Below are 72,089 nucleotides of genomic sequence, written 5' to 3'. Positions count from 1 at the left end.
GGTGGTGGAACCCGCCGACGCGAGGAGGTGCCGGAACGCCTGTCGGTCTTCCTGCTGCGCCAGCACCAGGGCCTCGAACCAGTGCTCCTGCTCCTTTCGGAGGGTGACTAGCGCCTGGTGCTGGCTCTGCTGGGTCGTGGCGAGGGCATGGACCAGGTCCGCGAAGGGGGGAGGACTCCATGGGGCTGTTCTTCCTGTTCTCGAATCCCGGGTTTCAGCACCACTGTAGCAGTTCATAGGGGTGGAGCACAGAAAGACGGCAGGCCAGAATTAAGTTCCACAAACAAGCTCTTTATTTATGGTCTTTTCAGACTTTAGACACACTCTCCTCCTATCTACACACACACACCAGTCGTCTGGTTGGGGAGAGAGCTCTCTTCCTCTGCTCTCTCTCTCCTTATATAGGGCGCGGTCACTGTGGAAGACACACAAACACAGGTTAACTAACATCAGGTGTAGTGATTCTGCCACTTACCTTCTCTGACTCCGCCCTCCTGTCACAGACCGATGCTTGACCACGCCCCTGCTGCCACAACGGACATCTCTGTTCATCCAGGGTTTCTGATCTGGAAACGATTTCTGGGTTTCTGATTTGGAAAGTTACCGGAAACGTTTAGTTGCAGTTATTGCTGCACAAGGGGGTCACACCAGATACTGAAAGCAAAGGTTCACATACTTTTGCCACTCACAGATATGTAATACTGGATCATTTTCCTCAATAAATAAATGACCAAGTATAATATTTTTGTCTCATTTGTTTAACTGGGTTCTTTTTATCTACTTTTAGGACTTGTGTGAAAATCTGAAGATGTTTTAGGTCATGTTTATGCAGAAATATAGAAAATTCTAAAGGGTTCACAAACTTTCAAGCACCACTGTATACCACTTTATACCACACTGGGCAGGTCACCAACTATCACAGGGCTAACACAGAGACAAACAACCATTCACACACATTCACACTTATAGGTAATTTAGAGTTGATCTAATCAGCATGTCTCCGGAATGTAGGAGGAAACCGGAGGACCCCACGCAGAGAACATACTAACTCCACACAGAAAGGCTACAACATTCGAACCCAGAATGAGACTCTTTCCATAAATGTTAAATGTCTACTTATCTGCTGACTTACCTGCATGATTTGATGCATTGTGCTGCTGTCAGGGGATCGGCTGATTAGAGAACTGCATCAAACAGCAGGTGGATGGGGGTTCCTAATACAGTGACCGGTGAGTGTAAACAGATCTTTCTTGTTTACATCAATAGCAGAGTCAATATTCATTGCAGGATTTTGCTCAGATTCAAAACTTGATCCTAGATCATTACAAACCAGACAGATCAAGAGATAATAAATTGCAACTTGACAATTTATAAAGAGCATTTTAAACGTGATCTTCAGAGAAGTTGTGAATTATTGCTTCTCATACTGTAGCCTATTAAATGTGCCCCAGCCATCTTGCATTTACTGCTGACCTCTGGACTTACAAAGGTGCCAAAACTTATGGTTAAGCCAGAACATTTATGGGGGGGGGGGGGGGGGGGGAGTTCCTCCTTGATATGAGTACACACCAGAAACTTCAAACTGGTGCCTTTCTGCATGTTTGTCTCAAGCAGTAATCAGATCAAAGACAAAAAAAATTCCCCCAGAAGGAAAGTCCGCTCAATAAAGAGGAAAGGAAGGAGATGGCTATGAAAGATAGTTACTTTCACTTCATGTTGACTTTTTCACAGTGACCTCTGAAATGTGACTTGATGAACTTCAGGCTTTTGAGGCAACAGAAAACAGCTGGACAGGATTGTGGTGTCTGTGGTGAGGACAATGGATGAGCTGCTCATTATGAAGTCCTGATAACACTGAACTTTCTCTTTTCATCTGTTGCTGTTGAAAGATGTAGCTGTTATGACCAGGAATGTACATTTGGGTTTTTATGGTAAAATTCATTTTTCTCTCTGTGATAGGAATTTCTTGTTAGCAGTGTTGGCACCTCTGGGTTTGGTGGAGTGTAAATCTCATCTCATCTCATTATCTCTAGCTGCTTTATCCTTCTACAGGGTCGCAGGCAAGCTGGAGCCTATCCCAGCTGACTACGGGCGAAAGGCAGGGTACACCCTGGACAAGTCGCCAGGTCATCACAGGGCTGACACATAGACACAGACAACCATTCACACTCACATTCACACCTACGGTCAATTTAGAGTCACCAGTTAACCTAACCTGCATGTCTTTGGACTGTGGGGGAAACTGGAGCACCCGGAGGAAACCCACGTGGACACGGGGAGAACATGCAAACTCCACACAGAAAGGCCCTCGCCGGCCACGGGGCTCGAACCCGGACCTTCTTGCTGTGATGCGACAGCGCTAACCACTACACCACCATGCCGCCTGGAGTGTAAATGCAAAATTAAATAATAAGTCAGGTTCCCTGACTGGTTAAAAATATGCCTGTTTATCCAGAAAAAAGAGACTTGTATTTCAATAAAAAAGCTTAAGATATTATTTTACATTGAAGGTGCTTAGTAAGTGAATAATAACTCAGTAACATTTTGCCTGTAACTGGAATGAAGCTTATAAATGTTCTTAATAGCAATCCACATTAAAAAAAAAAAAAGGACATGGATAATAAAATTTGACATGAAGAGTACCAGTCAAAAGTTTGGACACACCTTCTAATTCACTGTTTTTTTTTCTTTATTTTTATAAATTAAAAGACACTCTATGTCTTAAAGTAATGGTGGATGTCATTCTTGTTTACTTAGTTGAGCAGTTCTTAATAATGTTTTCATGAGCCTATCCCAGCTGACTATGGGCGAGAGGCAGGGTACACCCTGGACAAGTCACCAGGTCTGGAGGGACTGTCAGACCTCCAGAGAGTTTAGAATGATGATGCGGCCCATGAAATACAAATTAATTTGAATATACCATACCAGATTCTCCAGATGTAAAGATCTCATAATAAACTTCAGTTACTACCAGTGGATAAAAAAATAGTAAATAATAAATAATCCAACACAGTATTTTATATGTAGAATATTTTATAGGAGGAAGGGATGATTTCTTTGATCCGTAGTAGGTCAGTCTTTATTTTTTGTGGTCATCAACGGACAGCATATAATTACTTATATAGTGCTTTTTACATGCATATATGATCAAATGTGCTTAAAATATCATACATAAATAAAGTAAAAAAAATAATAATAATAAATGAAATAATATCCTCAAGATAATATCCATCCATCCAATATCTGTAGCTGCTTATCCTGTTCTACAGGGTCGCAGGCAAGCTGGAGCCTATCCCAGCTGACTATGGGCGAGAGGTGGGGTACACCCTGGACAAGTCGCCAGATCATCACAGGGCTGACACATAGACACAGACAACCATTCACACTTACGGTCAATTTAGAGCCACCAATTCACCGAACCTGCATGTCTTTGGACTGTGGGGGAAACCAGAGCACCCAGAGGAAACCCACGCAGACACGGGGAAAGCATGCAAACTCCACACAGAAAGGCCCTCGCCGGCTGCTGGGCTCAAACCCAGGACCTTCTTGCTGTGAGGCAACAGTGCACCACCATGCTGCCCTTAAGATAATATAAAAATCATAAAATTGTTATTTTGCTACCCATAGAATAATATATACGTGTATATATATATATATATATATATATATATATATATATATATATATATATATATATATATATAATGTTCTGAAAAATATCAATTATTAAAAGCAAAATTACAATAATGGGTTTTCCATAGACATTTAAAACTAGATAAATTATCACCATCTCTAATTAACTTTGGCAGCATATTCCAAAGCTTTGGAGTTACTGATGCAAATGCCTGATCACCTAATGTCTTTTTAGTTATGAATGATAACGGTTTCAATAAAAGCTCATTATTAGATCTTAAACTATACCTGGAAACCTCTTTGATCTCAATCATTCATTCATTCATTCATTATCTCTAGCCGCTTTATCCTTCTACAGGGTCGCAGGCAAGCTGGAGCCTATCCCAGCTGACTACGGGCGAAAGGCGGGGTACACCCTGGACAAGTCGCCAGATCATCACAGGGCTGACACATAGACACAGACAACCATTCACACTTATGGTCAATTTAGAGCCACCAATTCACCGAACCTGCATGTCTTTGGACTGTGGGGGAAACCAGAGCACCCAGAGGAAACCTACGCAGACACGGGGAAAGCATGCAAACTCCACACAGAAAGGCCCTCGCCGGCTGCTGGGCTCAAACCCAGGACCTTCTTGCTGTGAGGCAACAGTGCACCACCATGCTGCCCTTAAGATAATATAAAAATCATAAAATTGCTATTTTGCTACCCATAGAATAATATATACGTGTATATATATATATATATATATATATATATATATATATATATATATATATAATGTTCTGAAAAATATCAATTATTAAAAGCAAAATTACAATAATGGGTTTTCCATAGACATTTAAAACTAGATAAATTATCACCATCTCTAATTAACTTTGGCAGCATATTCCAAAGCTTTGGAGTTACTGATGCAAATGCCTGATCACCTAATGTCTTTTTAGTTATGAATGATAACGGTTTCAATAAAAGCTCATTATTAGATCTTAAACTATACTTGGAAACCTCTTTGATCTCAATCAAACTAGATATATAATTAGGGGCACAGCCCTTAATAGCAAGAGCCCTTAAGTACCCAGAGGTTCTTGATATAATATGGATTTCTACAGTTGTGGTGTTGAATAGGGCTATTTACTGTATTTTTTTTATTATTTACTATTTAATGTTTTATTTCAAACACATTAAGAAACCAAGAAACTCATCCACTAATTAACTTCTGATGAGACACACCTGTTAATTGAAAATCATTCCAGGTGACGACCTCATGAAGCTGGTTAAGATAATGCCAATAGTGTGCAAAGCATCATCAACGTAAACGCTGGCTATGTTGAAGGATGTAAACTATGAAACATATTTTGTTTAGCTTTTTTTTGTTTAAGACATAATTCCATATATGTTCCATATGTTATTTCAGAGTTTTGGTGTCTTCAGTATTTTTCTACAATGGAAAAAATACAAAATAGTACAGTAGAGTAGGGGTGTACAAATTTTTGCTTGGTCCTGTATGCATCTCCAGAAGGGAAAGAAACCAAGCAATTTACCATAGCATTTTCAGGCTTAGAGCAGACAGGAGGTGAACACAGGTTTAATAATAGTTTAATAACAGTGATGTTTCTTCGAAAATAAAAACTGATAAATATCATGCAAAGCTAAAAGCTAGTTAACAAATTGTAACCCAGAACCTTCTTGCAATGAGTCAACAATGTGAACCACTGCACCACAGTGCCATCCAGCAAACAACTCTGGTGGGACTCAAAACCACAACCTTTGCATAGCCTCAGTGATTTACTATCCATTGCACCACAAAGATCTCTTTACTTGTTAAGTTTTGGAAATAGATCAGTAACAAATAGCAGCAATGTACACTGATGTAAACCTTTGGATCTTTATTTTTGCCATAGATGCCAAGAACACATAAAATCAAGTTTTGTATTTTCTGCACTGCAGTTAGGACAATATAACTGTAGCACACACAGTCCCTGGTATCAAGATAACAGAAGCACTACAGAGAAACAGAGAAAGAACACAAAGGGTGCTGTTATTTTCAGACATTCTTGTTAAATATCAAGTGGTTCAATTACAATGAAGTCTGAATAGAATAAAACAGCAAGAGTACAAGTCCAGGGTGTACCCCGCCTTTCGCCCGTAGTCAGCTGGGATAGGCTCCAGCTTGCCTGCGACCCTGTAGAACAGGATAAAGTGGCTAGAGATGAGATGAGATGAGATGAGATGAGTACAAGTCATGAGTGTTGCCAGATTGAAGAAGAATCCTCCCATATATAAAGCACATGAAGCTTAAAAAAAAAAAGACTGCAGTATGAGTCAAAAGTTTGGACACACCTACTCTACTCATTCATAGGTTTTTCTGTATTTTCCACATTGTAGAACAAAACTGAAGATATATCAAAATATGAGGTAACATATATATTTACCAGCTGGGAGGTCTGTATGGTGAAATACCGTGACCGAGGTCTTGAAAGTACTGAGCGAGGCCCTCTGGGCCGAGGTCAGTATTCAAGGCCGAGGTCACGGTATTTCACCATACGGACCGACCTTAAGCTGGTAAATAATATATTTATTTTTTCCTTTACCAAATTCTAACAGAAAATGAGAGCACCCGAAGGGGAAAACCAAGCCAAGGCGAGCCGCTATTTTGAATCCTCATTCACGGCTGTAATGCAAATTCCTTCCTCCTCAGTATACAAGTGCACTTCCATGGTAGGAAAAAACTACATTTTGCCACCTATGTAGTCCCCTATTTATACAAAATTGAGTCATTCAGGATTCAGCCATGTTTTTGCTCGGTGTTAGCAACAGTTAGAGGTTTTTATCTTTCTCCTGAAATGTTTTCTTTTATTTCTTCTTCCTCAGGGTAGTAAAACTCACTTTCGCTGTGAACACTGTCGTTATCGCTATCCATGCTGTAAAATTAATGCTATTCTCCTGAGAAATGCTGGCAAAAATTTATAAGATTTTTGATAATCTTATAAATAAATATTATAAAAAAAGATAAATGTTGACAAAAAAATGCTACTATGTTTGTTGTTGTTGTGAACGAGCGAGTCACCAGAGGTCCGTAACTGGGGTCCGTATCGTAGGATACGGACCCGCTCGCCAGCCAATCAGAGCGGAGGATTTAAAGGTACTTTAAAAAAAACCCGGACCGCGAAAAAAAAAATGGAATTATGTGGAAAACAAAAAAGTGTTTAAAAAAAATTAAATGTTTCATATTTTAGATTCTTCAAAGTAGCCAGCGTTTGCATTGATGACGCTTTGCACACTGTTGGCATCAGGGCCGGATTAACACACCGCGGTGCCCTAGGGTGACTACACTTCAAGTGCCCCCCCCCAACAACAAACACACACACACACCTCTGGCATGGTGAAATGTCTCATCTCATCTCATTATCTGTAGCCGCTTTATCCTTCTACAGGGTCGCAGGCAAGCTGGAGCCTATCCCAGCTGACTACGGGCGAAAGGCGGGGTACACCCTGGACAAGTCGCCAGGTCATCACAGGGCTGACACATAGACACAGACAACCATTCACACTCACATTCACACCTACGGTCAATTTAGAGTCACCAGTTAACCTGACCTGCATGTCTTTGGACTGTGGGGGAAACCGGAGCACCCGGAGGAAACCCACACGGACACGGGGAGAACATGCAAACTCCGCACAGAAAGGCCCTCGCCGGCCCCGGGGCTTGAACCCAGGACCTTCTTGCTGTGAGGCGACAGCGCTAACCACTACACCACCGTGCCGCCATGGTGAAATGTAAAAACTGAAATTTGAATGCAGGCAACACGTCGATGATCTCACTGATCCTCATCCTCGCTGTAGCCCCCACTGTCCAGTACCTGACTTCGGCTGTCATTAGTTGTTGCTTCTGCCTGAGCCGTAACGTTAGATCCACTGCTAGTGCTAGTTGTTGCCTCTGTCTGAGTTTCACTGCTTGTGCTAGCTTCGCTACCTGCAATGTTAGCTTCGCAGCTAGAGCCTCCTGCTTCGGTCTCTGATAAGTTTTCTTTGCAAACAAAAAAACTTTCAATTGCTGGCACATTTTTCATGGTGGCTATGTGCCACAATTGTTTTTCTTTATTTATTTTCCTTTTTGCGAATCCGCTTAACTGATGTCTCTCCATTTTGAAGCTGTTCAAATGATACACTTTGCGCCTGCAGCACTGCATCATTGAGGGCTCGTGGTCTCTGATTGGGGGGGCACCCAAATCACTATTATTTTTATACATTTTATGTATTTATATTCTATATAACAGTTAATTTTGTACTGTTTTGTGTGTCTTATAGTGAATGATGTCGAAAATATTACAAATATTAAAATATTTTAAACTTTGTTTTCATCATTTGGTGTCTAGCCCATTGGTTGGTGCCCCAGGGCACTCGCCCGATCCCATATATGGTTAATCCGGCCGTGATTGGCATTATCTTAACCAGCTTCATGAGGTCGTCACCTGGAATGCTTTTCAATTAACAGGTGTGCCTCGTCAAAAGGTAATTAATGGAAGAGTTTCTTGGTTTCTTAATGTGTTTGAGATCAAACAGTAATTATTCTATTCACATTTACTGGATTTGAGCAATCGCGTGCTCTGATTGGCTACTCTACTACAAGGCTATCAGCTCCTATACCATGAGTAGAGAAAAACAAAATGGTGGTGTGTGTTGCTGAACCAACCGAGGATGAAATAAAACCTCTACTCGAAAACAAAACCCCAAAAATGCAAATTAAAAAAAATCAATAAAATATGGAATGAAAGTATTTGATGGTAAGAATGTATCTTTTTTAAAGAATTATTATTATCGCATTTTTCACAAATTGCTACCGTCATTTCGCCTGTTTGTTTACATTCTAAGCAGAAATGATTTTGTCAGACATTTTGTATGAAGTTTTTATTCATCAAATTTGCAAAAGATTAAAATAAAAATGTGCTGTTTCTCAAAATCCAGTGAATGTGGATAGAATAAAACAGTTATTCCACTCACTCTCTTCATACGTGGTTTTCAGCCAACTCGATGCTATGCACCTTGTTGGCTATCAGCTCATGTATGACTCAATTTCATGGAATAACTGTTAAATAGTAAATAATAAAAATACAGTAAACAGCCCTATTCAACACCACAACTGTTGTAATCCATATTCTGTCAAGAATCGCTCAATTAAGTCAAGAGAAACGACATCCATCATTACTTTAAGACATGAAGTAACCTTTAATCTCTAAAAAAAAAAAGGAAAAACATTGAATTAGAAGCTTTTGGCTGGTACTGTAACTTGTGCAACAAGTTTTGCACAGATTCTACAAACCAAATAAAAATATATCTATTTATTTTAATGTAAATTACAGACTAAGATGAGGCAACATACACAGCAAGTCAACTATTAAGAAGAGATTTCTTTTCAGGCTGTTACTCCCCCACCCTCCCCTTTCCTCACTTGGGGAAGTATTTTGGGAAGGAGGGGTATCAGTTGGGTCCTGCTTTCTCTCAGCCTGAAAGATCCACTACACACAGTGTAACATACACTAATATTTACCTAACTCTTACCAAAACCCCTTAACTCATTACTTGGCAACGTTGCTATACAAAGAAACAGATGTGTGCGAATGTGTTGTGTGTGTAATGTCTTATGAAACCCCAGTTCTGAATATTTCATGTGTTTTGTATCTTGAGTGTAACCTGATGAAATTTTAACCACATGGACTGTAAAAGAGTCTCAGATGACTGAAATCTTGCAGCCGCGTCCTTTTACGGATAAGTCACATGAACCTCGTGTGTGGTTTTTAGACCCTTCTTGTGGGTTTTTTTTCACACATTTATGAATTATACTGGACTTTCCACATGTAGTATATGTGGTTTCATCTTTCATCATTTTTCTCATGAATGTTTATTTTTTTCACAGTTATTCTTGATGTCACGTTTTAACAGTTTTGTCATTCCTCCCACCACAAGCACCCACTAGAATTTCCCCAGAATTGTGGTGCTACACATGACAGGAAATGATGTCAGACAAAAAGGTGAGTAACACAGTGACAGTGTAACACCAAAAATACCACACAGATAATAGACCATGCTTTAATAAACTTTACTGGAAACTATAGATCTCATCTCATTATCTCTAGCCGCTTTATCCTGTCCTACAGGGTCGCAGGCAAGCTGGAGCCTATCCCAGCTGACTACGGGTGAAAGGCGGGGTACACCCTGGACAAGTTGCTAGGTCATCACAGGGCTGACACATAGACACAGACAACCATTCACACTCACATTCACACCTATGGTCAATTTAGAGTCACCAGTTAACCTAACCTGCATGTCTTTGGACTGTGGGGGAAACCGGAGCACCCGGAGGAAACCCACGCGGACACGGGGAGAACATGCAAACTCCACACAGAAAGGCCCTCGCCGGCCACGGGGCTCGAACCCGGACCTTCTTGCTGTGAGGCGACAGCGCTAACCACTACACCACCGTGCCGCCCAGAAACTATAGATGATACAATAAAACATCCAGTAAACAATAAACACATAGTACTACTGATAGTGTTCAGGGCACAACATGGTGAATTGTTATACATACAGGTCACTTTTTCGATGGAATAAAAATGTTCTCTTCCCCTCTAGCGGGTTTCATTCATTTGGTTTGATAGCATGCAATATTGTTAGCATATCATTTATCCTACATGTATTATGTCACTCTACCCAATGGAGAATGAGTGCTGAATATGGTTTACGATATTGCATGGCTGTCAAGACAACATGACATCACACATCAGAGATGTAAAACTTCTGCGCTAGAGAGCGACTGTGACAATTTGTAAACAAACATGGCTGCCAGGTTTGCTTTGTTAAATACGGAAGATTTTGAGACAATTTTGAAAGAGAAAGACGCACTGAATACCCAAAAGGAATGTGTATGTGAAATAATAATAATAATAATAATAATAATAATAATAACAACAATAATAATAATAATAATAATAATAATAATATTGGCTGGCTTTTTTTGTGGTATATCAGATATATTCCAGTCAGCTACTCGTCTTCGACTCGTTCAATATCATGCTAGCTGAATGGAATATATCTGATATACCACTCAACTCCAGCCAATATTGTTTAATTATACCATCATATGTTTGTTTTTTGGGCAGCATCGTGGTGTAGTGGTTAGCACTGTCACCTGACAGCAAGAAGGTCCTGGGTTCGAGCCCAGTGGCCAATGAGGGCCTTTCTGTGTGGAGTTTGCATGCTCGCCCCGTGTCCGTGTGAGTTTCCTTCGGGTGCTCCGGTTTCCCCCAAAGACATGCAGGTTAAGCTAATTGGTGGCTCTATATTGACCATGAGTGTGAATGGTTGTTTGTCTCTATGTGCCCTGCGAAGACCTGGCGACTTGTCCAGCCATAGTCAGCTGGGATAGGCTCCAGCTTGCCTGCGACCCTGTAGGACAGGATAAGTGGCTACAGATAATGGATGGATGGATGTTTGTTTTTCACATGTGATCACAAATTACTCACATAATCACGTTTTTTTAAAAAAACTTCACATAATCACTTGGAAAGGATTTTTTTTTTATAAGGCATGTGTTAATATGCAAATCAGTTCATTCTGTTCCAACACTAACACCAAGTCTTCAATCAGCGTTTAAGTTGTTTTGTTAATAATGTCATTGCGGCATCAAAATGTGTGAACTTTTGCTCCATTTTCAATATCACAAAATATTTTTTAAAGCTCCTACATATGCTGGTTGTCAAATGTTGCTTGGACATAAATATTCATTTAACACTCATGTAAAATGTGGCCAAAACTTCTTGAAGTTGTTTAATGGAATTTAAAACTTTCTGTAAAAGCGCCTTGTGTGCATTTAAACTTTCATTTTTGATTCTGACACTCAAGACATGTGACTCTTTGCAATGTGCCAGTTACAAGCTGATCCCAGTGGGACACACACACACACACACACGCCTTCAGAACAATAAAACAATGCTGTAGTTCAAGTACTCCTCCTAGTGGATAACATTTTCATCAATGACTGGAGAGAAAGCAACCCATCCTGATACTTCGAGGTTTCCAATTTTGAAGATAAATAACTCTGATTCGGGTATAACATCTAAATCTCATCTCATCTCATCTTATTATCTCTAGCCGCTTTATCCTGTTCTATTTACATGATATTTATATGTATTTAGTTGGTAATCACGTGTAAAATTATTTATTATAAGCGAAGCAGAATACCTTCAGTAAATTCAGGGTTAAGGTTAAGCTCGGGTCTGTTTCAGTTTCAGGACTTTAACTCACAACCTTTCAGAACCTTCACCACTGATCCTGATCTATGACTGAGACTGAGATCTACCAGTGGATTAATGGAAAACCAATCCTATACTTTTTATACGATGTACAGTACTGTGCAAAAGTCTTGACTTACTTGACTTAATCCTCATCGTTCCTATGAGAACATAGAGACTTCATCATTGTCTTCCACCTCGATCTGTTCCCTGCTGTTTTCTTTGCCTCTTCCCATGAGATGTTTGCATTCTTCAGTTCTGCCATGTGCGACCTCCTCCATGACTGTACTGGCCTCCCCACCTTTCTCCTTCTTCCTTGTGGGTTCCATTCCAATGCCCTTTTGGTATATGCTTCTCTTTCCTTCATAAGGTATGCCCACTCCACCTCCAGGCCCTCTCCTTTACTACAACACCCATTGGTCTTTCACCTAATCTTTCCCACAATTCCTCATTGCTAATTGCTTCAGGATACCTTACTCCCAATATACTTCATAGACACCTGTTTGCAGCCACCTGAAGCTTCTTTTCTAAGCCTTTCATCAGTCTCAATGTCTCAGCCCCATACATCATAACTGGCTTTGCATTGGAGTAATAAACTTTCAATTTTGTTTGAAGTGAAAGTCCTTTTGCCCTCCATATAGTCCTCAGCAGAAGGCATATGATAGAGTGTCGAGAGATGAGTTATGGTATTGTATGAGAAAGAGTGGAGTGAATGAGAAGTATATCAGAGTGGTGCAAGACATGTATGAGAACAGTGAAACAGCAGTGAGGTGTGCAGTTGGAACAACTGAATGGTTCAAGGTGAAGGTGGGACTCCATCAAGGACCTGCTTTGAGTCCTTTTTTGTTTGCATAGTGATGGATAGCTTGACAGATGAAGTGAGGTAAGAGTCACCATGGAACATGATGTTTGCGGATGATATTGTGATATGTGGTGAATGTAGAAAGGAGGTGAAGCTGGGTTTGGAGAGATGGAGGTATGCATTAGAATGAAGAGGAATGAAGGTGAGCAGTAGCAAAACAGAATACATGTGCATCAATGAGAATGGGGATGAGAGTGTAATGAAGATGCAAGGAGTAGACAGAAAGAAAGTTGGTGAATTCAAGTACCTGGGGCCAACTGTGCAGGTAAATGGGGGCTGCGATAGTGAGGTGAGAAAGAGAGAGCAGGCAGGGTGGAGCAGTTGGAGAAGGATTTTGGGAGTCATTTGTGATAGGAAAGTCCCAGCAAAATTGAAAGGTAAGATGTATAAGACAGTAGTGAGACCAGCTGTGATGTATGGATTGGAGACCGTACTCTTAACAAAGAGACAGGAGGCAAAGTTGGAGGTGGCGGAGTTGAGGATGTTAAGGTTTGCGATGGGAGTGACAAGGATAAGGAATGAGCACATCAGAGGGACAGCACATGTAGAGAGCTTGGGAATTAAGATAAGAGAGACGAGACTGAGATGGTATGGGCACATCCTGAGAAGAGATGCAGAGCATGTGGGAAGGAGAATGTTGAGGATGGAGCTGCCAGGCAAACGGAAACGAGGAAGGCTAAAGAGATACATGGATGTGGTGAGAGAGGACATGAAAGTGGCAGGTGTGGGATGCAGAAGACAGGGAGCAATGGAGACGAAAGATCTGCTGTGGCGACCCCTAATCGGAAGCAGCCAAAAGAAGAAGAAGAAGATAGTCCTCAGCATGCCAAATGCTTGTCTGGCTTTAGAAATTCTAGCATTGATGTCCGCCTCTGTTCCTCCGAAGACAGGAGAAGATCTTGAAGTTGTGGATGAGTTTAAATACCTAGGCAGCATTGTTAACAAGACGTTAACAATGCTGCCTAGGTATTTAAACTCATCCACAACTTCAAGGTCTTCTCCATTGATCTGTACAGTGCCCCCTTGCCTGGTTTTGATTTAATTTTCATGAACTTCATTTTGTCCATATTTATTCCTAGCTTTATCCTTTTACCATTAACCTCCAAGCCCCTGGTCTTCTCCCTCATATCCTGCAACCTGTTTGTCAATAATGCTCTATCGTCCACGAAATCCAGATCTTCTAATCTCTCCGTAAGCTTCCACTGGATGCCTCTTTTCACTGTGTCACATGATTCCCGAGTTACCCAGTCCAGTGCAATAAGAAAAAGTAATGGTGACAATAGACACCCTTGTCGTACACCCGTCTCCATAAAGAACTCTCTGGAGAGGTCATTCTTATGAATGACTCTCGTTGCAAAACCTCTCATAGAAACCTTTATCATTTGAATGACTTTGCCTGAAACTTGGTAATGGCTTAACAACTTCCACAAAAGTGTCCTATCTATGCTATTGAATGCTTTCTCAAAGTCAATAAAATTCACATAAACTGAGGACTGCCAGTCCATTGACTGTTCTATGATGATACATAGTGTTGCAATTTGGTCTGCACAACTCCTTCCTTGTCTAAAATCAGCCTGCTTTTCCTTCAATTTCTTCTCCAGCCTGTTTTTCATTCTTTCTAGCAAAAGTCTTTGACCCCTGATTTTTTTTTCATACCGTACAAACTTTTTTATAGATTTCTATTTTATGACTTCTACATTATTGAGTCAGTGAGTCACAAAAACATTTTAGAGTTCCAAACATTCGGGGGGGGTCCCCAGCACAAAATTAAATGTTACAGAAAAAAAAGTTTGTATCTGAGCAGCATATTCCATAAGAGAGCACTTTTCAGATTAAAAAAGAAAACATAATGAAGGCTGCTGGGTTTTGGTGCAAAATGAAGAAGCGAGTGTGACAGTCAAAGTGTCCAGAAGAACTGTGGCTGGTTCTGTAAGATGCTCAGTAAAACCTACAGCTCACTTCCGCATAAAACTGCACTCATTGTACCTGAGACTACTTTTTTTTTTAAGCAAAGAGTCATCTCTCACCAAATATTGACTTTGTTTCATTTATTATGGCTTACTGCTTACTGTTTATAGTATTTTTTTAATGTTGAAACATTTAATTTCATTATTTTTTAAGCCGGGGTGGCACGGTAGTGTAGTGGTTAGCACTGCTGCCTCACAGCAAGAAGGTTCTCGGATCAAGCCTGGTGGCCGACCTTTCTGTGTGGAGTTTGTATGTTCTTCTCATGTCTGTGTAGATTTCCTCCGGTTTCCCCCACAGTCCAAAGACATCCCTATGAGTTAGCCCTACAATGATCTGGCAACTTGTCCAGGGTGTACCTCGCCCACAGTCAGCTGGGATAGGTTCCAGCTTGCCCATGACCCTGCACAGGATAAGTGGTTACGGATAATGGATGTTTTTTTTTTTTTAAAGCTATTTTTGGTCTACAGCATTTCTTTACATGTGCCTCAGGCTTTTGCACAGTACTGTATATATCTTATATTTAAACCTACTTTTGACTTACTGCACAGTTCCGAAGGGAAAATACAATAATCAATAATGGGGTGTGGTGATGATGCGGAGTTCCTGATACTGTCACAAATGTGATTATTTTACAGTAACTGCCCTTCCTGAGCTGTTTGATTCCTTTTAAACCACAACAATGTGACAACAATTACAATTTTAACTATTAAACAGCAACAAATTATACATTTAACCATTTAGAGTTGCATTTGATCGCTTACATCAAACACCAGCCTGGTTTTTTTTCTATTTTCGTGAATAAGACCAAAATAAATAAATAAATCCCACATAAGCAGTGATGTACAAATCCCTCTGTCCTGAAGAGTTTCCTTTGAAGGAAAACTTACTGGCTGTTATAAAACGCTGACACAGGAGACTCCTTCCATCCATCCATCCATCCATCCATCCATCCATCCATCCATCCATTATCTGTAGCCACTTATCCTGTGCAGGGTCGCAGGCAAGCTGGAGCCTATCCCAGCTGACTACGGGCGAAAGGCGGGGTACACCATGGACAAGTCCCCAGGTCATCGCAGGGCTGACACATGGAGACAAACAACCATTCACACTCACATTCACGCCTACGGTCAATTTAGAGCCACCAATTAGTCTAACCTGCATGTCTTTGGACTGTGGGAGAAACCGGAGCACCCGGAGGAAACCCACACAGACACGGGGAGAACATGCAAACTCCACACAGAAAGGCCCTCATCGGCCACTAGACTCGAACCCAGGACCTTCTTGCTGTGAGGCGACAGTGCTGACCACTACACCACCGTACTGCCCCATCCATTATCTATGCCACTTTATACCACCCTGGGCAGGTCACCAATCTATCACAGGGCTAACACAGAGACTAACAACCATTCACACTTATAGGCAATTTAAAGTAGCCAGTTGATCTAATCAGCATGTCTCTGGAATGTAGGAGGAAACCTGAGGAAACCTACGCAGAGAATATGCTAACTTCACACAGAAAGGCTACGACATCCAAACCCAGAGTGAGACTCCTTCCATAAATGTTAAACATCTACTCATAGAAAGATTCATCATATCAACAATTATGTGCTTTTCTCTGATAAATAACACATTTAAAAAAAAAGGATTTGTTTCTTATTAGACTGAGATTATCATGGAGTATCTGCCATGCAGGTCCCTGTGTACGTTACTATAGAAACAAAAAGTATTTGAACTGAAGTATTGTCAGAGGTGCTGTTTTAGAAAATTAATCAACAAAATAAAAAAAATCCCACATTATCGGTGTCAAACTGACATATTCTCTGTAAGTAACATCGCAATTATTGATTCACAACACAAGATGGCAGTCTCATAGTAAAGAAGCATCATGTAGATGCAGCCTAATTGCTGAAAACTGACTCCCGGATTACACGGGTCCTTCATCACTGAAACCCGAGCTCTGTGCTGTTTGAAATGTTTGGCTGGTGCTGACAGATGGCCTGTCCAGTCAAGATCAGGCTGATCCAAGAAGCCAATAGTCTCCAGTTTCTTGTGGATTTGGGAAACTAAACCACAGAAACCTCAGGAAGCCATTTTGAGGGCGAGCATGTGGCAAGGCTCATACGGCTGTGAGCAAACTGAGCTACTGCTATGCTCTCTGATGTGGAGGGCTCATGTTCCTGCAGCCCACCTTAGACATGGAATGCTATTGAAATTTCACTTCTACCCTAACTAGCGTGTCAGGATTTGTACTAAACCATTCTATTAATCAAAGCATAATCTTCCTTTCTACAGTCTAAGAATGAACTGGATAAGTGTTTGGTACAAACTCTTTTGTATGCACCAAGATTAAGTAAGATGCTAGACTGGTTTTAGCTATTAAGCAGGTAAATGTGCTGTCAAAACAGAAAATAAGTGGGTCATATTTTGGTGTTAAAGGAACAGTCCACCGTACTTCCATAATGAAATATGCTCTTATCTGAATTGAGACGAGCTGCTCCGTACCTCTCTGAGCTTTGCGCGACCTCCCAGTCAGTCAGACGCAGTCAGACGCGCTGTCACTCCTGTTAGCAATGTAGCTAGGCTCAGCATGGCCAATGGTATTTTTTGGGGCTGTAGTTAGATGCGACCAAACTCTTCCGCGTTTTTCCTGTTTACATAGGTTTATATGATCAGTGATATGAAACAAGTTCAGTTACACAAATTGAAACGTAGCGATTTTCTATGCTATGGAAAGTCCGCACTATAATGACAGGCGTACTAACACCTTCTGCGCGCTTCGGCAGCGCATTGATACGGAGCTCAGATATCAATATGCTGCCGAAGCACGCAGAAGGTGTTAGTACGCCTGTCATTATAGTGCGGACTTTCCATAGCATAGAAAATCACTACGTTTCAATTTTTTTAACTGAACTTGTTTCATGTCACTGGTCATATAAACCTATGTAAACAGGAAAAACGTGGAAGAGTTTGGTCGCATCTAACTACAGCCCCAAAAAATACCATTGGCCATACTGAGGCTAGCTACATTGCTAACAGGAGTGACAGCGCGTCTGACTGCGTCTGACTGACTGGGAGGTCGCGCAAAGCTCGGAGAGGTACGTAGCAGCTCGTCTCAATTCAGATAAGAGCATATTTCATTATGAAAGTACGGTGGACTGTTCCTTTAATGGACTGTAAAATATAGGATACAAATTTAAAAATATACGATAGATGTACGTAGATGTTAAACGACAGCCAGTAAAAACAGTAAACTACAATGGGGTGGTTGGCGGTGTGACGCAACCCACCAACTGAAGCTGTTTATTTTCCAAAAACATTACTTCAAGAAGTACTTTTTTTTCCCCATTATATATACCACAGCAATTTGCCAACATTTTATTTAATTAAAGAATAATGCATCATGCTTTTTGTCCATTTTCTGCTACATTTAATGCTGTAGAAACAAATTAGTTTCTGTTTCTGGTATCACATACAGTCAGTTATAGCAGCACCAGTCCTTTCCTTTTCTTTTGTCTTAAAATAATAATACAAAAGAAATGCAGCTTGTTGTTTTGTATCAGAGGAACTGATCTGTCCTGAAGACTTTTCCATGTCAGAAAACTTTGCTGCAGTTTTACTTGTTACAAATCTCAGACCCTGGAGACTCCTTTTAAAAATACGAAAGAAATATCGCCTCATAGAAACTTCACCATACCAACAATTACACACATTTTACCTCCACCAACGTTGTTGGAGGAGGTCATGTTTTTGCCTCTGTTTGTTTGTTTGTTTGTTTGCTTGTTTGTTTGTTTTGTTTATTCCCAACGTAACTCAAAAAGTTGTGAATGGATTTGGATGAAATTTGGAAGGAAAGTGAGCCATGGAAAAATTAATTAGATTTTGATACAAATATGGATATGTTTGTGGCTCCAGGATCCAGATATGTATGCGTATCCAGGTTGTTGTTTTTTGTTTGTTTGTTTTTTTGTTTTTTGCTTTTCCCAATATAACTCAAAAAGCAGTGAATGGATTTGGATGAAATTTGGAGGAAAGGTGAGCCATGGGCCAAGGAACAATTACTTAGATTTCGATGCAAATCTGGATATGTCTGTGGTGCCAGGATCGAGATATGTATGCAGATCCTGTATTTTTTTTTTCTCTTTTCCCAATGTAACTCAAAAAGCAGTGAATGGATTTGGATGAAATTTGGAGGAAAGGTGGGCCATGGGCCAAAGAGCAATTAACTAGATTTTGATGCAAATCTGGGTATGTATACAGTGGTATGCAAAAGTTTGGGCACTCCTGATCAAAATTGCTGTTACTGTGAACAGTTAAGCAAGTTGAAGATGAAATGATCTCCAAAAGGCATAAAATTAAAGATGACTCATTCCCTTTATAATTTAAGCAAAAACAATTTTTTATTTTCATCTTTTACATTTTCAAAATGGGGCGGCACGGTGGTGTAGTGGTTAGCGCTGTCGCCTCACAGCAAGAAGGTCCGGGTTCGAGTCCCATGGCCGGCGAGGGCCTTTCTGTGCGGAGTTTGCATGTTCTCCCCGTGTCCGCGTGGGTTTCCTCCGGGTGCTCCGGTTTCCCCCACAGTCCAAAGACATGCAGGTTAGGTTAACTGGTGACTCTAAATTGACCGTAGGTGTGAATGTGAGTGTGAATGGTTGTCTATGTCTATGTGTCAGCCCTGTGATGACCTGGCGACTTGTCCAGGGTGTACCCCGCCTTTCGCCCGTAGTCAGCTGGGATAGGCTCCAGCTTGCCTGCAACCCTGTAGAACAGGATAAAGTGGCTAGAGATAATGAGATGAGACATTTTCAAAATGACAAAAAAGGAAAAGGGCCTGAAGCAAAAGTTTGGGCACCCTGCATGGTTAGTACTTAGTAACACCCCCTTTGGCAAGTATCACAGCTTGTAAACACTTTTTGTAGCCAGCTAATAATCTTTCAGTTCTTACCTGGGGGATTTTCACACATTTGTCCTTGCAAAAGACTTCCAGTTCTACAAGTTTCTTGGGCTGTCTTGCATGCACTGCTCTTTTGAGATCTATCCACAGAGTTTCAATGATGTTTAGTTCAGGGGACTGTGAGGGCCATGGCAAAACCTTCAGCTTGTGCCTCTTGAGGTATTCCATTGTAGATTTTGAGGTGTGTTTTGGATCATCATCTTATTGTAGGACCCATCCTCTTTTTAACTTCAACTTTTTTACAGATGGTGTGATGTTTGCTTCCAGAATTTGCTGGTATTTATTCAAATCCATGCTTCCCTCGACCAATGAAATGTGCCCTGTGCCATTGGCTGCAACACAACCCCAAAGCATGATCGATCCACACCCATGCTTCAGAGTTGGAGAGGTGTTCTTTTCCTGGAATTTGGCACCCTTTTTTCTCTAAACATACCTTTGCATATTGTGGCCAAAAAGTTCTATTTTGATTTCATCAGTCCACAGGACTTGATTCCAAAATGCATCAGGCTTATTTAGATGTTCATTTGCAAATTTCAGACGCTGAATTTTGTGGCTAGGACGCAGGAACGGTTTTCTTCTGATGACTCTTCCATGAAGGTCATATTTGTTCAGGTGTCGCTGCATAGTAGAACAGTGCACCACCACTCCAGGGTCTGCTAAATCTTTCTGAAGGTCTTTTGCAGTCAAACAGGGGATTTTATTTGCCTTTCTAGCAATCCAACGAGCAGTTCTTTCAGAAAGTTTTCTTCATCTTCCAGACCTCACCTTGATCTCCACTGTTTCTGTTAACTGCCATTTCTTAATAACATTACAATCTGAGGAAACAGCTACCTGAAAACACTTTGCTATGTTCTTGTATCCTTCTCCTGCTTTGTGAGCATCAATTATTTTATTATTCAGAATGTGAGGGAGTTGCTTAGAGGAGGCCATGGCTGTTGATTTTAGGGACAAGTTTGAGGAGTCAGAGAATTTATACAGCTTTGAAATCTGCATCATCTGACCTTTCCTAACGAAGAATTTGAACAAGCCACAGCTCAATAAGCTAATTAAGGTCTGGAACCTTGGTAAAAGTTATCTGATCCTGTATTGTTTTTTGTCATTTCCCAATTGAACTCAAAAAGCAATTAATGGATTTGGATGAAATTTTGAGGAAAGGTAGGCCATGGGCCAAAGAGCAATTATTTGGATTTTGATGCAAATCCAGATATGTATGGTATGTAGTTCCAGGATCCAGATATGTATACAGATCCAGTATTTTTATTTTTTGTCTTTTCCCAATGTAACTCAAAAAGCAGTGGATGGATTTGGATGAAATTTGGTGAAAAGGTGGACCATGGACCAAGGAACAATTAAGGAGATTTTGATGCAAATCTGGATATGTTTGTGGCTCCAGGACCCAGATATGTATGCTGATCCAGTATTTTTTTGTCTTTTCCCAGTGTAACTCAAAAAGTAGTGAATGGATTTGGATGAAATATTGAAGGAAGGTGAGCCACGGGGCAAGGAACAAGTAAGTAGATTTTGATGCAAATCCAGATATATATGTAACCTTAGTAAAGACCTGGATTTTCTAATATGTGGCTTGTAGGAAGCATGCACTCTGCCAAATGTCCTTCTAGTTCAAAACCTGTTTATGTAAAATGTCTTCATACAATTGTAAAATTATGATAAGTTGCTCATATATAACTAATACCATCTTAGAACAAGCATATTTACTATTAACCTGTCATTTGGCTTGCAGGCAGCACTAGTGTCAGAGCTGATGTCGCAAGAAATCAATCAACACCTTCTCATCAGTCAGAATTGAGTGGTGCTATGTTATAGACAATATAAAATACTGTATTGTAATATACAGTAAAGCATGAAACACCATCAACATACGGTAAAAATGTTCTGCAAGCAACACCTTGTCTGCTGCTTTTGTTTGAAGTTCTTATTATGCGTAGCATCTTGCAAGACCTTTTGGTTCATGCGGTAATAATTGAAACTGTTAGCTGTGTTCAAAGGTAAATCGCTGACAACAGGATGTTAGTCATCAAAATTCAAGATTTGGTGATCACTGGGCTAAATAATTGTGATACAGTCAGTCTAAAATGCTTCCTTTTTACTTCAAGAGCATATTAAGCAAATAAGAGAAATATTCCAGTTTTGAGAGCAAGTACATAGTACGTTTCAGGTCATTTATTGCATGGATTAATTTTAATCTCTGTGTGTGTGTGTGTGTGTGTGTGTGTTTATATATACTCCTGAGGACCAAATGTCCCCACAAGGAGAGTAAAATCTGAAATTTTTAATCTTGTAGGGACATTTGGATGGTCCTCACAAAGAAATTGTTGTTGTTAACAAAAATTTTGAAAAGTGCCAAAAGGTTTCATTTTCATTACTTAGGTTAAGGTTAGGGATAGGTTTAGGTGCAGACACAGCATTAATTAACTGCATTAATAATTATGTCAATGGAAGGTCCTCACAAGGATAGTGAGATGAATGTGTGTGTGTGCGCGCACATGTTTTTATATACTACTGAGGACCAACTGTCCCCACGAGGATAGTAAAATGTGAAAATTTTAATCCTGTGGGGACATGTGGATGGTCCCCACAAAAAAATGGTTGTTGTCATTGCTGTTGTTGTTATCATCTCATTATCTCTAGCTGCTTTATCCTGTTCTACAGGGTCGCAGGCAAGCTGGAGCCTATCCCAGCTGACTATGGGCGAAAGGCGGGGTACACCCTGGACAAGTCGCCAGGTCATCACAAGGCTGACACATAGACACAGACAACCATTCACACTCACTTTAGAGTCACCAGTTAACCTAACCTGCATGTCTTTGGACTGTGAGGGAAACCGGAGCACCCGGAGGAAACCCACGCGGACACGGGGAGAACATGCAAACTCCACACAGAAAGGCCCTCACCGGCCACGGGGCTCGAACCCGGACCTTCTTGCTGTGAGGCGACAGCGCTAACCACTACACCACCGTGCCGCCCATGTTATTGTTACTGTTGTGTTTTTAAACAACAATTTTTAAAAAAGCAAATAAGTTTCCTTTTCATTACTAATGTTAAGGTTAGGGTCAGGCACAGCATTAATTAACTGCATTAATAATTATGTCAATGGAAGGTCCTCACAAGGACAGTGAGACAAACGTGTGTGTGTGTGTGTCTCATCTCATCTCATTATCTCTAGCCGCTTTATCCTTCTACAGGGTCGCAGGCAAGCTGGAGCCTATCCCAGCTGACTACGGGCGAAAGGCGGGGTACACCCTGGACAAGTCGCCAGGTCATCACAGGGCTGTGTGTGTGTGTGTGTGTGTGTTTATTTATATACTATTGAGGACCAAATGCCTCCACAAGGATAGTAAAATCTGACAATTTCGAACTTGTGGAGACATTCTGATGGTCGCCACAAAGAAATTGCTGCTGCTGTTGTTGTTGTTTTTAACAAAAATAAAAAAGAGCCAAAAAGTTTCTTTTTCATCACTAAGGTAAAGCTTAGGGTCATGTTTTGGTGCAGGCACAGCATTAATTAACTGCATTAATAATTATGTCAGTGGAAAGTCCTCACAAGGATAGTGAGACAAACGTGTGGGTGGGTGGGTGGGGGAAGTTTTTTGTGCCGTGTTTGGCAAGAATGGCTGAGCTTAGGCACACCCCTCTGGAGGACAGTCTTGTTGTGAGTGCATGTTATTAGAAGTGATTCTTCTCATAAGTCTCTGGCAAAGACAGAGACAAAGACAGACATAGAAAGAGAAAGAGAGATAGAAAGTGTGCTGGTTCATGCAGTGTCAGCAGAAATATTGAGCAAGGCCTGTCAGTTTTTCTCTAGAAACAGAGCAGGTGCGTCAGATGCCTGTCTGGCACTTTATTCAGTTTGCAAAAGCTTTTGGGTGAGTCTGGAAAAAATTGCCTGAGGATCTTGGTACCAGATGTCTGATGTCTCATCAGTCCATTTCAGAACTTTACCTCCGGAGTGGCTGGAAAATCGGTTTAAATCAATAATACCTCTTCTCCTTTGCATTTCACACTCCGCCAACTTTCATTAGTCCATAATTCATGTTGATGGTGTTTTAGATTTAGAACAAAATATATGTAAGGAATAAAACATTTGGGGCCATGCAGTTATAGGAAAATAATCAGTAACCATGTTGTATGATGTGGCCTGACACAAAGCAGAGTGACTGTTCCCACCACAAAGTTGATTATTTTCCAATAACAATATATCCTGAATTATTATACATACAGGACATTTTTTCCATGGAATAAAAACGTGTTCTATTCCCTTCTAGCGGGTTTCATTCCTTTGGTATGATATCATGCAATATTGTTAGTATATTGCTCATCCTATGTGTATTACGTCATTCTACCCAATGGAGAATGAGTGGTGAATATGGTTTACGATATTGCATGGTTGTCAAGACAACATGATGTCGCACATCGGAATATGCGAATATCCAATGAGAGAGTTTTCTGCTGCGCATGCACAGAAGCATTTCTTTGTTCGCCGGGAACGAGAAAGATGCATTGAACACCCAAAAGGCTACCAAAACTTCATTAGATATTCTTTGCACACATTCACAAGAGAAAAACATACCAACGGGCATCGAAAAACTGGAAAAGAGACACATCGGAGATGTAAAACTTCCCTGCTAGCGAGTGACTGTGACAATTTATAAACAAACATGGCTGCCAGGTTTGCTTCATTAAATACAGAAGATTTTGAGAGAATTTTGAAAGAGAAAGACACACTGAACACCGAAAGGAATGAATAATAATAATAATAATAATAATAATAATAATATCTGGCTTTTCTTCATGGTCTATCAGATATATTTTATTTAGCTACTCGTCTTCGACTCGTTCAGTATCATGCTAACTGAATGGAATATATCTGATATACCACTCAACACCAGACAATATTATTTAAATGTTTTATTCTTTTTATACTATCACAAATTTGCCAGTGATTATATAGTATTTACATGCATTACTTTTATTCAGATGTTACTGTAGAAACATGTTAGAATGAGCCTTAAAGCTGTTATAAAATTAAGCAGCACCTTCTGACTAATCAGAATTCAGCACGATGGTCTAGACAGGACAAAGTTAATAATTTCTCTTCAGCTATTCAGTTCCCTGAAGCCTCTTTGTTCTTTGGGCTTGAGAAAATAATCTTTACAGGAACTACATCAGTAGAATGGAACTGAAACAAGGAATAAGTCATCATACTGTAGATGAGTGTATGATAAACTGTAGCTCACATGAACGTCTGGTAAACATTAACATTTGAATCAGGGGCTGCATTCAGTCCCTTTCAAATTAGATTCCATTCATTTTGCCAAGGAAAGGTCTCTTCCAGGCTCTGGCATAAAATTCCCTCTTCGTTCCAAACTCTCTGAGTGTGTTACTGTATCTGTCTGTATGCATTTTGTGTGTGGCTGCATGTGTGTATATCTGTGTGTGTATTTTATACAAATAGATCTCTAGGGATTTGTAAGCCTATGAGAACCTCTACTCCCTTTTCCCAATCAGCCTCCGGTCCAGATAGGTGTGCTTAAGATTAAAAAGGAACAGCTGGCTTGGGGTTGCTTCATCGTCAACTTTATGTTTGACTCATCTATTTTTTCTTCAATGCATGAAGACAGAGATAAAACAACAAGTTCACTGAACTGCACAGGACTGTTGACTGATTCTCACTGTTTTTCTCATCAGAGACCTGTTTTAGCATGCACACTGCCTCAACACCATGTCGACTCATGCTGATTATGACGCAAACTGAACTACACTTATGCCACATTTATTACCATTTGGCTTCTGCAACACCGCTTATTTGGACTACTCAAACACTGATGTTTTATTAATGAAGGAAAAAGGAGAGAACTTGTTCATCTCAGTGCTGATGATGTGGCATGAGTGAGAAACAAGTAAGTTTGCGGCCTCCACGCCCTCATCTCACTCATTTGTTCTTTCTCCCCATATGAAACATTTAGGGAAGTGTGGGATTACTTTCACAAGGAGAACTTGAACCCCCTCCCAACTTCCTGCCCAGTGATGAGGTCACCAGTCTCTGAGGGAGAGTCTGTGAAATGCCAGGATCAGGGTGGTGCTGAGAGAGATGTTGAGAGGAATGGAGTGGGGGTTGGAAGGGAGATCGGTAGATGGAAGACAAGAGTGGAATGGAGGGAGTAAGCAGCGAAAGATGGAGACAGAGGGCTTGAAAAAGGAGCAAAAAAGGAGGGGCAGATGGTTGAGGGACTTGCCAGATCTCCACCATACCCCAGGCAGTTTGCTCATGCCCAGCACGAGTTCAAGTGATGGAGACTCTCTGCTCTGTTTTACCATATGGATGGAGGGGGTGGGTAAGTGAGTGGATGGGGGTTGAGTGCTAGACAAGCGAAGAATATCTAATGAAACAGAGCAAGGCAGACTGTTGTGTGCTGAGATCCTCATTTCCTACAGATGACCATGTGAGGGGTTGTTTTGGCGGGATTTCTGGCAGGGAGGTTCTGTGCTGCTGATATATGAGCAGAGATATGCATCTATATGGCTAATGGATGAGCAGAGATTGGGATCAGAGCTGCTTTGCTCCTCGAGAATGAGTCAGGACTTCGTGGGATTTCATGATCCTCGAATCTCTTTTTCTCCAGCCAAAACCACACAAAGTGCAACATGAATGCAACTGTTGAATAGTACACACTGTATTGTGCTGCTATGAGTAACTTGCATAGTTGGCTGACTGCAGCTGGTCTAATGTCTTGGGTTAAAAGGGAGCGCTCCTGACATTTAGAGTCTGTGTCTGGCCTTGCGACTTGCATGTGACTTGCACACACAAAGCCATGTTGTTAGACTCCATGGGCCAGATGGTAGGAATCTGTTGCCAAGGGTGCCAATCATAACTTCCTGCCTGAGACTGCAAAGGTCAGTCCTCAAACAAGGCTCATGAACAAAGAGTCTTACAGTTCTGCAGTACTACAATCGCACACTGTTACTCAACTCGGTGGATCTCTTTATCTCTTTCACATACATATTGCCTCTCAGGCATCTTGCACAAACCCACAGATACTCCACACATACTGTACAGTATGTGAACATGTATATACACTCCAACATGTGAATGTAGGAATATTGGCATACACATTGGGTGTCATGTAACAAAAACTTTGAAAAGAGGACACAAATATGAGTCATTAAATTGGTTATTCCACAAGAACAATACACAGATGCAAAAGGGCATAATAAAGGGAAGTGACATCATTTACACCATCTGACTTTGTCAACTTGGATAATTTATGTTATTTCCTGACTGTGTAAACCAATCTCTTTTAGCAGCAGACTAGCCTATAGCCACCTGGCTGGAATAGTAGTTAAGTAGCTTGCTTCAACTTCTCTGGGCTCTGAGGCATCTGGGATGGAACATCACACAGTGAAAATGTGTATTGTGGTCAGACAAATCAGTATTCCAGGTCTTTTTTGGAAGAAATGGACACCGTGTACTCCAGACCAGCAACAAGTCCAAAAGCCAGGGTCCGTCACGGTATGGGGTTGTGTCAGTGCCCTAGTCAAAGGTAACTTACACTTCTGTGATGGCAGCATTCATGCAGAAAAGTACAGTGAGCTTTTGGAGCAACATATGCTGCCTTCAAGACAACATCTTTTCCTGAGAGATTTTGACAACACAATGCAAAACCACATTCTGCACCCATTACAAAGGCATGACTGCGGAAGAAGAGGGTGCCTGTCCCCTCTGTCCCCAATAGAGAATGTGTGGCAAATTTCAACGATGACCCCACACTGTTGCACACTTTAAGACCTGTTTGCAGGAAGAATGGGACAAAATAACACATGAAACGCTTCATCACTTGGTGTCTTCAGTCCCTAAACATGTTTTAAGTGTTGTCAGAAGGAATGCCAACATAATAAAGTGGTAAACTCTTTGCTGTTTTACCTGAAATGTGAAATGTGTTTCAAGAATCAAAATTGAAATAAATGTTTATTTTAAAAAAACAATAAAATTCATGAGATTAAAAAAATCAAGTAATAATTTGCTATTGTGGAAGAATCAGTTTCTTGGGTTTTCCCTTTTAGACCCCGTCCACACGTAGCCGGGTATCTGCTAAATCGAAGATATTTTTCTACGTTTTGGCCTGTCATCCACATGAAAACACATCAAAAACGAATATTTAAAAAAACTCCGGGCAAAGTGAAGATTTTTGAAAACTCCGTGTATGCCTTTTCGTGTAGACAGAGATAACCGGAGTTTTGCGTTTTAGAACGTCACAATCTGCGCCAAAAAAAATGACAACAAATCTGCCCTGACGTCAAACGTGCGACCTTTGTTTACTGCAGAAGCCAGATTAAGCATGGACTTAAGCTACCCGCACACCACGGCGATCCACGCGGTACCGAACCGACCCATTTCAGAGCCGACTCCCGACAGGGCACGCACATATACCCCGACTGCTGACGAGTGCAGTCGCGATTGAAGCGACACGTGACAACTTAATAGCTTTGTGATTGGCTATTGGATATAGTTACTGTTAAATCCAACACTTGAAGATGCTACAGGCTGAATTACAAATGACACAACACGGAATATGTAGCGCACTATCTAGGCTGCATGAGCTATTATTTCCAACCTTAAATAGTGCACTTATATAGGGGAGTTAAAGCGATTTGGAATTCAGCCACACAACTTGAGCAGAGTGGCTTTCCAGCCCACTGTGTCTATGGATAAAGCTTCAGTCTATGGATTTACAGTATATACCTGCATTAGGTGCTACCAACACGTATTTCTCGCGCTAGAAATTGTGTTTAATGATGTCACGTGTTATATGCGAAAGATATGATTGGCTATTGCTAGCGACTCTCGCCGATCAGTCTGGCTCCCGATTAGTTTTTCGAATCGGCTGTGAGATGAGTCGGTACCATCGAAAACTAGTCTTTACGCCTGACTCGCGACTTCAGTTGGCTCGGTACGCTGAAAATTGGCGTAGTGTGCGGCTAGCTAAAGAGTAATGGGTCGGAGTAGTGCCTTGAAAGCGTTAATTATTGTGCAGGTGCTATTTACATGTTTAATTTTAGAAGCCCAACTACTGCTCCAAGAGCACAGGCGATGTGATTAGGGGGGAGGATTTGGGGAAATAACCATCTACAGGTTTGGAATGCTTATGAATGTGATTGAAAACGCAGATGTTCGGTTATGTGTGGAAGGGATTTTTTTCGAAGACGAGGTGGTGTGGATAAAACATTTTTATAAACGGAGGGGGGGAAAATGTTCGGTTTTAAAAATACCCGGCTACGTGTGTACATGGCATTATTCTCTCACCTATTAGTATTAGTGAGATAGTGCATCTTTTTTGTGAGTAGTTGACTGGTCATATTCAGTATAATAACTGTAACTTGTTCGAACAAGTGTCCAGCATCCTGGTTGCTAATAGGAATGGCTGACCTAACTCTATAGCTGACCTAAAATAGATAAAAGTGGCTTATGGTTTGTGACCATGTACATTTGTATTTGTACAATTATTTGCAAACCTTCCAAGGATTAAAGCCAAGCCTTTAATCTAAGGTTTAATTAGCCTTTAATACGGATACTGTGAGGGAGGATAAACTTTACCCACAATGATGGTCAGCTTGCAGCAGATATTTTTAAACCACCACCAACAGATTCATCAACAATTTCTACTACATCAGCAATACTAGCAGACATCAACAGACTGTGTGGCGTGAGCAAGCTTAAATGTAGATGTTGCTTCCTGTGACTCCAAAGCAGCCTGGGCAGATACTGTAGATATAATGGCAACCCTATGCTATTAGTATCTATCACTTTATTGTCTTGTAGAGCTACAGAATTGGGTACTGGCAATTCAGAACGTGCAGCATACTCTTACCTTCTGAACTCTTCTGGAAGAGTTTAACAATCATTACTGCTTTTTGACAAGTTTGCAAGGGGAGCTACAAGCTTGTTCAGAAAACATTCTGCAGGAAAGACAATAGTGCTTCACCCACTGTGAGTTACCCATTACCTGATGGTCTCCCTAGAGACAGCAGCCCTTACAATCTGGGGACTATGCTGTGATCTCACTGTGGTATGACATGAAGGGGTTGTGGTTTTGCAGCTACGGAAAGCGTGCATGTAATGTGCCCCAGTTCTTAGGTTAGCGGGTCATGCTCCTCAGGAACACAAGGCTGCCTTCCAAGCCATGAATGTGCAGAGATAGGCAGCATAGTTTAAAACAAGCTTGGGATGCCAGATGTCAGGGGCAGGTATAGAAAGCTTTCTGCCAAGCACGTATCAATTGTACCTGAAACAAAGGCATTTTAGGATATGATTATCTCATCTCATCTCATTATCTCTAGCCGCTTTATCCTTCTACAGGGTCGCAGGCAAGCTGGAGCCTATCCCAGCTGACTATGGGCGAAAGGCGGGGTACACCCTGGACAAGTCGCCAGGTCATCACAGGGCTGACACATAGACACAGACAACCATTCACACTCACATTCACACCTACGGTCAATTTAGAGTCACCAGTTAACCTAACCTGCATGTCTTTGGACTGTGGGGGAAACCGGAGCACCCGGAGGAAACCCACGCGGACACGGGGAGAACATGCAAACTCCGCACAGAAAGGCCCTCGCCGGCCCCGGGGCTCGAACCCAGGACCTTTTTGCTGTGAGGCGACAGCGCTAACCACTACACCACCGTGCCGCCCGGATATGATTATAGTTTGATTTTTTGTATTAATATAAACCTCTAAGTCATTTAGGTGTTATGATACACCATATGCTTAATGCATGTTTTTGCAGATTTCATAAGCTCCACAGTCAACACACACATTGCCTGACTATCCACAATATAGAAAAAACAACAACGTTGTTTCCACCTCTATTTTCCTCTGAGAAAAACTGGTTTTTTCTGACTTCCTTTGGATGGTCAGGTAGTAGTATATCCTATGTTTGGTGCTTCCTGTGCTTGAGTAGCTTATAGTGCAACTTCATTTCTGTGTGAGTGGGTTACACGAGTGGATGACAGTCTTCGGGCAAGCCTGCAGACACTACAAATATCACATCATACAGTATGGTCTCAGCAGTGCCCCATCTGCTTCAGGCCTTTGTCAATGTCTTCTTTGACATACTCATAAGGTTTGTGGTAAAGACTTTATTGCATATTTAATGGAAGTATTTGTAGTATTTAATTCCAGTTAATTCAACCACACTTTCTTTTCTTTCCTACACTACCTGTTGCCACCTGAGGGTGTACACATATTGCATTACATTACTGCCATTTAACAGCAGCGTTGTAATCGAGTCACTAAACCTCGAGTCCGAGTCCAGTCTCGAGTCCCCAGTGTTGAAGTCTGAGTCAAGTATGAGAACAAGACTCCAACTGTACCATTTGATGGTGGTTGTTGCTGCTTTTATGTGAAACCGTGTCTGCTACTGTGTTGGACTAACATTACTGCTTGACTGCCCCATTTTAGTTAATAGGCTACAGATAAAAAACTTGTTCATCGCTCAGTGAGCCCCACTATCAACAGGGCAAATAACACGAGAGAGGGTTAACACTCACAAGTTCATCAGTCAGCAAGCAAACCCCGCTATCAACAGAGCAATGAACATAGCGTGTCACTTATTTCTCTGGGTGGAGTCTTGCCAAATGACGATTAAAGTTTGAGGTTGTCCCTGTCATTTCCTTGATAGTTCTTCTACATATGGAACACACAGCAGTGCATTTTTCCCACTGCACGAGAAGTCTGTATAAGCAAAGCGGACAATCCTGGGGCATTCTCTGCAGGCATTTTAGCACCATTAACGTTAGTTTGTTCTTGAACATGACGTATGAACAGGTGAATATGCATTCTCTTGCAAGAAATTAGTATAAAATTAATGTAAATATAAATATCTTATGCCAAATTATTATGGCATGTTACAAAAAAATTAAGAAAAAATCCGAGTCCTCGTCTCCAATTTATGAGTCTGAATGTAGTTAATGCACGAGTCCAAGCCTGAGTTATTAGTGCTCAAGTCCAAGTCAAGTCACGAGTCCTTAAAATTAGGGCACGAGTCCTGGACTCGAGTACTACAAGCCTGTTTAACAGACACTCATCCACAGCAACCTACAGCATACCCAAAGCAGCCTGGGGAGCAGTTGAGGGTTAGGTGCCTTGCTCAAGGGCACTTCAGCCATTTCTGCTGGTCTAGGAAATCAAACTGGTGACCTTTTGGTCCACTGCGTCTCTAACCATTAGGCCATGGCTTCTCCGACACAGAAGCCTTTTTTAAAACATAGATTTTGTGTTTTTACACAGTATGCTGGTTTTCTGCAATCAGAGGTGTAATGTGTGACACAACAGAGCTTCAGCATCTCATGGGATGTATTACATACCTCACATCGGAAATACGAATACCCCAAGCATATCGACATTGCTTCCAAAACAATAATGGGGTGGATTAAGTTTTGAGGTGCTTTTGTTAGCCATGCACATGTATAGCACTCTTTGAATGCAAGCGATGTTGCTGTGTGATCAGAAATATGTTGGAGGTGAAAGTGAAGAGAAGTAGGAAGTGATTTGAGGCAGAAAGGCACGCAGATCTTTGACACCATAGATGGAGATGTTTGAATTTATGCTGGTCTCAGAAATAAGAATATCAGTGTCAAAACGTCACACCCTGTCACACCCCTGTCCCATCATTCCGGCTGTCCCGTTTACACAGATGTTGCTCCCACCTCTGTTACTATCAATCGTTCCAGGTACCGGTAAGAGGTGGAACAACACTGACCCCCCATTCCACATTCAGACTTTTTACTTAAAACACAAGGTGGAATAAAGACGTCAGGTTCCTGCTTTGAACAGACTGTGTAAAAGCGACTACAGATGAGTTCAAGGTGCCACTCAAAGCAGTGTTTGAATGGCATATATCTAGTACCTTCCAGGAGCTACAGCAATGCTTTGTTTCTGGAATGGCTTTTATGAGTGCTTCATCAGAATCTGCTTTATTGTGGTGCTCATTTTGACCAAATAAATTCACCAAGCCTCAAAGCCATTTCACTCCACCAGCCAGAAGCAATTTAGCTTATCTTCCAATCTTGTTTACTTTCTAATGTAATAATGCAGTCCCATTCAACTAGAGTTTAAATTTAAACTTCTTACTTAAAAAAATGCTTAAATCATGCAGCAAAGAAAACCTAGTAGAGCATGTAGCCCTTGAACATTCATACAATACATGAATCAAACATGTAGACTCTCTAATGGCAGACGAATCCCCAATACAGTCCCGCCTCTCTCTGATCCCCCATCCTTCTTCTTTCTCACCCCTGGGCAGCAACAGACTAATGTTTTCCAGATGCTGTATTTACTGGCCCTGCCCAACACTAAAACTGCCCCTCACTTAGTAGCCTTAACCAGACCCAAGGGCCTCAGATGGGGAAAGACTTCAGCGTATAACCCCTACTACCTTTTCCACACTGTCTTTACGCATCCATTCCTCAGCCACTGATCTCCAGTCAGTATTACTGAAGGTCAAAGGAATTCCTGCAGCTTTCTCAGCTTTCTTGTCCATCTGGCTCAACATTTATTCTATATACTTAGCTGTTAAATAGCTTCACTGTTATGTATTTATTGATGATTCCTGAAAGTCAGCATCATGGGAATTCATGACACGTATGTGGCCCTGTTTGTTTTATTAAGGCCTTAGGAGTGGTAAAGCAAAGGCGTTGTTAAATCCAGTAGGAGACGAAGCCAAGGAATCATGCAGTGCATTTAGACCCCAGCAGCTCAGTTTTCAGGGTTTTGTCTATCCTCTTGTCTCCTGTTCCTCCAGATCCAGGGATCAGAGGCTTTATATAAGTACTTTTAATTGGCCACAATCACAAGCTGATCCATCTTGTGTTCACAACTGGGTGACATCCACATGGCACTCTGTGAGAGACAAGCTGAGTCCTCCTCTGGAGGAGAAAGTGTAGTACAGCACATACTGGACTAACTTCAAGTCAGACATGATGTTCTCACAGGGAGAGTGGAGGGTGGGCTGCAATCTGGGAGTTTGAGAAAAACAGTTACAATGGCTGCAAGCTGCTCTTTAACACAGACAGAAGGAGAGTGGGATGGAAAGGGAGACAGGGTGAGAGACAGATTGAGAGAGGGTGAGAAGAAGAAGGGGGGAAGTGAGACAGAAAATGTGAAAACTAGAGAAGGTGAGAGGGGGAAGACCAAAGGGAAAGAGATAGAGATGGCAGTGTTAAAAAAAGATGAGAAAATGGTTTGTAATGAATACAGACAGAGATGAGAATGAGGGTGAGGGCTTTGGGGAGGCAAAAGAACCTCAAACTACGAAATAATGAAATAATGATGAAGAATTCTTGGTCTTCACATGAACTTCTAGCCTGGAATCTCAATGGACAACACTACTGAGACTCATTAAAAAAGTATTCTTGTTTCAAATCAAAGTAATGGGCACATCTAGGGCAATGGGGCATCAGGGTTAAATCACATTAAAAATAAAAACTGCATTGGCTACAAACCCAGTCATGGGTGAAGGGGCATGAGTGCTGGAGTCCAAATCAGGAATGGGAACAGCCAGAGGATGGAGCGCCTCTGTGAGAATGTGTTCATCTATAACACACACACACACACACACAGGTTGGCTCGAACCCAAAACAAACATGCTAAAATTATACAACTCCAACAATGACAGCAAGCTAGTCGTCCCTTATGTTTAAAGTGGTAAAACACAATGGATTAACATGTTTAGGATATTCAGACACAGCCAGTCATCCACAGCTACAGCATGCAGATGTGAAGCTTGGAAGGAAGTAAACATCTGGTTAGATTTAATGCTACACTGTGTCTGGTAATGTTACTGATGCCAGTAGTTTTGAACATGTTCATAAAACACATTGACATACAACTGGAATTTCCTCTAAGGAAGATCCTCCAAGCTTTTCTTTATTAAAGTAAAATATGCCTATGTATGGAATGAAACACTTAAAGAAGTGATGTAATGGGAAAATAATCAACAACAGGGTGGTGTGATCTACTAGGCACAAAGCAGACTTACTGTTAGTGTCATGAAATCGATTATTTTCTTATAACATCAAGTCTTGAAGTATTTTATTACTCTTTTACCACAGCAAGTTGCCAACATTGATTGATTAATAGCAAAGCTCCACATTTAAGAGAATATGTCATGCAAGTCATGCATAGACCTGATTTTTGATGGCTTCGACCATACGATGTTCCTGTACCACCACAGGGAACTTGATTGTTAGTGCAAGGCAATGTATCTCATAAACACTTGACCATCGGACAATGAAATTTGTATCTTTATTTCCATAAGATAGATGGGTTTTTATCCAGCACTTATTTTTAATTTGCTTCTTAAATGAGACCGTCAGTGACGGAGTAGATCACTCTGGCCCTGTCTAGTCCAGAAGGAACGCTCTAAAGTGGGCCACCTTGCACAATAAATGTTGCAAGCTATATACAAGCTATATACACACTAGGAATACTGACCTATTTGCCAGAAAGAATCCAAAACAGCAAGGAATTGACCAAGAAGAAGCAATTTTTTTTTTGTTGAACTGCTCATTAAGGCTTAATTAGTCCATAACTTCATTAATAATTGTAATTAAGCAAATCTGGATAGAAGTTATATGCACCCTAGGTACCCCTACCTTCATGCCAGAAAGAATAAAAATCAGTGAAGAATTGAGGGAAAAGAAGCGATTTGTGTGGAAACTGCTCATTAGGGATTAATTACTCCATATCATCATTATTAATGGGGCAGCACGGTGGTGTAGTGGTTAGCGTTGTCGCCTCACAGCAAGAAGGTCCGGGTTCGAGCCCCATGGCGGGCGAGGGCCTTTCTGTGTGGAGTTTGCATGTTCTCCCCGTGTCCGCGTGGGTTTCTTCCGGGTGCTCCGGTTTCCCCCACAGTCCAAAGACATGCAGGTTAGGTTAACTGGTGACTCTAAATTGACCGTAGGTGTGAATGTGAGTGTGAATGGTTGTCTGTGTCTATGTGTCAGCCCTGTGATGACCTGGCGACTTGTCCAGGGTGTACCCCGCCTTTCGCCCGTAGTCAGCTGGGATAGGCTCCAGCTTGTCTGCGACCCTGTAGAACAGGATAAAGCGGCTAGAGATAATGAGATGAGATGAAATGATTATTAATTGCAATTATGCAAATTTGGGTAGAAGCTATATGCACCCCAGGCAGACCTACCCTCCTGCCAAAAAGAATAAAAATCGGTGGAGAATTGAGAGAGAAGAAGCGATTTTTGTAAAATGTGGATGACGCCGGATGGACAACGCATGACGGACAACACATGATGGTATAAACTCATCACCTGTCTGCCGGATGAGCAAAAAAAATAACATGGAATTATTTACTAACACATTTTACAGAAAATATTAATGAAAAAATTGGGTTTTTGTCATAGTGAGTACATTGTATGCTTTTTTACCTGAACGATTTCTTTCTCTGCTCTGTACACTTGTGTAAACATGATTATTGTATAGTTCAGTAGCAATTATGGGCATCTTTCCTTAGTTGTAAATAATTTAAATCTACTGCAGATCGATATTGATTAATTCTTATGTCCGGTAATATTCGACCGTAACTATATTGTACTGATATACGGTAAAGTGAAAGCACCGGTTCACTGCTGTCCACCAGGCACCCAGCAGAGTCACACCATAATAAATGTCGTGGTGTTGTTTCTGGCGCATTGCATGCAGTGTCAAATAAATAAATATGCATCCATAACTGCGATGTGTATTCATTATTGTACAATGCAGTGATTTATTGATGTGAAATACACAGCACGACACAATTCAATGGTTCATTTATGGTGCAATAATATTATTATTCTATTCAGGCTGGTTTTGTGCCATTGTAAATATTTTGCTCAAACACTCATTAGGAGCTCTGCTTTTAGGCAGTGACTAAATATATATAAATAATTAAAGAATGACACGTCATGCTTTTTATCTATTTACGGTTACATTTCATGTTTTAGCATGTCCATCCACAAAATTTAGCCCGTTCTTTTTGTCACTTATATTATCACAACTAGAAACAAATCATAGACAAATTAATCAAATTGTTAATTTATCAATCAAAATACAGCATGTCATACTGTCTTACTGAGAAACCAGCATTGGCCCGAAGACATGTGAAATGTAACTATAAATGGAAATATAACTATAAATAGGAATATCAGATGCTCACTGGCCGTGCTGTGAAAATCGTGCATGCAGACGCCCATCTAAGTTTCCAAATCTGTCATTGCTTAAATCTTGAATATTTTCTATCAGGAATATCATCATTAGAAAGCTTATAATTTCTGCCTTCCAAAGAAATGTATTTTGTTAAGATCTGTTCAGTACTTTGGGAGTAACAACAGGTTGAAGTTGGTACAACAGAGTTCACTCTCTGCTTGCATGACGTCAGGAAACTTCTGGTGAGTTTCTTTTTGAGTCACGGGAAAGCGGTCAGGCTGTCTCTCTTCTGATCGGTTTCCAACTGGATTACTCATGAATATCAATCAGATAACTTTTATAGGGATGTTCTCTCACTCTCACTGTTTCTGATCAAAATTTTCTGTCAGCTAGTTTTGATATGCTTCACGAGAGACTTTGAAGTGAGTTTTCATAGCTTTACCCACTTATTTTTTCAAATCAAACTGATTCATGTAAATAAATAAGTATTTTAGAATATAACTGGAGTCATTTTGATGAAAAATATTGAGATCTTAGTGGTCGGAATGAGATTTTTAAAAAAACAGAACTCAGAAATGCAAATGTTCAATTTCAATTCGATTAATTGGAATTGTTTATTGGATGTGGCTCACACAGTTTTTTCAAGGTTCGTCTTGAAAGCTGTGAATATTAGTCAAAATATTTATTTATATTCCTTCATATAAACACTAGTAGGCCCTACTTTTTGAATTTCCCTCTGGGGATTAGTAATTCTGATTCTGATTAGAAATACAAAACCCTATAGAGCACAAAAAGGGTATTAGAAATAATCTTTTATTATTTTTCATTTTGATAGAGAATGGTAGATGTGAATGACATTCAATGCATATTTATGCATATTTTATCATTAACATTGATTTCTCCTTCTTTGTGATGTATAAATGAGAGTTAAGATCAGCTTTATATTGCACATATAAAGCCATTTGGTGAAACTTTGAAGAAGAGATTGTACAGGTTAAAAATTTTTAAAAACGCAATTAGCATAATTAATGCAAATTAAATACTAATTTGCATAATACGTTTTTACAAATTTTTTCAGACCTTATATTCAGTATACAATCATCTATGTGCCTGCCAATTTCCATGTAAATAGCTTGAAAAATAGAAAAGTTATTAAGAAAAAACATCTGATCTCATTGGTTAATGAGGCCCATTTTGGACCATGTGATCCTCATACGGAATATTACGGCAGTTTTCGAAAAATTAAGCCATTTTTTCAATCTTTGATTTATAATATCTCAAGAACGGATAAACATATTTTAATTCTGTAAAAAGTATGTTGTTCAGCATTCAATTCTGAATTCAGTGAGAGCAGTTTCAAGCAATTTGGATTGAATTTGAATTTTCATCTGATATGCTGACTATGACCTTTACTTTTATTTCCTAAATTTACTTGACTGTTACAAAATGCTGATATTGGAGATGCTAAATGCTAAAGATCTTCTCATATAAAGCTTCTCCTCTCCAGTGACACTTTTTAAACTTGTTTATGTGGAATTTCTGCCTTACATGTTCCTGTGAACTCACCGTTACTGGAGAAAAACACAGCCTATATTTGAAGATCGATATAAACCTGTCGTCTGCCTCGGGGCTTCCTGTCAGAAAATCATAAACTCAATTAACACCTTTAAATCAATCAGATTTGAGGATTCAAAGCATTAATTCAAGAAGTGATGCTACTTCAAGACAAATTGTTGAAAGCATCAGAAGCACAAATGTTATTCGAATGACAGCACAGATATTAATTTCAATTTGATTTAAACAGGATCATATATTAGCACAATGACATCAACAAGGGCGGCACGGTGGTGTAGTGGTTAGCGCTGTCGCCTCACAGCAAGAAGGTCCTGGGTTCGAGCCCCGGGGCCGGCGAGGGCCTTTCTGTGTGGAGTTTGCATGTTCTCCCCATGTCCGCGTGGGTTTCCTCCGGGTGCTCCGGTTTCCCCCACAGTCCAAAGACATGCAGGTTAGGTTAACTGGTGACTCTAAATTGACCGTAGGTGTGAGTGTGAATGGTTGTCTGTGTCTATGTGTCAGCCCTGTGATGACCTGGCGACTTGTCCAGGGTGTACCCCGCCTTTCGCCCATAGTCAGCTGGGATAGGCTCCAGCTTGCCTGCGACCCTGTAGAAGGATAAAGCGGCTAGAGATAATGAGATGAGATGAGACATCAACAAGCCAAGCACAGATCTTTTGTCTATGATTGATAGCCCTTTAACATGATCCTTAAAAAAAAGAAAAAGAAAACAATGTTTGTTTCAACAACCTATAACAGGGCACATTGGAAAAATGCAGTTGCATAATCTATTTTCTTTTCATCTCCTTGGAGAAAATGAATTTTCTCTCTCTCTCTCTCTCTCTCTCTCTCTCTCACACACACACACACACACACACATGTGCGCGCACACACACACACACACACGTTTGTCTCACTGTCCTTGTGAGGACCTTCCATTGACATAATTATTAATGCAGTTAATTAATGCTGTGCCTGACCCTAACCTTAACCTTAGTAATGAAAAGGAAACCTTTTGTCTTTTTTTTTTTTATTATTTTTGTTAACAACAACAACAACAACAACAATGTCTTTGTGGGGACCATCCAAATACCCCCACAAGATTGAAATTTTCAGATTTTACTATCCTTGTGGGGACATTTGGTCCTCAGAAGTATATAAACACACACACACACACACACACACACACACACACACACAAAGTCTATCCTTGTGTGGTATTTCTAGTGACTTGTATTCAGTATTACTGATTAATACCTACACCTAAGCTGAACCTTGAATGAAACTCTGTCTTTAAAAAGTGTTCATGAGGACTAGTCAAATGTGTCCAAGGTTAAAACTGTCTCATGTTGCTATCATTATGGGGACATGTAGTTCCCAGAGAGAGATAAATACATGCCCACACACACTCACACAGAGCTGTATGGCGTACATTTTATTGACACAAAACTCCCAATAATGACCTCTATACCTCAATATTTTTTTAATAACTGACAGTTTATTCTACAAACCACTGAAAGACTGACACAAATAGATGCACGTGCCTCAAAAACACTGCAAACTTTGTAAAGCCAAAGGGACAAAACGTTCAAACTTTAAACTGGCAGGCTATAAAAGAGCATGGACCAATTAGCTTTATGTTCAGTGGGTTGATGGCTAATCTCAATGTCACTGCAGCACATAGAGGCTTTCTTTGTTAAAGAAAAAAGAGATAAAAGGCTCCTGTGTGGGTAGGGCTACAAATGTCATCACTCACTGTGTTTTTTCTAAACACTCTTTCCGTGGAAAAGGATTGATTTTCTCTGTGCTGTTATTCACAGTGTCGTGATGAATCAAAGTTTTAAAACTATGCATTAAATAAGTCCTGAGTGAGAGATAAGCAGTAAATGAGAGCAGTGAGTATGACTGGTTTCCTCAGTGATATGCATCCCTGAGGTTAATAAACAGCATTTTTTGCACGTTATGAAAGCAGCTTAGATAATTATTTACAAATGGCTGCTTTTGATTTTTTAAAAAGTGAAGGAAAAAAAACAACGTAACCACAGTTTCACCCTAGAACACTTTCAGCAGAAAAAAAGAAAGTCTTAAGGTGGGGGGAAAGACAGGATGGAAAAAAAATGATAGAAGACGATGCAAACATATTTGAAGGTTGAAAAAAGAAGGTGGTCAGAAATGCAAAACTGATACGTGCACATGTGCATGTGTGAGGATGTTTGTGGATATGTGCAAAACAGGAAGAGAGGCAGGTTTGAGCTATCCAGATGACGGTATCATGTCCTTAATGATTTTAGAGATGGGACTCTATCAAGCTCTGTCTGCTATATGAGCCAGAAAGAATAGAAGAAGGAATAGTTTCAGGTCTGTTTGCAGTAATTAAAATGCCTCACTCAACCGGAGAACGTTGTGTATGTGTGTGTGTGACTGCATGCATGCCTGCATGTGTGTGTGTGTGTTTATTTGTTAGTGCCTGTGCGTATACGTGTTTATACATGTGTGTTTGCTAGAGCAGGTCTGGTTCCCATTAGACGAAAGGTCCAGGGATCGGTATGCTCTAAGAAGGCAAGCTGATCCCATAGGAGAGAAGAAACAGACTGAAGTCACTCCACCCATTTGAAAAGGGTTGCTTGAAAGTCAGCTGGAAAAGCTCATACTCTTCTCCTTGTTTGCTTGGAAAAGACGTGAATCCCAAACTCACAGTGTTTATGTATGTGCACTGTTTGGATTAGAATGGAAAACGAGTTACTGTACCTAAAGAGGATGTGTGGTCTGATGAATGTGCCATTCCCTTCTGAACCTTGCGCCACCGTTAACTGCCAAGGTTGTGTTTAACCTAAGTTGGGCGAGTACAGACACGTTTTTGAGTCACATGGGCTTGGCTTGGTGTATGTAAAGCAGTTACCAATTAGCCTCAAGCACAGACACACATAGATTAATCACAAAGCCTTGAGGTGATTAAAGAAAACAGTACAAATCAGAATAAAGCTGCACATTGAAAATAATTTAGTCATACTTATCCACAGCATATATACAGTCATGAAAATAAGAAAGTACACCTTCTTTCAAGTCTAGGTTTTAAGTGTCAGGACATAATAAAAAATCATCTGGTCCTTACCAGGTCTTAAAGCAGAACTGAAGGCAATTTTTTTATTATTATCAAAATTCTATTTCTCATTTTATTAAATATCAGAATGCATTTCTGATCGCTATTTTGTCGCTGCTATAGCAAGTTATGAGTGTTTGAAATATGCTCTGTAATATATCAGTCCATATGTCAAAGCACTGGCTGGCTGTAAACGAGAGTCGTTGAGACCTGTGCGAGACATCGTAGGATGGAAGTAAAACGCACAGCGGAAATCAAAGTGACCAACATCCGCCAACGTTGTCAAAAGACGCGTGTGCCCTCTTTCGAATGCTGATGTAATCAAGCCGGAAGTTTTGTTTGTTTTGATAGCAATCAGGAAAGTTTGAAAAAAGTAGGCAGCAATCGTCATTTAAACTCGTTTTTGTGCAATATTTTGTTTGGAAAACAGTTTTCAAAATGGCGGCACTGGCATTGGCTGGCACTTCACATTTCAAAGACTACGTTCAGACTACACCCTGAAACGACCCGTATCCGATTTTTTTTGCCCATATGCGACCTGTATCCGATTTGTTATTGACAATCTGAACGACACAGATCCGCTTTTTTTCACATGCGACCCAGGCCGCTTGGATATGTGGTCCTAATTCCGATGCATATCCGTTATTTTCACATGCGACTGCAGTCTGACCGGACAGGTCGCATTCATGCGACCTACACGTCATCAACAAGAGACAAACGTCACTATTCTGCGTTGGCTAATCCCGCCTCTTTGGTGGAAACTTGAAGAGTGCGCTTTTTTTTGTTTACGTATTACATAGATGTACTTATTACGTGTCAATTTGCGCATGCGGGACACTTTTGGGTCGTTTTCTGTTCATATTGGAGATCGCATACAAGTCTCATATAATTGGTAATGTGAACGGCCTAACAAAAAAATCGGATTTCACAACAAATCGGATATGGGTCATTTCAGGTTGCAGTCTGAACGTAGTGTAAGTCTCGCACAAGTCTCATGAAGATCGCGCGGATAAGCGACACCTGCCGTGGACCAAATTAACTAAATTCAACATGGCTAAAATTCAAATAGGCCAATAAGTATAATATTTAATTGCAATTAGTTGCCAATATGAGTCACGATATAAGGTTACTAAAACCGAAAACGTAATTGAATAACACGTTAATTAAGAAATAAAACAAGTTTAAAAATTACTTCAGTTCTCCTTTAAAATTAGGCAAATACAACCTCAGATGACCAATAACACATAACATATTCACCCTATCATTATTTATTTAACACAAAGTAAGGCAAAAAATGCAGTAGCAGTGTGTGAAAAATTAAGTACACCCTTACTGTTTCCATAGAAATTATGAAGGCAATTAGCAGCCAGGTGTTGCTGATCAAATGAATTTGATTAATTGATCATCAGCAAGTGTGACCACCTCTTAAAAAGCAGTTTTAAAAAGTTTTGGTAGTTTGCTGGTCTGAAGCACTCAGGTGGATGTTAACACAATGCCAAGGAGGAAAAACAACAATGATATTAGAGAAGCAATTGTTGCTGCACATCAGTCTGGGAAGGGTTATAAGGCCATTTCCAAACAATTTGAAATCCATCATTCTACTGTGAGAAAGATTATTCAGAAGTGGAAAACATTCAAGACAGTTGCCAGTCTTCCCAGGAGTGGACGTCCCAGCAAATTTACTCCAAGGTCAGACTGTGCAATGCTCAGAGAAATTCCAAAAAACCCAAGGACTACATCTAGGACTCTACAAGCCACAGTTAGCATGTTAAATGTTAAAGTTCATGACAGTACAATTAGAAAAAGACTGCGCAAGTATGGCTTGTTTGGAAGGGTTGCCAGAAGAAAGCCTCTTCTATCTAAAAAGAACATGTCAGCCAACTTAGGTTTGCAAAGATGCATCTGAACAAGCCACAAGCCTTCTGGAACAATGTCCTTTGGACAGATGAGGCCAAAGTGGAAACGTTTGGCCATAATGCACAGCGCCATGTTTGGTGAAAACCAAACACAGCATATCAGCACAAACACCTCATACCAACCATCAAGTATGGTGGTGGAGGGGTGATGATTTGGGCTTGTTTTGCAGCCACAGGGCCTGGACACCTTGCAGTCATTGAGTCAACCATGAACTCCTCTGTATACCAAACTATTCTAGAGGCAAATGTGAGGCCATCTGTCCAACAGCTAAAGCTTGGCCGCAATTAGGTCATGCAACAGGACAATGATCCCAAGCACACCAGCAAATCTACAGCAGAATGGCTGAAAAAGAAAAGGATCAAGGTGTTGGAATGGCCAAGTCAAAGTCCAGACCTCAACCCAAATGAAATGCTGTGGCAGGACCTTAAGAGAGCTATGCATAAACAAATGCCCTCAAACATGAATGAACTGAAGCAATGTTGTAAAAGAAGAGAAGGCCAAAATTCCTCCACAACGATGTGAGAGACTGATAAAATCATACAGAAAACGCTTGCTTCAAGTTATTTGAACAATTGAAAATCATACAGAAATCATACAGAAAACGATTGCTGCAAAAGGTGGTTCTACAAGTTATTGAATCATGGGGTGTACTTACTTTTTCACACATGGATTCTGCATTTTCACTTAATTTTTGTTAAATAAATAATCACACGGTGGAATCTGTTGGGTGTTGCTTTACACCTGACGCTAGATTTGCATAATTTTAGGACCTGGTAAGGATCAGATAATTTTTTGTTATGTCTTGATTGGTAAAACCATGTAACTGAAAGAGGGTGTACTTTCTTTTTCACATGACTGTATTTAGTCTATATGCTTGCTCACCCCCCTTCTTGTCAGTGCTCTGAGAAAGACCAGAGCCATCTTAGTTGGAACCATTTCTTTCTCTCTCTCTCTCTCTCTCTCTCTCTCTCTCCCTCTCTCTTTGACTGCAAGCAGTAAAGTGGGAATAATGCTGTGAACGGCATGCACGCTGGCTCTAATGGCAAACGTTTGAAGTAGCTGAACGCTGACGCCATCGTAGCCATAAAGCCTCTCAGCACGATTTGAGACAGTGCAAGTTGAGAGGACACCTGGGGAAAGCGCTCTGGGAGAGTCTAATGCATTTACCACCACCACCCCACCCCACCCCACCCACCACCATTGTGCAGAGAGAGAAAGATGGAGGGACTCTCTGTCTCCGTTTGCTTGACCCAAGGGGCAGCTGATTTATAGAACTCGAGTACTCCACTCCAACTTTCCTGGAATCTCGAGTTTTTTCTAGGAGCGTGAGGAACTGGAGAGGGACTCGTTGGGAAACTATAATCCGAGGACATCGATTGAGCCATATTTCATATTTCACTGCAGCCATTAAATCACTTGACTTCCAGATGTACCAAGATTTGGAGGTCTAGTGACCTGCACAATAGCCTGGTGCGTTTGAGTTACATATCCAATCCCTGTTAAAAGATTCACTTTCCTCACTGAGAGTTAAAAGAGTGTTACATGATAGCAGAGGGCCTGAGTGCAAACTCATGCCTCTGGCATTGACCCACGGCACAGCAGGAGCCTGGAGGGGTCAAGCAGACCTCTTTAGGCTGGATAGCTCGTATGTTTAGAGACGGATTAAAGATTCCCTTGGCTTAGAGTGAGTTATTTCTAGAGCTCTCGAGTCGAGGAGATAAGAATGAGAGATGGATTTAGCTAGAGGATGCAGTAAAGTGTTCAATAGGGAGCAGATTAATGAAATGACGTCTGTCTCTGTTCTGTTTAAGATTAAATAGTAATTGTCAGCACTCGCAGAACAAGACTCCATTGTTAATGACTAACCCTCACAACCCTCACAGGTTTTCTGCTGCTTCACCTTTTCACCATCGAGTCTCAGTCCATTAGGTGCAATCTGCTTTGAGTTAGCACCCCCACAGCCCAACATGTCAGGACTCATGTGAGCTAATGATTAAAAGCATCTCTCTCTCTCTCTCTCTCTCTCTCTCTCTCTCTCTCTCTCTCTCTCTCTCTTCACCCTGGCCTTTTGTACAGTTATGTTCCTCATTTTCTGGAGCATTCTTCCTCACAGCTGCATCATTGCCAAACTTTGACTCTAAAAGATAAACTCTGGAATTTCTCCAGTTCTCTAGTTTAGCTCTTTGGTTCATAGCCATAAAAAAAAGATTTGTACTCCTAACAGTTTTCCACACCAAGACATACATAGCCACACTACAAATTGCATACTTGCTTGACAGGGAGACCCTGCATTCGTTGAATGTGACAGCATTAAAATGTCAAAAGCAGCTTTAATCCTTTGTTTTCCTTCATCCACCCTCAGGCCTACAATAAGGAAAATTCCCATGATTCCTTCCTTGGGAGGCAATTTCTCAGTGCAATTTCTTTGCCTTAGGACAATTTCTCCCTTCCTACCAGTGAACTTAGCACTTTGTGGAAGCAATGCGAATTACAAGAGGTGTGCCACAAATTCCTGGGCCCCATGGGTCTTTTTTGCATCCTGTAAAATTGCAAAAAGTTTTAATTTCAGGGCCATGACGTAAAAACTCTCCGATACACCTTGGTTTGTGAGGGGATTGCGCAGTATGTTCCTTTAATGTTTCAGGGGATGTTAGATGCCCCATCCGAATTTTTTTTCTAAGCTAAATACATTGTAGGTTTTGTTCATCTTTTTAAAAATGTAGCTTTTTGTTATCAAATCGTGGTATGGCGGTGCAGTGAGTAGCATAGCGAAGTTTGTCTAGTTGATAATGTGCTAAAAATAAATTCACCAATATGCATGTGTGGTGCGACTCGTAAAAATGTTTGCTCAGTCAGTTGTTTCACTGGTATTGAAAGTGTTAAACTCACCCTTAAACAAAGCAAATTGTCAGCCTTAAACCTGCTTTAATAGTGATGAATGGTGGCAGTGAATTGTCACGTGGCACAGGTAAAAGCGGGCCACAAGGCCCAGGAACAACAAAACATTACTGTTACAGCATTTTAAATCTAGTGACCCTGAGAACCATGTTAATTTTTTATTTCCTTTTTACTGAATGTAATTTTTGTATTAGCTACATAACATAATGACATTGTTAGTCTTACCTACATTATGTTACATCCAAAAAATAAATAAAATAATAATAATAATAATAATAATAATAATAAATGTTTGTTTTTCACCAAAATTACAAAGAGGTGTGAATCAATTTTAAAACTATAGATTGATTAAAATCAAATAAGAGCAATCAAATTGCATTTGGTGAAGGGAGACAAAAGACTAGTCTTGTGCATATACATAGAATTTATTAATAAATATGAAAATGAAATTGTTTTGTAAACTCATAATAAAATCATAGAATCAAAATAATTATTATACATAAGGGCCACTTTTTCCATGCAATAAAAGCATGTAATTCATTTCCTATTCCTTTCTAGCAGGTTTATTGATGGCATGCAATATTGTTATCATATCGCTAATCCTCCATGTATTACGCCATTCTCCCCAGTAGAGAATTAGTGTGTGATATTGTTATAATATTACATGTTGTCAAGACAACACAATGTCACATTTTGGAGCGCATGCGAAAATTCAATGACAAAACTTCTGCTGCACATGTGCACATCATTTCTTTGTCGGCCGGGAGAGAGAGAAGACGGGGTTAATTCAGTGCTCGGATTAAGCACTAAATAAATAAACTGAAACTAAAGACATGGTGAACACCTGAAAGGCTACCAAAACTGAATTAGATATTCTTCACGCATATTTACAAGAGAAAAACAGACCAACAGATATCGAAAAACTGGAAAAGAGACACGTCGGAGATGTAAAACTTCCAAGCTAGTGAGTGACTGTGATAGTTTGTAAACAAAAATGGCGGTGAGGTTTGCGTCATTAAAAGCTGAAGATTTAAAGAGAAAGACGCACTGAACACCCAAGAGGCTACCAAAACTTCACTGGATATTCTTCACACATTTACAAGAGAAAAACATACCAATGGACATCGAAAAACTGGAAAAGAGCAGAAATATAAAGTTCTACTTGGAGGTGAGGAAACATAACAGAGACTTTTACAAGAGGACTTCACTCGTGGACTTCACTCAGCAAAGCCCTTTTGTTTTGAACAACTGCAATGGAGCAATTAACTACGACCAAAAGTAACTGTGAAGTTGAACTGTCAGCCTGTATATAGCTTGTATATAAGTTGGGTTGTTGTTCAGGCTTTTTGGACTCGTACCATTTTTATTGTTAGAACTTTGACTTTGTACATGTACATTGGATTGACAGAACATTGAATTACATTCGATCAGAATCAGCATTCGATATTGGTAAGTTACCGCCTTGTTCTTAACTTTTTGTAAAATCTATAATTGTTCCATTGAATGTGTATTATTATTATTATTATTATTATTAATAATAATATGGCTGGCGTGGGCGACACAGTGGTGTAGTGGTTAGCGCTGTCGCCTCACAGCAAGAAGGTCCGGGTTCGAGCCCCGTGGCCGGTGAGGGCCTTTCTGTGCGGAGTTTGCATGTTCTCCCCGTGTATGCGTGGGTTTCCTCCGGGTGCTCCGGTTTCCCCCACAGTCCAAAGACATGCAGGTTAGGTTAACTGGCGACTCTAAATTGACCGTAGGTGTGAATGTGAGTGTGAATGGTTGTCTGTGTCTGTGTGTCAGCCCTGTGATGACCTGGCGACTTGTCCAGGGTGTACCCCGCCTTTCGCCCGTAGTCAGCTGGGATAGGCTCCAGCTTGCCTGTGACCCTGTAGAACAGGATAAAGTGGCTAGAAATAATGAGATGAGATATTGGCTGGCTTTTTTTTGTGGTATATCAGATATAGTCTATTCAGCTACGGCACGGTGGGCAGCACGGTGATGTAGTGGTTAGCACGGTTGCCTCACAGCAAGAAGGTTCCGGGTTCAAACCCAGCGGCCGGTGAGGGCCTTTCTGTGTGGAGTTTGCATGTTTTCCCCGTGTCTGTGTGGGTTTCCTCCGGGTGCTCCAGTTTCCCCCACAATCCAAAGACATACAGTTAGGTTAACATGGGGCAGCCTTGGGATGAGGTGCCCTTGAGCAAGGTACCGAACCCCTGACTGCTCCCCGGGCGCTCTGGGCTGCCCACTGCTCTGGGTGTATGTGTGTGTGTGTTCACTGCTTCAGATGGGTTAAATGCAGAGGATGAATTTCACTGTGCTTGAAGTGTGCATGTGATGAATAAAGGTTTCTTCTACTCGTCTTCGACTTGTTCAATATCATGCTAGCTGAATGGAATATATCTGAGAGACTACTCAAAGCCAGCCAATATTATTTAAATAAAAAAACTTTACTGTGACTTGACATTTCACAGTAATGACACACCTTTAAAATATATAAAAGAAAGTATTAATGAAATAATTTAGCAACTCTGGGGAAAAAAATCATACAAAAAAAAATCCAAATAAATCAGTACACAATACTTAAGTGACTAGACAATCAATTCTGTATTTCCAAAAATGTGTTGAATTTTATTTCACCTAGTACATAGTAACATGTACTTTATATTTTCTATTTTCTTTAGAGAGACAAAATATATATAATTTATGTATAATGATGTGGGATCTAGAAGATAAACCTTGTCTCAGATCTCATCTCATCTCATTATCTCTAGCCGCTTTATCCTTCTACAGGGTCGCAGGCAAGCTGGAGCCTATCCCAGCTAACTATGGGCGAAAGGCGGGGTACACCCTGGACAAGTCGCCAGGTCATCACAGGGCTGACACATAGACACAGACAACCATTCACACTCACATTCACACCTACGGTCAATTTAGAGTCACCAGTTAACCTAACCTGCATGTCTTTGGACTGTGGGGGAAACCGGAGCACCCGGAGGAAACCCACGCGGACACGGGGAGAACATGCAAACTCCACACAGAAAGGCCCTCGCCGGCCCCGGGGCTCGAACCCAGGACCTTCTTGCTGTGAGGCGACAGCGCTAACCACTACACCACCGTGCCGCCCCCTTGTCTCAGATCCCTACATTTATTTAAATAGGCTTATTAAATGCATATCCAGATTTTTTTTACATTTAAATCATATTTAAGAACAATATAAGTAAAATATTCACCAAATCTGTAGGCCTACGCCACTGTAAAAAAAAATGTGTGTGTGTGTGTGTGTATATATATATATATATATATATATATATATATATATATATATATATACACACACACACAGGCAAGAACCTGCATTTTTTTTTACTGTGTTCATATTATTAGGCCTCCTTTACAACATGCTATCTGGGGCCGAGGCCCTAAAGTTAATACGCCTATAACTATACTGACTGCTGTCAAATCCCAGATGTTAAACTATCATCCAATTCATAGATTTATGCCACAATGAATGTGGTCAATGTTACATTTAGTTTGTATGGAATTTAGTGTCAACAAATATACAATCACACTCACTAGATCTACATGAATGATGGTCATGACAGTATAGAAGCACTCACTGTTATATCAATTCCACTTTCCTTCCATTTGTTGGTAAAGCTCTACATTCAGCCATCATTTTAAATTATATGCTGAATTTTGCAAAACATTATTATGAGGCAGTTTAGTGCCAAGGACATGTTTTTCTGTCAATTTTATTCGATAAAATGGACCACAAGTTGCCATCGTTGTACATATAAATACTAGTGCATCTCAAACAATTAGAATATTGTGAAGTTCATTTTTTCATAATTTAATTCAAAAATGTAAGCATTCAGATATTCTATATTCATTACACATAAAGTGAAATATTTCAAGCCTTTTTTTGTTTTAATTTTGATGATTATGGCTTATAGCTCATGAAAATCAGAAATCCAGTATCTCAAATTCTGAGAATATTTCCTAAGATTATTCAAAAAAGGATTTACAATACAGAAATGCCCAACTTCTGAAAAGTATGTTCCTTTATACAGTCAGTACTTGGTTGGGGCTCCTTTTCCATGAATTACTGCATCAACATGGTGTGGCATGGAGGTGATCAGTCTGTGGCAATGCTGAAGTGTTACTGAAGCCCAGGTTGCTTTGATAGCAGCTTTCGGCTCATCTGTATTTTTGGGTTGGGTGTTTCTCATCTTCCTCTTGACAATACTCCATAGATTCTCTTTGGGGTTCAGGTCAGGTGAGTTGGCTGGCCAATCAAGCACAGTAATATCATGGTCAGCAAACCATTTGGTAATAGTTTTGGCACTGTGGACAGGTGCTAAGTCCTGCTGGAAAAGGAAATCAGCATCTCCATAAAACGTATCAGCAGATGGAAGCATGAAGTGCTCTAAAATCTCCTGGTAGACTGCTACACTGACATTGGACTTGATAAAAACACAGTGGACCAACACCAGCAGATGACATGGCATCCCAAATCATCACAGACTGTGGAAACTTCACACTAGACTTCAAACACCTTGAATTCTGTACCTCTCTACTCTTCCTCCAGACTCTAGGACCTTGATTTCCAAATGAAATGCAAAATTTACTTTCACCTGAAAAGAGGACTTTGGACCACTGAGCAACAGTCCAGTTCTTTCTTTCCTTAGCCCGGGTAAGATGCTTCTGACATTGTCTCTGGTTCTGGAGTGGCTTGATATTAGGAATGTGACATTTGTAGCCCCTTTCCTGAAGACATATGTGTGTGGTGGTTCTTGATGCACTGACACCAGCCTCAGTCCACTCCTTGTGAAGCTCTCCCAAGTTCTTGAATCGACTTTTCTTGACAATCCTCTCAAGGCTGCAATCACCCCTGTTGCTTGTGCACCTTTTCCAGCCAGCCTTTTCAGCAATGACCTTCTTTGGCTTATCCTCCTTGTGGAGGGTGTCGATGATCATCTTCTGGACAACTGTCAAGTCAGCAGTCGTCCCCATGATTGTGGTTGTGTGGACTGAACTAGACTGAGAGAGACACTGTATTTATACTATTTTACTCAAACTCGAAATTAAATATTCTAATATTTTGAGATTTTTTTTTGTACTGCAGGCCATAATGATCCATCCATCCATTATCCGTAACTGCTTATCCTGTGCAGGGTCGCAGACAAGCTGAGAGGCGGGGTACACCCTGGACAAGTCACCAGGTCCTCGCAGGGCTGACACATAGAGACAAACAACCATTCACACTCATTCAAACCTATGGTCAATTTGGAGCCACTAATTAGCCTAACCTGCATGTCTCTGGACTGTGGGGGAAACCGGAGTACCGAGAGGAAACCCATACAGACACAGGGAGAACATGCAAACTCCACACAGAAAGGCCCCATCAACCACTGGGCTTGAACCTAGAACCTTCTTGCTGTGAGGTGACAGTGCTAACCACTACACCACCATGCTGCTGGCCATCTCATCTCATCTCATTATCTCTAGCCGCTTTATCCTTCTACAGGGTCGCAGGCAAGCTGGAGCCTATCCCAGCTGACTACGGGCGAAAGGCGGGGTACACCCTGGACAAGTCGCCAGGTCATCACAGGGCTGACACATAGACACAGACAACCATTCACACTCACATTCACACCTACGGTCAATTTAGAGTCACCAGTTAACCTAACCTGCATGTCTTTGGACTGTGGGGGAAACCGGAGCACCCGGAGGAAACCCACGCGGACACGGGGAGAACATGCAAACTCCGCACAGAAAGGCCCTCGCCGGCCCCGGGGCTCGAACCCAGGACCTTCTTGCTGTGAGGCGACAGCGCTAACCACTACACCACCGTGCCGCCCTGCTGCTGGCCATAATGATCAAAATTAAAATAGAAAAATGCTTAAAGCATTTTCATTTACATGTAATGAGTCTAGAATATATTAAATTTCCACTTTCTTAAATAACTGATGGAAAATATTGAACTTTTTCACGATATCCTAATATTTTTTTAAGATGCACTAGTGTGTGTACTTTAAAAAGTGCAATTAATTTGAATAGTACATCCTTTTAGTATGAACACTTTGTATGTATTTTAAATAGTGCTGTCAAAGTTAACGCGATAATAACGCGTTAACGCGATCTCAATTTAACGCGATTAAAAAAAATAGTGCCGTTAACGCAAATTCTAATTTGGCCCTGAGAGTCACCCGTAGTTCCTGTTGAGGCTTGTCGCGCGCTGCTTCAATAAGAGTACGTGTGAGTGATGGAGAAAGTCACAGACATATAAACATCCTCGCCACCATATTGGATGGGGCAAAGTGGAGATTCTTCAACCGTCTCTGGTATAGCGTCTAGACAGTAGCCGAGAATAAAGATGCCTCATTCATGTGCTGCGTTTAACTGTACCAACAGGTTTACCGTCCAAACGAGATCACATGGGATTACCTTTCACAGGTAAGACTGGAAAAATACTTTTCAATACTGTTCCTTCAGTCTTCAGTTTCCCAGCTCATCTCCACCGGGTAGGTGTAGAGTTATAAGCAGTGAGCATTAGATAATACAGTGCCACACTATGATGAACGTTTTTGAACGTATGATGAATGTTTTTATTTTTATGTTTTTTTCTTCTTTTATGGCAAATACTTCTCTTCAAAAGAAACTAATGAAGAGTAAAATAAAACATTTTTTTTATTTTCACAGTGATATGCACTTTATTTTTCATCCCATGGTTTTCTCATCTAATATGGAAGTTATGGATGTCAGTGGCTGTGACAAGACGTGTTATGCTCTGTAATAAAAAAAAAAACATTGGTACAAAGCAAGCCCATTCACTCTTTTATGCTGATAAGAGAATTACAATGGTTTTTCATGTGACAAAAATGTGCGATTAAATTGCGATTAATCGCGAGTTAACTATGACAGTCGCGACCTTAATCGCGATTAAATATTTTAATCGTTTGACAGCACTAATTTTAAACCATACAAACATATTGTACAAAATTACAAAGTTGACAAGATAATTGTTTTCAAAACTTACAGAGGTGCTTGAAAGTTTGTGAACCCTTTAGAATTTTCTATATTTCTGCATAAATATGACCTAAAACATCATCAGATTTTCACACAAGTCCTAAAAGTAGATAAAGAGAACCCAGTTAAACAAATGAGACAAAAATATTATACTTGGTCATTTATTTATTGAGGAAAATGATCCAATATTACATATCTGTGAGTGGCAAAAGTATGTGAACCTCTAGGATTAGCAGTTAATTTGAAGGTGAAATTAGAGTCAGGTGTTTTCAATCAATGGGATGACAATCAGGTGTGAGTGGGCACCCTGTTTTATTTAAAGAACAGGGATCTATCAAAGTTTGATCTTCACAACACGTGTTTGTGGAAGTGTATCATGGCACGAATAAAGGAGATTTCTGAGGACCTCAGAAAAAGCGTTGATGATGCTCATCAGGCTGGAAAAAGGTTACAAAACCATCTCTAAAGAGTTTGGACTCCACCAATCCACAGTCAGACAGATTGTGTACAAATGGAGGAAATTCAAGACCATTGTTACCCTCCCCAGGAGTGGTCAACCAACAAAGATCACTCCAAGAGCAAGGCGTGTAATAGTCGGCGAGGTCACAAAGGACCCCAGGGTAACTTCTAAGCAACTGAAGGCCTCTCTCACATTGGCTAATGTTAATGTTCATGAGTCCACCATCAGGAGAACACTGAACAACAATGGTGTGCATGGCAGGGTTACAAGGAAAAAGCCACTTCTCTCCAAAAAGAACATTGCTGTTCATCTGCAGTTTACTAAAGATCACGTGGACAAGCCAGAAGGCTATTGGAAAAATGTTTTGTGGACGGCCAAGACCAAAATAGAACTTTTTGGTTTAAATGAGAAGCGTTATGTTTGGAGAAAGGAAAATACTGCATTCCAGCATAAGAACCTTATCCCATCTGTGAAACATGGTGGTGGTAGGATCATGGTTTGGGCCTGTTTTGTTGCATCTGGGCCAGGATGGCTTGCCATCATTGATGGAATGATGAATTTTGAATTATACCAGCGAATTCTAAAGGAAAATGTCAGGACATCTGTCCATGAACTGAACCTCAAGAGAAGGTGGGTCATGCAGCAGGACAACGACCCTAAGCACACAAGTCGTTCTACCAAAGAATGGTTAAAGAAGGAGAATAAAGTTAATGCTTTGGAATGGCCAAGTCAAAGTCCTGACCTTAATCCAATCGAAATGTTGTGGAAGGACCTGAAGCAAGCAGTTCATGTGAGGAAACCCACCAACATCCCAGAGTTAAAGCTGTTCTGTATGGCTGAATGGGCTAAAATTCCTCCAAGCCGGTGTGCAGGACTGATCAACAGTTACTGCAAACGTTTAGTTACAGTTATTGCTGCACAAGTGGGTCACACCAGATACTGAGAGCAAAGGTTCACATACTTTTCCACTCACAGATATGTAATATTGGATCATTTTCCTCAATAAATAAATGACCAAGTATAATATTTTTGTCTCATTTATTTAACTGGGTTCTCTTTATCGACCTTTAGGACTTGTGTGAAAATCTGATGATGTTTTAGGTCATATTTATTCAGAAATATTGAAAATTCTAAAGGGTTCACAAACTTTCAAGCACCACTGTACATTTACACTTCAGTAAATGGCAATTTTGAATCATACATAAAAGTATATTTTAGGTTTACGTATTTCCAAAAAGTATATGAAAACTTGAAAGATAGTATTTATGCACTTAAGTTTGCTCAGTTTCCGCAAAATAAAACCCAGAGGAAAGTTTAATCTCTGTCACGTCAATATCTTTTTAATCTTGCTCATGAGAAACAAATGGGGAAAAACCCATTCAAGTTCACTGTATCATCTGGTGTGGCTTCCCTAGTGATTACCATTTCACAGCTAGATTCTAATCAGTCAGTGCGTTTACATGCACATCCAAATCGAGCTACTGTCGGTAATCGAGCTAAGGGTCCCAGCAGGGGTGCTAGAGAAATCCAATCCTACATGCACACAAGGAACTCGAGCTATTGTGTGAGGTACATTGTGCACCCGAGCCACACGTGGCGCTACACGCCCCATCGTGTTGGTACACTTCCGGTTGTCGTCATGAAGAAGAGGAGCGATTTCCACTTTACATTCACACCACATGTCATTGCCACCTGTTGGCTACAAACTGTCCTGCGCAGACCTGTTTTGTAAGACAACTTATTTTGCACAATTGTATATTTTTCTAAAGTCCATTTTTTGCTTACAATTTAACTTATGTCTTAATAAACACACAAAAAGTTCAATTGTTTTTGTTTTTTGTCTCCTTGTTCCTCCTGACCTCTTCTGCTGCTCGCTACTACTACTGTTGTCATGCTGACTGAGGCTGTTGTGTTTCCCGCTTGTGGTCTCGTCACTCGTCACTTCCGGAAGGGAAGTAAGTAGCTCGACTACGTAGCTCGATAGGGTTACATGCACTAAGTAGCTCGGCTACAATCGCATAATCTAGGTCGCGTAGCTCAATTACGAGAAACCCAGTTCGTTTCGATTTCAGCCGAGCTAAGGTGTATCCATGGCATTTAGAACTTCGATTTCAGTCGAGCTACGGCAGAAATTCGATTTTCTCTATGTGCATGTAAACGCACTCAGTGTTTCAAGAACCCAGTTATGCATTATTTCTCCATTTTGATTGCATAGTTCAATGCACACAACTTCCTGCAATCTGCAGACACATGCCATTTCAACTGACAGACTATGAGATAAGAACTCTGTACTCGTTATCTTCTAAAAACCTCAGTCACAGACAAGGACGTTTGGGACAGCCATCTCCACTTGACACTGTGGCTCATAGCAAATCCTCAAGTGGACAGGCCAAAGGACGGCCTCATGCTTAAGCCATCCATCATCGTCTGTCCAAGATTGCTAAATGTGGCTGCAGTCTTGAGTGAGGGGGATAAAAAGTGCTCTGGAAATCAACCATGTTAAACCACCAAGCTGCGTGCCTCAGTTCTTTCTTGGCATTTGTGTTTCTTGGCTTGACATTTAACTCATTTCTGAGTGTCAAGCTGGTCACAAATGCCAAATATTCAGATATTAAACTCTCATCTCAATCACTGCTTATAATTTCTCCTTTAATCACTAGCATTATTGCACTCTTGATTGGCTCTGACGTTATTTTAGCTTTGATTGGCTGCAGCCGATGAGGTCATACTGCAGCTGTATCAACATTTACCACAGACTTTTCCAGAGCTCCTTCCACACCCTATTATGCTGAATTCAATGCCAGTATGACACCTCCCACCACCCCTTCTTCTTCCAGAGCACTGTAATCCATATACAAACCTACGCTTGGAAATCAGAAACCAGCAGCAACAAAGGTGCACGTTTAAAACACTGGGTGCTTTCAATATAAACTAGATAAAGCAAAAAAAAATGTGAAAAAGGGAAATGGTGTCATATTTTTAATTTAAAAAAAAAAATGCACCCATCATGATCACCACCCCCACCATGACTAAACGTGTCATGGGAAGCAGTGTGAAATTCAAGGAGGCACGCTATTGCAGAACAACATGAGCAAATGTAGATTATAAGTCTCCACTGAGAGGATGAAAGAGAAAAAGGAAATTCAGCATGTGGTGCAAGTTCAAACTTTGGCTTTCATGACGTGAAAATGTCTAAATGATTCAGTGCTTCCCCTTACAGAAAAGTCGCATACAGTGTCTTGCAAAAGTATTCATCCCCCTTGATGTTTGCCTTGTTTACAAGATGGAATTAAAATGGATTTTTGGGGGTTAGTACCATTTGATTTACACAACATGCCTACCACTTTAAAGGTGCAAATTGGTTTTTTGTTTTGTTTTGGTTTTTTTTTATTGTGACAGAAACAATAATTAAGATGAAAAAAAAGCAACACAAGTCTGGAGTGTGCATAGGTATTCAACCCCCTTTCATATGAAACCCCTAAATAAGAGCTGGTCCAACCAGTTCACTTCATAAGTCACATAATTAGTTGATTAAGATCCACCTGTGTGCAATCAAAGTGTCACATGATCTGTCACATGATGTCTGTATAAATCAACCTGTTCTGGAAGGACCCTGATTCTGCAACATTACTAAGCAAGTAACATGGAAACCAAGGAACACTCCAAACAGGTCAGAGATAAACTTGTGGAGAAGTATAGATCAGGATTGGGTTATAAAAAATATCCCAAACTTTGAATATCCCAGGGAGCACCATTAAATCCATTATAGCAAAATGGAAAGAATATGGCACCACTACAAACCTGACAAGAGAAGGCCCCGCCCACCAAAACTGACAGACCGGATAAGGAGAGCATTAATCAGAGCTGTAATAAAAGACACCAAAGATAGCACTGAAGGAGCTGCAAAAATCCACAGCGGAGATGAGAGTATCTGACCATAGGACCACTTTAAGCCATATACTCCATAGACTGGGGCTTTATGGAAGAGTAGCCAGAAAAAAAAAGCCATTGCTTAAGAAAACACATTTGGAGTTTGCCCAACAGTATGCGGCAGACTCCCCAAACACATGGAAGAAGATTCTTTGGTCAAATGAGAATAAAATTGAACTTTTTGGCCACCATTGGAAACGCTATGTGTGGTGCAAACGCGACACTTCCCATCACCCTGAGAACATGATTCCTACAGTGGAGCATGGTGGTGGCAGCATCATGCTGTGGGGATGTTGGGACAGGAAAGCTGGTCAGGACTGAAGGAAAGATAGATGGCACTAAATACAGGGCAGTTCTGGAGGAAGACCTGTTTGAGTCAGCCAGAGGTTTGAGACTGGGACAAAGGTTCATGTTCCAGCAGGACAATGACCCTAAATGTACTGCTAAAGCTACACTGGAGTGGTTTAAAGGAAAATACTTAAATATCTTGGAATGGCCTAGTCAAAGCCCAGACCTCAATTCAATGGAGAATCTGTGGAATAACTTGAAGATTGCTGTTCATCAAGGCAACCCATCTAACTTGAAGGAGTTGGAGCAGTTTTGCCTTGAGGAATGGGCAAAAATCCCAGTGGCTCGATGTGCTAAGCCAGGGGTGTCAAACCTGATCCATAAAGGGCCGTGTGGCTGCAGGTTTTCATTCCAGCCATGCAGCAGCACCCTGATTTGGCTTATTCAATCAACTGACACACCCACCCTTTAATCAAGGGTGGGTGTGGCTGCAAGTATTTGACTGTGTGAAGACAGTTCAGTTGATTGAATGAGCCAAGTCAGGTGTGCTGCTGCATGGCTGGAATGAAAACCTGCAGCCACACGGCCCTTTATGGATCAGGTTTGACACCCCTGTGCTAAGCTAATAGAGACATACCCCAAGACACTTGCAGCTGTAATTGCACCAAAAGGTGGCTCTACAAAGTATTGACTTTGGGAGGTGAATACCTATACACACTCCAGATTTCTGTTTTGTTTTTTATCTTAATTATTGTTTGTGTCACAATAAAACAACAATTTTCACCTTTAAAGTGGTAGGCATGTTGTGTAAATCAAATGGTGTTAACCTTCCAAAAATCCATTTTAATTCCAGCTTTTAATGCAACAAAACAGGACAAACACCAAGAGGGATGAATACTTTTATAAGGCACTGTATCCTTCATGCTGTGTTCCCTTGATTCACTTGTGAATTTTAGACGCTTCATGTGCTACGTTTTACACATTTACTGTAGGTCATACGTTCTTGTGATTTTTTTTTCTCTCTCTCAGAACATTCATTTATTTTCCACAGGCTTATTTTTCACATGTAGTGGCATGTAGTTTTATTTTGATGATTTAATTCAGGAGTACAGTCATGTGTTGGAATTGGTGTTTTGCATTCGAAACGTTTGCAATATGTGCCAATGTGTCTTAAGCAATCACTTTATTTTATGTGTGTGTGTGTGTTTTTTTTTTTTTTTATCTTGCGTCAATGACTGCTAGGTGTTTTCCAATTTCATGAAGAAGAAAAAAACAGTCTTTGTGGGAAATTTCGCATTCTTGCATATTTCTAATAAATTGACAGGAAATAAAGTAGACACTGAAGGACCACAAAGTCTCATTTCCTTGTCTGGTTGTCTGGCTCAGGGGCCCCTGAATGTGTGTATTAGAAGTGTGAAATTTAGAGCCTCTTTGCTATCCTCTTTGCTATCCTATCTCCTTCCTCAGCCCCTTTGTTATTTTATGATACTAACAACACGGCCTATTCAGGATGAGTCTGTTTTTCTGAAGAAAAATTAAAAGGGTCACAATACTCACAGGGTCATTACAGCTGCACAAAATATATATAATAAGGCTTGATTTGTAGACACTTCCATTTTCACCTTATCATTAATTTCCTTTCCCTCCTTTAAGAGCCATAGACCACCGCATGACATCAGGTTGCCATCTGGTTTCTCCCCCTTCCACACCATGTTTGAGGTCTTTTCGCCCTCTGTGTTCATCAATCTTCACACTGCTATTCCATGTGCGCTTTGCGTGTACGCATGTATGCAGAGGACGAGAGACGGGTTACGTTAGCAGGTGGGCACATGAAAGCTCCCGCTGAAGGACAAGCATATTCCATGTTATCAGCTGACCTCTAGTATTGACCTCTGAATCAGCACTCTGCCCCAAAAGAATGCGAGGAGTGACTGATAAAATGCACAAGAGTGTTCGTATGAATGCATAAGCCTTTGTGTGCTCATGAGCACGTAGTAAAAAAGTGAACTTCTGAAAAGGGCATTCTCCCCCCCCCAACACCACCGCTTTCACACAGAGTTCATGTCAAGTACATTCACATGAGAAGCCAAACGCAGGTCTCTGTCTGTAGACTCCAATAGTCGCATGCATGACCTGCTCTCCTGAAGCTTGTTTCACCCTCGGTTGATCTACTTCACTGCACTTCCTCCTCTCCTCTCACACCATACACACTCATCCATCCGGTTCTTCGTTCCACATCCTTCATCCGTTCCTCCTTCCATCACTCCCACTTTCCTCCTGATTTTCCTTAAGTTTTACGACAGTTTGGGTCGAGAGTCTGTTTCATCTCGATGTGTGCTGCGTTAATGCGCCGAGACATCTGCGTGTGATTTTTCCTAACAGGATAATCACTGACACTTTCACATCTTGAAAAGGAATTTCAGAAAAAAAATCTTGTTTTTTCCAACTGCACATTTGGTGGAAGTCAAATTGTCCAGTGGTGGAGACAGTACATGAATCCTGTCCTTGAAGGAAAATAAAGATACTATACAATTAGACCTGTACGCATATATCTATCATCTAAATGTACAATGCCTTGCAAAAGTATTCATCCCCCTTGGCATTTGTCCTGTTTTGTCGCATTACAAGCTGGAATTCAAATGGATTTTTGGAGGGTAAGCACCATTTCATTTACACAACATGCCTACCATTTTAAAAGTGAAAATTGTTGTTTTATTGTGACACAAACAATAATTAAGATGAAAAAACAGAAATCTGGAGTGTGTATAGATATTCACCCCCCAAAGTCAATATTTTGTAGAGCCACCTGTGGCAGCAGGGGCATGGTCAAGCGTCAGTCTGTGACCGGAGGGCGGAGTCAGGGAAGGTAAGTGGCAGAATCACTACACCTGAGGTCAATTAACCTGTGTTTGTGTGTCTTCCCCAGTGACTGCGCCCTATATAAGGAGGGAGAGAAAGGAGGAAGGGAGCTCTCTCCCGAACCAGACAACTAATGTGTGTGTGTGTGTGTGTGTGTGTGTGTGTGTGTGTGTGTGTGTGTCTGGGCGACTGGGAGTGTGTTGGACTGAAAAGTAACACAATAAAGAGTTTTGACAACTCAGTTCTGGCCTGCCGTATTTCTGTGCTCCACCCACCCGCTCAAAGTCTTCCAGTGGTGCCGAAACCCGGGACGGAGCACAGAGGAGAACAGCCCCATGGAGTCCTCCCCCTTCGCAGACCTGGTCCACGCCCTCGCCACGGCCCAACAGAGCCAGCACCAGGCGTTGGTTGCCCTCCGAAAGGAGCTAGAGCAAAGGTTCGAGGCCCTGGTGCTGGCGGAACAGGAAGATCGTCAGGCGTTCCGGCACCTCCTCGTGTCGGCGGGGTCCACCACCTCCACCGCCACAGGCCCTCCCCACCTCAGACCTAATGAAGATGGGCCCGCATAACGACCCTGAGGCCTTCCTTGTGCTATTCGAAGAAGCAGCAGAGGCCTCCGGCTGGCCGGTGGAACAGCACGCAGTGTGCCTCCTCCCCCTGCTAATGGGCAAGGCACAGCTGGCCGAGCTACAGCTCCCCACCAACAGCCGGCTGGTCTACGCAGACCTGCACTGGGCCGTCCTCCAGCATATGGGGCGCACCCCCGAACAACATTGACAGCGCTTCCGTGCTCTGCACGTAGAGGAGGTCAGCCGCCCGTTCGCGTTTGGCCAGCAACTCCGGGACGCCTGCTGGCGGTGGCTGAGGGCTGACAACCACATCAGTGCTCGGTAAAAGAGGTGGGCATGGTGGTCCGGATCCCCGACGCGCCAGGAACCACCCTCAATCGGGCCGGAGCGTATCGCATACCGGTGAGTGTCCAAGGGGATATGTATCAGGCTTTGGTGGACTCTGGCTGTAATCAGACCTCAATCCACCAAAGCCTGGTGCAAGATGAGGCATTGGGGGGAGCACAAGTGGTGAAGGTGTTGTGTGTGCACGGGGATGTTCACAACTACCCTTTAGTGTCAGTCCACATTCTCTTTCGAGGGGAGAAATCTAGTGTAAAGGCGGCGGTTAATCCTCACCTTACCAACTCAATAATTTTGGGGACTGATTGGCCGGGATTTGGGGAGTTAATGACTCATTTAGTGAAGAGTGAGTCCTGCCGTAGTTTAGCGGGGGGAGGTCCCAGTGTGGCATTGGTGGGAGCAGCTGTCACAGAGCCGTCTACGTCATCTCCGCGTCAGAGTGAGGAGCAGCAGGCTCCTCCTCCCTCTCTCGGGAAATCCCTCGTGGATTTCCCATTGGAACAATCGCGAGACGAGACTCTGCGGCATGCGTTTGACCAAGTGAGAGTAATCGATGGTCAAACGCTCCAGCCAAACGCCACCCCATCCTTCTCCTATTTCTCTATGATGAAAGATAGATCATACCGAGTGACGCAGGACACTCAGACTAAAGAGCAGATCACGCAGCTTTTGATCCCAAAGAGCCACCGGGAATTGGTATTTCAGGCGGCTCACTTTAATCCCATGGCTGGACACTTGGGGCAGGATAAGACACTAGCCCGAATAATGGCCCGGTTCTATTGGCCAGGGATTCGCGGCGATGTGCGTAGGTGGTGTACGGCGTGCCGCGAATGCCAGTTAGTAAATCCAGCGGCCATTCCAAAAGCGCCTTTGCACCCCCTAACATTAATCGAGACCCTATTTGAAAGAATTGGGATGGATCTCGTCGGGCCATTAGATCGGTCAACACAAGGGTATCGCTTTATTTTAGTCCTGGTGGACTATGCAACGCGATACCTGGAAGCAGTGCCTCTTCGCAATATCTCAGCACGCAGTATTGCGGAAGTGCTCTTCTATGTCATCTCCCAAGTCGGAATCCCCAAAGAGATTCTGACTGATCAAGGCACTTCATTTATGTCATGCACACTGAGCGAACTGTATGGGTTATTGGGAATTAAGACGATCCGCACCAGCTTTTATCACCCACAAACCGACGGTTTAGTCGAAAGGTTCAACCGCATGCTCAAGAATATAATTAAAAAATTCGTAAGTGAGGATGCATGCAATTGGGATAAATGGCTCGAACCCCTGTTATTCGCAGTGCGAGAGGTCCCACAAGCATCCATGGGGTTCTCCCCGTTCGAATTATTATATGGGCGTACGCCGCGCAGCATCCTAGATGTACTGCGGGAAAATTGGGAGGAGGGACCTTCACAGAGCAAAAGTGAAATCCAATATGTTATTGACCTGCGTGCAAAACTCCACACACTCACACACCTAACCCAGGAGAATTTGCGGCAGGCCCAAGAACAGCAAATCCGCCTGTACAACAGGGGTATGCGCCTTAAGGCCAATTTATGCTGACAACCCAGTCCTCGCAGATGGCGTCGCAGATGGCATCTACGAAGCCCCTCCCTTCACAGATGCTCTGCGCGCACCTCCCAAAAATTGTGACCACCGCAGACAGCCTCGCAGACAGCATCGCAGACAAGAGGGCTCTGATTGGTCCACTCTACATCCGCTGTACACGCACTTCCGCTTTCCTACTTTCCCAGTTTGGTTTGTTTTCACGACCGCCATTTTTAAAAACACGAGCGAAGATGGAGCAGCACGAAGAGCGGTTGATCTAAGAAGTGAGGAAGTACGTACATCTATACGATTCCAGTTCTAGTCATTATAAGTAACCGGAGGATAAACACTCCACTAACCACACCCACCAACTACTCCTAGCGATTTCGCGACTTCGCGCCCCCTTGCGTTGTGGCAGTGAATAACATCGTGCACGCCTATTACTCCCCGCTCAACGATAAATTACAACTGTCTGCGAAAAGCTATCTCCGAAAGCCTTGTCGCAAGAGCATGCAGAGGCCCTTAGGGAGTTCGCACTAGAAGATAAAGTATTCGTACTGTTGCCCACATCGAGCTCCAAATTGATCGCCAAGTGGCAAGGACCCTTTGAGGTCACACAGCGAGTTGGGGATGTCAACTATGAGGTGAGGCAAACAGACAGGGGTGGGGCGCTACAGATTTACCACCTCAATCTACTCAAACTCTGGAATGAGGAGGTCCCCGTGGCATTGGTGTCATTGGTTCCAGAGAAGGCGGAGCTGGGGCCAGAGGTTCAAAAGGGAACATTGACATCGCGTACCGCTCCAGTCCCCTGTGGAGACCACTTCTCCCTGACCCAACTCACGGAGGTTGCCCAGTTGCAGACCGAATTTTCGGACGTGTTCTCGCCCCTGCCCAGCCACACCCACCTCATAGAACACTACATTGAGACGCCCCCGGGGGTGGTAGTGCGCAGCTGCCCTTACAGGCTACCCAAACACAAAAAAAAGGTGGTTCAGGAAGAACTTGAGGCCATGCTCGAAATAGGCATCATCGAGGAGTCCCACAGTGACTGGAGCAGCCCGGTGGTCTTGGTTCCCAAGGCCAACGGGTCAGTCCGGTTCTGTGTGGACTATAGAAAAGTCAATGCAGTGTCTAAATTCAATGCATACCCAATGCCTCGTATTGATGAGTTGCTGGATCAACTAGGCACGGCTTGCTTTTATTCGACACTGGATCTGACAAAGGGTTATTGGCAGATCCCCTTGACTCCACTATCCCGAGAAAAAACGGCCTTTTCCACACCATTTGGCTTACACCAATTCATCACACTTCCTTTTGGGCTGTTTGGGGCGCCCGCTACATTTCAGCGGCTTATGGACAGGGTCCTCCACCCCCATGCCACCTATGCGGCTGCGTACTTGGAAGATATTATAATCTATAGTAATGACTGGCCACGGCATCTACCACACCTGAGGGCCATCCTTGGGTCGCTGAGGCGAGCGGGTCTCACAGCCAACCCGAAGAAGTGTGCGATTGGGTGGGTGGAAGTACGGTATCTGGGCTTCAACTTGGGCAATGGGCAGGTGCGTCCCCAAATTAATAAGATGGCAGCGATTGTGGCCTGCCCGAGGCCCAAGACCAAAATGGGGGTGAGACAGTTCCTGGGGCTGGCTGGCTATTATCGTAGGTTTATACCTAATTATTCGGACGTCACCAGCCCGCTGACTGATCTCACTAAAAAGGGGGCACCAGATCCGGTCCAGTGGACAGAGCAATGCCAGCAGGCTTTCTCTGAGGTGAAGGCTGCACTGTGTGCAGCGCCACTGTTACACTCCCCTGACTTTTCTCTCCCCTTTATGTTGCAGACAGATGCATCGGACAGAGGGCTGGGGGCTGTTTTGTCCCAGGAGGTGGAGGGGGAGGATCGCCCCATGCTGTATATCAGCAGGAAGCTGTCAGTGCGAGGGGCACTACAGCACAATAGAGAAGGAGTGCCTCACCATCAAGTGGGCAGTCCTCGCCCTCCGCTCCTACCTGCTGGGACACCCTTTCACCCTCTGTTCGGACCACACGCCCCTCCAGTGGCTCCACCGCATGAAGGATACCAACGCGCGGATCACCCATTCGTATCTAGCACTCCAGCCCTTTAAATTCAAGGTGATCCACAGGCCGGGGGCGCAGATGGTCGTGGCAGACTTCCTCTCCCATCAAGGGGGGGGGGAGTCGGCTGCAGGCCGGACAGCTGCCTGGCCTGAGTCGGGCGGTGGGGTATGTGGCAGCGGGGGCATGGTCAAGCGTCGGTCTGTGACCGGAGGGCGGAGTCAGGGAAGGTAAGTGGGAGAATCACTACACCTGAGGTCAATTAACCTGTGTTTGTGTGTCTTCCCCAGTGACCGTGCCCTATATAAGGAGGGAGAGAGCAGAGGAAGGGAGCTCTCTCCCGAACCGGACGACTAATGTGTGTGTGTGTGTGTCTGGGCGACTGGGAGTGTGTTAGACTGAAAAGTAACACAATAAAGAGTTTTGACATCTCAGTTCTGGCCTGCCGTACTTCTGTGCTCCACCCACCCACTCAAAGTCTTAAACCACCTTTTGCTTCAATTACAGCTGCAAGTCTCTTGCGGTGTGTCTCTATTAGCTTAGCACATTGAGCCACTGGGATTTTTTCCCATTCCTCAAGGCAAAACTGCTCCAACTCCTTCACGTTAGATGGGTTGCGTTGGTTTACAGCAATCTTCAAGTTATGCCACGGATTCTCAATTGGATTGAGGTCTGGGTTTTGATTAGGCCATTCCAAGACATTTAAATGTTTCCCTTTAAACCACTCCAGTGTAGCTTTAGCAGTATGTTTAGGGTCAGTGTCCTGCTGGAACATGAACTTTCATCCCAGTCTCAAACCTCTGGCTGACTCAAACAGGTTTTCCTCCAGAATTGCCCTATACTTAGTGCCATCCATCTTTCCTTCAATGCTGACCAGCTTTTCTGTCCCTGCAGATGAAAAATATCCCCACAGCATGATGCTGCCACCACCATGCTTCACTGTAGGAATGGTGTTCTCAGGATGTTGGGTTTGTGCCACACATGGCATTTCCCATGATGGCCAAAAAGATCAATTTTATTCTCATTTGGCCAGAGAATTTTCTTCCATGTGTTTGGGGAGTCTGCCACATGCTGTTGGGCAAACTCCAAATGTGTTTTCTTATTTTTTTCTTTAGGAAATGGCTTTTTTCTGGCCACTCTTCCATAAAGCCCCACTGTGTGAAGTGTACAGCTTAAAGTGGTCCTATGGACAGATACTCCCACCTCCACTGTGGATCTTTGCAGCTCCTTCAGTGTTATCTTTGGTGTCTTTGTTGCATCTCTGATTAATGCCCTCCTTGCCCGGTCTGTCAGTTTTGGTGGGCAGTTTTCTCTTGTCAGGTTTGTAGTGGTGCCATATTCGTTCCATTTTGCGATAATGGATTTAATGGTGCTCCCTGGGATATTCAAAGTTTGGGATATTTTTTATAACCTAACCCTGATCTATACTTCTCCACAACTTTGTCTCTGACCTGGTTGGAGGCTCCTTGGTTTTCATGTTGCTTGCTTAGTAGTGTTACAGAGTCAGGGTCCTTCCAGAACAGGTTGATTTATACAGACATCATGTGACAGATCATGTGGCACTTTGATTGCACACAGGTGGATCTTAATCAACTAATTATATGACTTATGAAGTGAATTGGTTGGACCAGCTCTCATTTAGGGGTTTCATACGAAAGGAGTTGAATACCTATGCACACTCCCAATTTCTGTTTTTTCATTTTAATTATCATTTGTATCACAATTAAAAAAAAAACTTTTTGCACCTTTAAAGTGGTAGGTATGTTGTGTAAATTAAATGGTGCTAACCCCACAAAAATCTGTTTTAATTCCAGCTTATAATGTGACAAATCAGGACAAACACGAAGTGGGATGAATACTTTTGCAAGACACTGTACTTGGTTTCAAATGCATATCATAAAGTCAGTTATTCTATTTATGTTATACAATGGCACTGGTGAAGCCTTGATTCTGATTGGTCAGAATGTGGGATTAATTTTCTGCAATAACAGCTTTGATAGTAATTCATGCTGTAATACAAATGATGACTTATGTATTTATGCAGATGCTCATAAAAAGATTTTTAGAAGGAAAAACAGTTGTTCTGGTGAAGTTTGCTGTAAGGAGACAGTTATTTAACATTTGTTGAAGGAGTCTAGGTGGTACAGTGGGGAGCACTGTCACCTCATAGCAAGAAGGTTCTGGGTTCAAACCTCACATATTTTCTGTGTAGAGTTTCCATGTTCTCCTCATGTTTGTGTTGGTTTCCTCCAGCAGTCCAAAGACGGGCAGATTAGGTCAACTGGCTACTCTAAATTGCCCATTGGTTTGAATGATTGTTTGTCTTTGTGTTAGTCCTGTAATAGAAGAAGAGAAGAAACCTTTATTTGTCACATGCACACTTCAAGCACAGTAAAATTCATCATCTGCATTTAACACACGCAGAGCAGTGAGCAGCCACACCAGAGCACCAGGTATCTTGCTCAAGGGCACCTGGGCCCAAGGCTGCCCCACGTCAATCTAACTGCATGTCTTTGGACTGTGGGGGAAACCAGAGCACCCAGAGAAAACCCACAAAGACATGGGGAGAGCATGCAAACTCCACACAGAAAGGCCCTCACCAGCCGCTGGGTTCGAACCCAGAACCTTCTTGCTGTGAGGCGACCATGCTAACCACTACACCACCGTGCCGCCTTGGCAACTTGTCCAGGGTGAACCCGGCCTCTCTCCCAGTGTCAACTGGGATTGACCCTGATGGATAAGTGGTATAGAGGATGGATGGATGGATGGATGAAGGAGTCTACAGTGACAGCACTTTGTGCAAGTTTTCTGCCATGGGAAAATCTTGAGAAGAGAGGAACTCATGCTTTGTGGTTTCTCAGAAACATGGCAAGCTGCATTTTTTTTTCTTCTTCTGACTAACTTCAAGAGAGACTGGCAAGGGAACAGTTATTTATAGCAGCTCTAATTCAACTGAAACAGGAATTAACTTGGTTTACAGAGTGCACAGCATTATAAACTAATAAAAGTGGTCCATCAGTCTTTTTTTTTTTAATTGTAACCGTTGACTAATCACCATGGTATAAGAAGAATAAAACACTTTCGGATGTGCTCTTGGAATCAACTTTACAGTGGTAACAGTAACTCCGATTCATGTTGGGCCACATCACACCACCCTGTCTTTGATTATTTTCCTATAACCACACGCCCTAAAGTGTTACTTACTACAGTATATAAAATGTAATAACTGTAAGTCATGGACATGTTTTTCTTCAGGCATGAAAAATATGATACGAGTTACATTATAAAATATGATAATGAGCTATTATAGTTATTGCATAATATAATTTTGATGAAGACTTCCTATTTCTGAAGTATCCTCCGTTTTAGTTTCACTGTGCCCTTGCATTGATTCCACAAGCCTCTGGAGCTGTACAAAATGGATTTAACACCATTCTTCCAAACATATTCCTTCAGTTGGTGTTTCCGTGATGGTAATGAGTCCTGCCTTGCACATAGCTCCAAAATATCCCATAAGTGTTTACTTCAGTTGAGATCTGGATACTTTGAAGGCCATAACATAAAATTTACATAAATTTTAGCCTCAGCATGCTTTGTAGGTGGGGGCGGAGTCATCCTGGAAGAGACCACACCCATCAAGATAGAAATATTTCATCTTAGGATAAAGGTGATCAATCCAAAAAGTAAAGTGTTCCCTTATTTTGGATATAGGTGATCCATAACTGCTGTCCTGTAACACTTGAACTGTGAAAGGAAACAGAATCAAAACAAGTGAATGAAAAAAAAGACATGTGATTGGCTTTTGGTACATTTCATATAAACAAAGACAGAACAAGACTGTACCCATAATGATCATTACACTTTTAAAAATTTGTTGGCAAAATTAGATAATGAACTCAAGCTAATTTTCATACAATTTGCAAAATACTCTTTCAGCATGTGGATGAAAGTCAACCGTCATGAAAATCCACGGGAAAGAAGTCTGACATGACCAATATAAAGATGTCCTAATCCTATTTTACGAAAACATCCTGTCCCCCCACACATAAAGCCTGAATGCAGGTACTCGTCTTTGATCTGACACCAGTCACGCGATTAACGTCTGTCAGTGTTAGGTTTCCAAGTCAGTCAGGATGGCTGCCATATGGTTTCAGGTCAAAACAACAGATTTTCAAATTTGCCCCCTTCTGAGTTTTCCCAGATTAAATATCAGCAGCAGTGATCGAGTCACTTCACCCCACCCATATGTCTATTGTTCTTACTTCTATTTTTTTTTCAACTAGACAAGGGGTCACATTGGCATTTGGTCGAAGCGGCTCCTTGCCTCCATTAAACACATGTTTGGAATCCCAACTTAAATGAGCCGATGGCATGTCTATGGAAACTGAGATTTCCAATTTGTGTTAAAACACATTACAGGTCAGGGTTGGATTGATTGCTGTGCAAATTACCACACCGTAATAGATATTGATATGCAAGGAAGCAATGAGGGACGTACACGTTAGGACATGTTTTGTTAAAGAGTTTTCAAATCTGCTCTGTAAATAAAAGCCTAATCTCCAGGAAGTCACAGAATTCATGTCATCCTGTCATCCTGTGTCTCATTAAGGAGTGCAGTTTGGGGTCTCAAGCTACCCCTTATCTATCTATCTATCTATCTCTCACTCACACACACTGAATTGAACAGGAGGATTGGGGTTTTCAGAATGAAATCCAACACTAAGAATACACATACATAGCAATCAGAACGAAGACACAAATACACACATTAGAGCATGGGAACAGCTTTTTTCTGCCCTCACAGTAATAATTTGGGAACACTAAAGCCCCGTGAGAGGGATGAACCTCTAAAAATGCCAATAATTTTGAAGCAATTCTCTTAAGAGACACTCAAATCTAAACCTAAGCAGACTTGTGAAGAATTGATAAACATCTTCTAGAAAGAGTCCACTTGCCAACACTGGCAAATAAAACTCCAGTCAGAGGTCACCATCATGCCGGAGCTGAGAATGTGAGAATGTGATGACACTTAAATTTAGAAATGCCAAGCTTCAGATGATGAAAGGAAGATTTGATAATAGGTAAGATGTGGTAGGTGTGGAAGGGAACACCTCTGGAAAATTACCTGTGAAACATGTGGCGGGATTGACACTTAAGCCACTAATGGATGCTTAGTGAGGAACAGGGATCAACCATCTTGACTCCAGACACCTCTGTTTAATCTCTCAGGAAAGGGTGAAAAGACTGGAATAACATTACAACTCTGAAGAAACACTCTATCATGTCCCCACCACCACCACCACTGTCATTACGATCATCATCACCACCATCACCCTTATCACCAACAAAGCAGTAGCTTCAGCTGACTGAATGTACACTGTAGATTAGTATCAAGTGTAAACTGAGACTCAGCCCCTGTCCACACGGCAACGGATTCAGGTGAATCTGATAAAATTTTTTATCGTTTCGGCCTGGCGTCCACATGGCACCGGTGTTTTGGGTGCCCCAAAATGATATTTTTTGACAACGGGTTCCAGAGTGGAAAAATCTGGCAACGGTGCCGTTGCGAAGTCGTCTGGATGAGTAGAACGGATTTGTTTACGATGACGTCACAACCACATGACTAGAAGACCCTTCAACAGACTGTTTTGTATGAACCACTGCATTGCATTCACTTTTGTATACAGCTTTTCTTTTAAATAAACAAGTAACTGAACCATTTCTTGAATTTCTTTTTTTTATTGGATAAGACTGCTTTTCAAAATGTTCACACACAATTTAAAAAGTTATATAAATTATATAAAAATGCTTTTCAAAATGTTCACACACAATAAGAAAATTAAGTTATATAAAACTATGCACACTAATAAAACTAATTTGTACACACAGAAGGCACAATTTCCTCGCGTAGTCGCAGCCATCTTCTTCTTGTTGTTGTGTGTTTGTTCCTGTGAGTGCTTCACGCCGGGTAGAAGAAGGGGTTTATGCGCATGCGTCCTACTTCTTCTATTGTTCTGGTGTCTCCGATGGGACCGTCTTACAGTGCACGTAGAGGTGTGACATGTGTATTGCATCATTTTCAGCAAGCATCGCGTTGCCATATGTACCTGATATTTTACGGATCCGTTGCCCATGTGGACGCGATATTTTTTTTACCCGCTAAAAAAAAAAATCTCGTTGCCGTTGTCATGTGGATGTAGCCTCAGACTGGTAATGTGAGATTTATATTAGTAAAAGTACTGCACAAAAGTACTAAGGGCTACAGTGAACGCCAGAATTATTGGCACCTTTCAAGAGAGATGATTGTTATGCAGAAATTAGTTTCTTACTGAAGCTCTTGAAACTGTTTCTCAAACATTGATTCTCTTAACAAATCATTTTTAACTGTTTAAAATCCCAGCTAAATCGTGAGCTATTCGTCTCTGGCCATTTTAATCAAAATATTGGATCTAATATGAAATGGAGAGTGGCGTCAAGAAGTCTGAGACTCGTGAAATCGCTTTGAGTTTACATTTTTCCCCTTACTAGCTCATCCGGCCAACAGGCAATGAGCTTATGCCATCATATGTTGTCCGTCATCTGTCATCCATCTGG

The 72,089-nt window shown here is 41.6% G+C and overlaps 1 long non-coding RNA gene across 1 annotated transcript; it reads right to left on the bottom strand.

Moving 5' to 3' along the window:
• Positions 1-32,984: 32,984 nt before the first annotated feature.
• On the bottom strand, positions 32,985-38,555 carry LOC132899962 (uncharacterized). Its single transcript, XR_009656743.1, has 3 exons — positions 38,486-38,555; positions 34,222-34,312; positions 32,985-33,735 (listed from the first exon to the last, which is right to left on the bottom strand). It is a non-coding gene; the product is annotated as an uncharacterized LOC132899962 (long non-coding RNA).
• Between the last annotated feature and the right edge of the window lie 33,534 nt (positions 38,556-72,089).

Source organism: Neoarius graeffei, chromosome 16 (assembly GCF_027579695.1).
Source record: "Neoarius graeffei isolate fNeoGra1 chromosome 16, fNeoGra1.pri, whole genome shotgun sequence".
Lineage (NCBI taxonomy): Eukaryota > Metazoa > Chordata > Actinopteri > Siluriformes > Ariidae > Neoarius > Neoarius graeffei.
This window is presented reverse-complemented; position numbering and strand designations above follow the sequence as displayed.